Source organism: Anoplolepis gracilipes, chromosome 6 (assembly GCF_047496725.1).
Source record: "Anoplolepis gracilipes chromosome 6, ASM4749672v1, whole genome shotgun sequence".
NCBI classification, from domain to species: Eukaryota; Metazoa; Arthropoda; class Insecta; order Hymenoptera; family Formicidae; genus Anoplolepis; species Anoplolepis gracilipes.
Window position 1 is genome coordinate 1,649,939 of NC_132975.1, and position 72,089 is coordinate 1,722,027.

Genomic DNA, 72,089 nt, shown 5'->3' on the forward strand with positions numbered 1-72,089 from the left:
TTACATACAGCTTTGCAACCTTTTTCAGCAATTATCTTCCCACTATTTTGAACTGTCATAGTTTTTGTTTCATCTAAATTATAAATTCGTAAAGAATCCCCAAGTCGCGGCTCTTTCCTTAATAATGTTTCATAATTACTGAAAAATGCCTGCACATTATGGCGATTAAATGCGGCAGCTCGAGCGAGACTACATCCTCTGGAGACCGAAGTGACAAATCTTTGTGTCTTTTAAAAAATATCCTATTAACCAATCTTTCCCAGCTATTTCTTTTTCAAACCACGACTGAGGACATTTAACTTTATTAACAACAGCAGTTTCATAGGCTAGTTTGCGGCAGTCTTTTGCTGTCAATCCATAGAACATTTTGCAGCACATTTTTAAATAATCACCAATTGTATGCTCTTGATCATCAGTAAAAACTTTTTCATGGCTGTAGTCTGGTTTAAGTTCAAATTCTACACCAGGTGAGTTTATACATTTAATCTTGCGTCTTAGAGTTTCTCTTTTGACACTGTATTCATCCGCTGCACTTCTTATGCTCCTTCCTTTAGCAACTAAATCAATTGCCTTCCGGAGATCAGCTTCATCGTACATGCCCTTCATAGACTTTCTTTTATATGTGCGAACCATGATTTGAAATAAGAGTGTAAAATAACTATTTTTTATTACCCTGTTTTATCATAAAGTTAGTGTGTGACCCATGGTGCCCCAGCATTGGATGTCCCATCGTGCCCCGCATGTACTTAATATATAAAACAGTGAAACATAACCAAAAAAATAAATGATACATGATTATCTGCAGTGTAGTAAAATGACAAAAGATGCTAGAAAGTTGAACCTGATTTTCAGTTACGTGTATATTTTACTATAAAAACAATATTAAAACATTTCTAAATGGTTAAAAGATTACATACGCATCACGAAAACCATTTACATCACGTGCGTCTCGAGACAACGGACTTTGATCACTGCCACCTAGATACGAAGTTTGGGCAACAAAGTAATTGTCACATGATACTAGTTGTACCAACCTAAACATTCATTACCCTAAACAGTCAATGACCCATGGTACTCCGTGGCTCATGGTGCCCCACTCTCCCCTACACATATATTGTTAAAAAAAATAAAGTTAATAAATAAATAAAAAATAAAAATTTTTTTTATTGCTCCGTGTATATAAATATATATACATATATAGTTAAAAATAAAGTAAATAAATAAATAAAAAAATAAAAAATTCTTTTTATTGCTGCGTGTATGTACACATACACACACACACACACACGCACGCACACACACACACACACACACACACACACACACACACACACACACACACACACACACACACACACACACACACACACACACACGCACGCACACGCACACATATATATATTGTGTCCGTGTATGTTTTTCGGTTGACTACCGTGTACGCTCCTTGATACAATTGTTGGCCGATGGACTGGCCTACGGCACACCTTCGGCGCGATCGCTTAATTAATGGGCGTTTTGCTCTATCAGAACGATAATGTTGGGCGCCAGGCGCGAAAATTCGCGCCGTCTCCAATTAACACGATATTCGCCTGATCCACTCAAAATCATAAAACAATTACGATCGCGACAGCAACTAAAGCGGCTAGCCACTACTTAAGCGGCAGAGGGGGAGGGGGTGCGTCAGGAGCTGAACGGGATCGAGAATTGATACTTAACAAGTGAGAAAATTTCCCGGAAAACAGACACAATTCTTAAATTTAAGAATAAATATATTTGACAAGGATTAGTAGAATAAACATAGTATACAAGAAAATTCCCGGCGTGAAACGAGAAAGCCTTTTGGAGAAAGTTATTCTAAATGCGGCAACTAGACATGTACGTCGCACGCTCGGCGCATGTGAAGGGCGCGTGACGTCGCGATGTCGCGACCGAGAGGTATCGAATTACACGGGATTTCAGGGGAATTTAGACTTTTTCGTAGATCGCTCGCGGCTTATTAAGGTCGTGGCGATCATAGAAATGTTTTATTCAATAAGAGATTGTAGATCTCGGCCACGAATCGTCCGTTAATCGCGCTAACCGATTTACGATAAAACTTCGGGAATGCACGTAAACATGCGCGGTCGACACGCATCGACCTCCGCCTTCGATCACCACGGTACTTATTACATGTGGTATACGGCGTGTGAAATTCTCCAAACAAGTGGAATACACTGATTCGACGTTCTTGTACACGAAATTACATTCGAATAAATTACGTTACATGAATTGTTCCCGGATCGCGAGTCAATAAATGGCGCGGAATGTTAAAGTCGCACGCGACACGCAGTATACGAGCTCGCTTCCCGACGGATACAATTTAATACGCGGTAACAAATTTCGACAACTAAACAATACGCGATACGGCAATATAATAATGATTATCGGCGGCGACTACCGAGAGAGACGTTATGCCCTTTTACGACTCGGATGAAATGTGGCCCTTCGCAAATTCCAACAACGATACGGCAACAAATTCGCGACGGCGGAATATAATCTCCCCGTGAATTGCGACAACTAAAATTACGGTAATTATAACAGGGCACGTTCGTCCGAATCGTATGAGTTACCGGTTTGGCGGCCTTACAATCCTTCTTCCTCTCCGTCGTCCGGTCTCCTCGCACGGGATGATTTTCGCTAGTCGGGTCGATAGGCCTGTCGTCCTCGATCACTCGCCGAACAGTGACGAGCGTGAGACTTGCGGGAGACACGCCGGCGACATCGTACGTAATCACAGGCCACCTTCGGCGCTATCGTGGTCCTTAGGGTCAATCACGGCCGCCTCTTATCGCGGCCCGTTCGATTCGGGTTATCGATCTTGCGATCCTTCGGTCCCCGCGAGGCAACTTCCCGGTGCAGCTTATCGGCAGCTTCCGGCCGGTGCCCGTGGCTTCCCCGGATCCCATGGTTGAGTCGACCTTTCAGCTCCATAGTCGGGGCTCCGATGCTCAACACGTCGGGAGTGGCCATCCCCTTAACCGTTCCTTTCCGGTCCTTCGGTACGATCCTGCGGATGTGAACCTTTTAACGGCAGCCGATGTTTCCGCCGATTTATGAATTATTAAATAAAATGTACAGTCCTTACCGGGCGTGATCTCTCCGCAGTCCTTGACCTCCGCTCGCCGTCACAACCAGGCTCCTCGGATCTGCGTAGCTGTCGAACTAAAGGTTGCTGCCGCCAAACTCGCAAATAACGCGCACAAATAAAAGTGAATTTCGCAGGGCGCTCTCTCTATAATTCGAGGACGCAGGCCCCGCGAAAACCTTTCCCGATCGGGCCTTTCGGCCCTTGTGACGGACGAAAGAAAACGTCACGTCACAATATATATATATATATAATAGCCTTACATAACATTAATAATAGAATTTTTAATATTTTTACTTATAATTTATTATTATATATTTTTTATTATATATATTATTTACTATTATATTTATTATTTTTAACATAATTTTATTTATAATTATTTATAAAAATAAAAATTATTTAGTAAAAAAAACTTTAATGATGTGACGATTTGTATGCGTAACATATGGATCCGAATACATTTCTTACAGGAACGCGTCTGAAGCGATTCGGTGGCTCGGCCGTCGAGCCTCGAGCGCTAGTGGAGGAATAGGAGGCGTCGTCTCGGAAATCGGCCCGAAAAGGGCAACTAACTCTAAACACTGATTTAGAAAAAAAAAGTTAGAGCTGAATGTAGAAAAAACGAAGATCATGAGGTTTAGGAAAGGGACAGGTAGATGGGAGGATAGGTGTTGGGAATGGAAAGGGAAAAAGATCGGACGGGATCCGATAGCGCACAATGCTAATTGGCCAATGAACATTAGAACCTTCTGATTGGCTAACCGTGCTGGTTACCCTAGGCATCAATATGTATGGTTGTGTGCTATTGGGATGTGTGCTAACGGGACCCTCCCAAAAGATCGAAAAGGTGAAAGAGTTCCGGTATCTAAGGTATGCAATGCAAAGAAACGGAGGGCAGGAGGTGCACATCAGAGACAGAGTGAAAAGAGCAGCGATATTAATGAGGCAGGTGTGAGGGATAAGCAAAAAGAGATTTTGAGGGAATTAGGGGAAAAGGGTATGGATGTTTGACAGATTAGTGAGATAGTGAGGAGATGAGGGGGAGATAGAAAATGGAGACAACGGGATCCAGTTAGGAGAAGGAGAGAAATGAGTTCTTTGAGGCAAGGGGATAGACATTAGAGGAGGTGGAGAGGAAAAGCGAGAGGGGAGAGGCAGGTTTCGAGGAACTGGTGGGGAGGGACAGGTAGAGGCAGAGGTAGGAGAAGTGGGAGAGAGTTAAAGTGTCCAATTACAATAGATGGTAGAGGGACAGTATATACAGTAACGCAACTCTCCCGATTTTGTGTTAGCCAAAATGGAGTGCGCATGCGCGAAATAAGGGAGTTGATCCAGTAACGCCATCTAAACTTCTCTCTCACTCACTCTTCATTATTTCATTCTCTCTCTCTCTTTTTACTCCCGACTGCTACCAAAACCTAAATATAAAAAATAGAAGAAACATAAAAATAAAAGATTAGATTAACTCAGGGTGGTACAGGGAAGTAAAACGAAAGGAGGTGCCGGGATATTTAAAGAAAAAATGGGGGGAAAAGCAGGTGGGGTTGGGTGGCCAAATTTAGACTGGGTAGCGAAATGAGGGAAAGTAAATATCGGGAGGAGAAGAAAAAAAAGGTGCAGATTATGTGAGAGGGAGGGAGAGACGTGGGAGCACACTTGGGAGAGCTACAGGGAATGGAGAGAGGGAGGAGTTGGGCGAAAAACGTTAGATGGGTGCTAGGGAAGGAGCGGGAGGAAGACAGATGGATATGAGAGAGAGAGAGAGAGAGAGAGAGAGAGAGAGAGAGAGAGAGAGATCGGGCCGGGGGGGGGGCGGAAAACAGGATAGTGCTGCTAGGCAAGAGGAAGCGGAAGCCCAAGAGAGGAGGTGGCGTTTATGTGTATATAGACAGGGGTGAGAGAAGAGCCGTGGATAGGGGATACGACCTAGTCCACGGTGCTTGTCCCATTTTATTCATCCGAAGAAATCAGGCATAGACAAAAGCTTGTGATAGAACGGCGTGATAGTTAGAGAACGGCGTCTGTAGATTTGTGGTCGGCAGTAGCTTGTTAGGCTGCTTTATTCTTTTATGTATACCGTTAGGGCGTAATTATTGCGGCGATTACGATTTCTCTGTGATCGGTATATCATTTTATATCTATATTTGTTATTTTGTTGTTTTATGTTATTATTTTGTAGTTTACTTTATTTTGGTTATTTTTATTTTATTTTAAATGCTGGTTGTGACACGTTGGTTTTTGTACGGAGACATGAGATAATGGTTAATGTATATTTGATGTAATTATAACCCTTAGAGGATTAATAATACTACTACATAATAAAATCAATTTATTTTTGTTTGTAAATGTTTATTTACTAAAATAGCAATTAAGAATAGCTCTCTTATAATAAAATATTGAAAGAGCTGTAGAGAGCGGGAACACAGATCAAAATAAATAAAAGAAAATACAAAACAATATATAAAATAATTTTAGATAACATTAAATTGATAAAGCGTGTAATTAGATGCGTTTAGAAATACATAAATGAATGTTTATAAGCGTTAAATCAATATTTAAAACAAAATGTAGTAAGAATGTAGCGGTTGCGAACGTTTCGGACTCATCTTCAAGCCTTCTTCAGCGCAAAAAAACATTAATCATAACGTGCAGTATCAATTGAAACAATCATAATACGTTATTGAAGTCTAACTAAAAAATTCTTAGAATAATATCAAAATAGAATCAGTCTAGTACGTAACACGATGGACAGAATAAAAAAAATCGAAGCATTATTAAACTCGCACTAATAGTTATATATAAAGTTATATATTAAGAATGCTACAGCTCTTAACGTTTAAATATTTATTTACTAATTATTTTAATTATCTTAAGTCGTGATTCATACGGAATCTGGCGCGTCGGAGTCATTTTCAGTGATTGTGATTAATTTTATCAATTTTGTAAAAGCTTAAATTAAATTGCACTTACAAATGACTTCTTATCATTCTGACGTGTAGTTATAATTCGCGCACACAGGCGCCACTACATCTAATATGTTGTAATAGCTCTAGTTATAACAGAATACGTGCTATAACAGATCAGCACACAAAATTCAACTTCGAGCGCTCCGGTATTACGAAATAATCACCGATATATTTTCGGCATGTATAAGTGTTCCAAGTGTCCTAAGTAGAAATATTTGTTGTCGTATGATATATTTATATCAAAATCTGCATAAATCACTGCCGTAAAACTGTTTAACTGTAAAACATAGGCTGTTTCCAAACTTATGAAGAGTAGTGTATACAGGGTGTCCCATAATTTGCGAACCACCCGTTACGTGCAGGTAGAGTAGGTTAAACTGAGTAAAAAAATTATCTACTATTTTGCAATTTTCGCAATAGTTAATGAGATATTAATTATAAGAGATCAGCCAATCGGCGCCTGGCAGGAGCGCGCGGCATGAAGAAGCCTCCCATTGTTACTTGATACTAGACGCGCCGACGAAGCAGTGGGAGGAACGCTCTGCATTGACAACCTGAGAAGTCACACACATAGTCACACACACATATCGGCTCACCTAGTATCAAGTAACAGTGGGAGGCTTCTTCGTGCCGCGCGCTCCTGCCGGGCGCCGATTGGCTGATCTCTTATAATTAATATCTCATTAACTATTGCGAAAATTGCAAAATGGTACATAACTTCTTTACTCAGTTTAACCTATCTGCACCTGACGGGTGGTTCGCGAATTATGGGACACCCTGTATATACAGGGTCCGCCTAACCAAAATTCGGACAAATTTAAATTTGAATTTCCCGCCTTATTTAACTTTGGGGGAGGAGGTTGTTGTTATCGTTCTGTCAATTCAAATTTTTTAATAAACATTTGAATGCGTAATCTCAAAATGTCCGAGCAAATAAGATCGAGTGCGGAATATAACCGAAGAGCGACGATAATAGGTCTTCATGCTGGGCATTCTCAGACTATTCGGTTTTTCGGTTACCAAACGGACTGTGTATGATGTTGCAGCTAAATTTTTTGCTTCGGAGAAGTCTACAGAAGGTTCTGCAAACCCGACAAGGAAGAGGCACTCAAAAGAAAAGGCTGTAAAGAATCCCAGAAATCATCGCAAAGGCTCAACAGTACATTTCAGAGGACCCTGGGCAGTCTCTGACAAAAGTAGCTAAAACTTTGGATGTGAGTGACACTACAATGTGTCGAATTGCTGAAGAGGACCTACGCTATAAATCCTACGTAATAAAAGTTCGCCAAATACTCTCCGAGGCTGCTAAAATGAAGAGAGTTGCTCACTGTCACTTGCTCTTGAATTCGCTGAAAAACGAAGCTGCGAGATGCATAAAGTTTTTTTCGGACGAAAAAATTTTTTCTGTCGATGCCAAGATAAATCGAAGGAACGATCGTTGGCTCACCCCCGATCCTGATGAAGTCCCTTAATAGCTAGAACGAAATTCCCGGCCTCTGTTCACGTCCTAGGCGTCGTCTCTAGTGAGGGTCACATTATGCCGCCATATTTTTTTCAAAAACACGAGATCGTTACAAAAGAGGTTTATTTACACAGTTTGTCAAATGTTGTCAAACCGTGGATGGATACAGTGGTCGCCGCAAGACCGTATGTCTTTAAGCAGGACGGCGCGCCTGCGCACACGAGTCACTTAGTTCAAAACTGGCTGTCGGATAACGTTGACATGTTTAGTCTAAAGAATTCTGGCCTCCGAACAGTCCAGATTTGAATCCGTTGGACTATTTCGTGTGGAGCGTTATTGAACGAGTGACCAACAAGTCGAGACATCCCAACGTGACATCTCTCCAAGCGGCTATTGAGGTAGCGTTCGCAAATATGAACAAGGGCGCATTGCAAAGAGCGTGCCAGCGCTTTAGGCCAAGGATCGAAGCAGTTATCAATGCAAAAGGGGGTTATATAGAATAATTTTATTCTAAAAGGATGTCACTATTGATGTGTAAAAGATTTTTTCTGCAATTCTTACATTTTGATAAGTAAAATTTTGTTTAAACAAATTGTTTATTTTGTTCGGATTTTGGTGGCGGATCCTGTATATATATATTAGCCCACTCGTTCAAAATTTCAGGCCCATGCTAAGGAAGCTCTCCAGGCGACAAAGAAACGAGCGAAGAGTAACTGCATGGTCCACGTGCGCAAGTACCTAATCCGTGAAATCGTAATTTTTGGAATAATGAACGAGAGCCAGAAGAAAACAATCATTAATATATAATAAGAAAATAGTAATTATACATACATATGCAGACGTACAAACACGCATGTACATAATATGTAATAATGATAATTATTTATGTGTACAATAATTATAGATACATGTGCAATACAATATTGACAACACAGGACAACAATGAAACAGAGGACGATGGAAGATGGAGGACGACGGAGGATGATAGAGGACGACGAGGACGACGAAGAAAAACGGAAAGGAAAACTAATCTGCATTTTTTAATGCAAATTTGTCTTGTAGATGCTAAAATTGTACGAGGAAGTATTTGGTCCCGAACTCGGTATGTAAGATCGGTTCAGTAGTTGTTTTATCAATATTAATTTTGAAATCTATACACGATTTGGTTAAAATAATCGTTACACGACTGATTTAAAATAGACATCATTGTTCGATTCATGTGATATTCCTAAAAATCTATATTTTGGCGTCTATATTTGTCTCGTATTTAAAGAAACGAGTTTTAACGAATATATGCATTAACCCCAGAATATTTATTTCTTAAGAAAATATCACGTATTGAGCAACGATACCGATTTCAGAATCAGTTGATTTAACATAACAATTACTTTAACCGAATATCGATTTCAAAATCAGTAGTTTCTGTATAACGATTACTTGTATCTGATTATACGTAGTACTTAGTTCTAGATTGAAACTTTCTCATACAGTTTTGATGGAGACCAAATAGCACTTTTCAGTGCCTATTGCTATTGATCCTACAGGAATTATCTCGATTATTGCAATTAATATTTGTATAACTTTTCTGTAATAATAACTGTTAAAGTTTCTTTGACGGTTAATATTACAGAAAAATAGTGTTATTATTTATGACATATACTATTTTTTGTAATGTCTTTTTGTAACAATCTATATTTAAAAGCAGTGCAAGTGCGACAAAAATAAATATTGAACGGAAAGAAAAATAAATATTGAACATTATTTTTCTCTTTTTCGTTAATTTAAAATATTTAATTTTGTATTTTCTTCTGTTTAGATCTGTCGAAGAGATTCAGAAAGATCTTATTAAAAAGTGGACCTTTTTCTTTTGGTGCCTGAAAGAAGATAATTTTTTTTTCTATAATTATTGTAAAAAAATTTTTTTTTATATATGATTTGTATAATAATTATGTAATAACTTTATATGTGTGTATTTATATATATTTTTGTTTTGTATAAAAATTTTGTTTTGTAATAAAGATTATTGTTATTAGTAAAATCTATTTACTTTTAAAAAATGAAAAAAAATTAAAATATTTGTAAGTGACGATTTAAATGCTAGGAATAAACAGAGCTGCTGCATTTCTACTATCAGTCTGTTGATAAGTTATGTCTGCAGACTCTGCTCAATTTCTGTCGACAATCTGCTGTCAAATCATGTTAGCAGATCCTATTTGGTTTCTGCCGTCAATCTGCTATCAGATTGTGTGAGCAAGTGCTACTAACAGATCATAGGCTGAATGAGGACGCAGTTGATTTCATTCTGCTGACATAATTTAATCAAATCTGTTGATCAATCTACCGTTATATTACTAACATGTTGCTTACTGGGTAATCAATAAATAGAAATGTAAGTGTTTTTAAATACGAGCATATGTGCATACGACGATAATATTTAATACAAATTTTATATTTACCAAAAAATTTATTAAATAATACGTCGACATTTTAAACGAGATGATTGGTAGACTACTCTGTAGAATTAACCGCATCGTACGAGTGCACGCACTGGAATAAAACGTGTTAAAATACATCGCTGCGAAGTGTCAAATGCGCATGTACAATTTACTATTAAGAGAAATTTTTTTATTAAGATATTTTCCATGGGAAATAAACACGTGTCATATTTCCGCAAGTATTTAAATCGATCGCATAATTTTATACTCTTTTGCGAACGAAAGTGTAAATTTCCAAGTGTTTCGATCTCACAGTGATATTACATATTATTTCGCTGTATATTCACATTAAATTAAGCAATTTGCATTAAACTTTAAGATAATAGAATAAAACTACAGTATAACTCAATTGACCAAAAAAAGGAATTATAAGTAAACTAGTTTTTTTTCTGCATTGTCAAATCGATGCTCGCGGAAGAAATGATCTGCATTGACTCCCTGCAGATCCGTGTTAATCGAATGTTGCTACTTGCAGTTGGTTTATGGCCTTATCAGCAATCCAAACTCGTTCAATTTCAATTAATTCTGTTTTTCACTATTTTGACGAGCTTTATTATATTTCAGGTAAGTGTACATTACTTTGTACAATACTTTAATAGCATATTCTAGAGTAAAATAGAGTTAGTCAAAAATCCTAACAAAAATATTAAAACTTTAATAGTTTTTAAATTGTAAATGATGAAAGTTTACCAATAATATTTCAGAGAATTAGCGCGTTTAGGCCAGTCACACTTATACATACCGATCTGTTGTCTGTTTATTCTAGTTCATATTGATTTTTTATTATTTAATTGACTTTATTTTGTCATTGCTCATATGCATGAGAAATTATATATATCGTATAATAGCGATTAGCTAATATTAAGAAATTACAAATATATGAAGAACATTTAGTTATTTTAAAAAATAAAATTTTAATGACTGAATAATTTTCATATTTAAATAGAATTAAAACACCTAATATTTTCACATATTTTTATGTAAATGTTTATGTTTTCTGTGTAACACTTATATTGACAAACTTTAGACTTTATAGCTCGAAAACTATTGTAGCCTCAAGATTTTTGTATTAAAATATTTTATTTTATTTTACCTCTAGAACACGTTATTAAAGTATTATATGAACATGCTAAATATATAAATAATATTATAATTTTTAACTTTTAGTCATATATAAAATTATATTTGTATATAGAAAAAATTTTTATTATACTAAACAAAACACACACACACACATTTATATACATATACATATGTATACATATATACAGGATGATTCGAAACAACTTCTTGTCCTTAATATGTCGTATTCCTGATTCAATTCTAAGACGATTTTTTCTCTACCAAAATTTTGTCCGAAGCTCAGTTTTTAAATTACAGGACGTAAATGTTAGCGAATCACTGGACGAGTACGGATGGTAGATAGGGGCGACACAACTCACTGTCCGGCGGGTGATTACGAGGGCACGCTGCGATCAACTGCTTACTACTCGTAATCACCCGTCAAACAGTGAGTTGCACCGTGCCTGCCTACCGCCCGTACTCGTCCTGTGATTTGCTAACTTTTTTGTCTTGTAATTAAAAAATGGATTTATGTTTATATAGCCTTTTTGTTTCTTTTTTGGTCCCAAATTACCTCCCGAAGTACTGCGGGCGATTTTCCGAACACCATGCATATACAGGGTGTCCCATAACTCTCAATTAATACTTTAGGGGGTGAAAGAAGGTGGAATTTTGAGTAAAGAGTTTCTTTCCCGATTTTGGCTCAGACTATTATTTACCGAGTTATTAACGAGACTATTATTAATCGAGTTATTAATAATTATTTCTGATTGCTTTTTATTTTTACTTATTATTTCTTATTATTTTGTTTATTTAATTATGTATTAATTTATTTATACATTTATTCAATTATTTAACCTATAAATTCTCATGGCTAATCAAGTAGTGATAGGAATAACTATGGGATGTTCGCATGAGTATTTAGGAAGATTACTGGAAAGAAAACATTATTATAATAAATAAATTGTTTAATAACCAATTTGTTTAAACAATTTCTTAAAAAATTGTCTTCACATGTGTCATATACATATGATACTTACGTAATTTTATTCACAGAAACGATGGTGCTCAGTTTTTAATTAAACTTCAACTTTTTGAGAAATTTTTAAAACAATGTGTTTACAAACAATTTAATTTGACAATTTCGTCATTTTGGCGTATCGTACATGATTCTTACATAAAAATAATAAGTAAGAATAAAAAGCAATCAGGATAATGTTAAAAAAGCCTGTTTTTTCGCCCTTCCGCGAAACGGGTAAGACCTATTGGAAACGTTTTGATTGAGTGTCTGTTTAAAGAAAATGAACCCTGAAATGTACAGAATTGAGGGAAAAACTTTTGGCACTAAAATAAAGATGCATATTATGAAAAATAAGGATAAGTTTACGGAAGAAAGAGTTTCTGTGTTCTAACCGCTATTTATTTTTACTGATTTGTTTTCTAATACTAAAACCAACAAAAGAATGCAATTTTCAATACACCATGTGTCCCACAAGAACTGAAATCTCAGAATAAAAGATTTTTTTTGAAAAAAAAAATATTTTCTAAGAAAGATCATTTAGTCACATATTTTGTTCCAAAGTACACCACGAGGAGGCGATCTTTTTTACACTCCATATTTTTGTTTTTTATTTGTTCTTTTCTTATTTTTTTATTTATTTTTAATTTTTTAATTTTTAAAACTTTTATTTTTTATTTTAATCTTTTAAATATGTACATAAAAATATTAATTACATATAAATATATATATTTTGATTAATATTTTTGGTAAAACTGCATAAAAGGTAACACCTCTCCAATTTTCTTACTACTTACATATATTGTTCGGGGAGTTGTTCTGAGTAATTCCCCGCAAGAATTAAGTGGGGGACGGCATTAGTTTAGAAGATATAACAAAATGAAATTTCATATTTTTCATACTGTTCCCTCGGTTTTATAAACTAATAATACCAACAGTGAGGTTTGTTTACGTCCTACTAATTTGTGCGACACGGAAAAAGTTTCTGTTTACATTATTTGAGGGATATACAGAGTGTCCCAGAACAACCTTCCGTCCGTAAAATGACGTATTCCTGACGCAATTTTAAGACAATTTTTCCTTTACCAAAATTTGATTTGAAGCGTAGTTTTTGAGTTATAAGCAAAAATAGTTAGCAAATCACACGTCGAGTATAGAAGGCAGACAGGAGCGGCGCGGCGCACTGCGAGCGTGGGCGCAGCTGACCGTCCGAGGAGTGATTACCGCCGCATGAGTCGCTAACTATTTTATCTTATAACATAAAATTATGCTTTAAATAAAATTTTGGTAAAGAAGAAAATGTCTTATAATTACGTCAGGAATAAATGTTCCATAAAATAACGTTGGACGCTGCGATCAGCTGATTGCTTCAAGTGATGTGTCTCTCAGCTGAGCCGGAAAATCAATATATCGATCGGTCTGAAGTCGTCGACGACAATGTCGATGACAATCGAAGGAGCGTCACCGTCGCGGAGACGATTATTTCTCTCTTTCTCTCACTCACTCTGTCCCTTTCTTTTACGCACACACTCAGACATACACACATCGCGTATAGCAATCAGCTGATTGCATCATCCGACGGTCGGCGATCCGGAACAATTTTTGGTCATTAAACGTTATTTTAAGGAACACTTATTCCTGACGTAATTATAAGACATTTTCTTCTTTATCAAAATTTTATTTAAAGCATAATTTTATGTTATAAGATAAAATAGTTAGCGACTCATGCGGCGGTAATCACTCGTCAGCTGCGCCCGCGCTCGCGGTGCGCCGCGCTGCTCCTGCCTGCCTTCTATACTCGACGTGTGATTTGCTAACTATTTTTGCTTATAACTCAAAAACTACGCTTCAAATCAAATTTTGGTAAAGGAAAAATTGTCTTAGAATTGTGTCAGAAATACGTCATTTTACGGACGGAAAGTTGTTCTGGGACATCCTGTATATACTGTTGAATGAACCACTTGGTATTCACACACACACTCACACAAAAAACATGGGGGGGAGGGTGCAAGAGGTTTGTTTACGTCCTACTAATTTGTGCGACACGGAAAAAGTTTCTGTTTACATTATTTGAGGGATATATATACTGTTAAATGAACTAATTGGTATTAATTTTTATTAATGACCAGGGTTGGCAAAAAACTTGTTTTTTTTATTTTAAACAAAAAACATTGATTTTTTTGTTTACAACAATATTTTTTGTTTTATACATGTTTTTAAGTAAAGTAAAAAAAAACATGTTTTAAACAAGTAAAAAAACCACTTAATAGTTACAATGTAATCGTAATGTAATGTTCGACTACTTGCGTCGCTTGATTCGACGCATGGACTATCGGCTTTTCACCGCTGAGGCATTGAGCGTGCAAAGTGTAAACAAATAACGAATGGACACATGTTTTTGTTAGTTTTGATTTGAACTTATTAATTATTAATTATCTACATAGAGTAGTAGTATACACTCTAGTAATACTGCAATTCAACACGAAGTAGTAAGTATTATATAAATATAAATATAAATGGCGATAATGCAAATGTCGTTATTGTTGGGTCAGGTTTTCAGTTCTATAATTTATAAGACTTATTTCATGACGGGAAGGAAGAAAGATCCAATATGGTGTAATTTCATTGAAATTAAAAAACATGTTCAAAATCTGCGCCACCACTTCAAAATGCAGCGGGGCCTTGCACCGTTGCGCGCGCAGCCCTCGCCCCTTTGAGAGCTTTCGCCCCCACCTCGTCTCACGGCCGCTTCCGGCTTTGCACTCAGACCGAGTTTTAGTCTTTAACCCGAGAGATCACCATTTTTAGAATTCGTTGAGTTTTCTGCGTATATTTTTATATCTTGATATTCTTCTGTGATTTAATTCGAATCAAGATACAGTCTTGTAGAAGATCCTTCCCTGCTATCACCACGAAACATTTCGGAAGGAGAAGGAAGAATTCGTTCTGAATTCAATATATCTAGTGATTGTTCGCGACCACACCCTGCGGCGGTCTACAAAGAAAATTTTGAGAACTTTTGTTCGTCCGAAGGTCAGGGGAGCTCTCCTAGCCCAGCTTACGGCTGCTAGACAGACCTTACGGACACTCTCTGGATGAGTTACGAGATAAGTGTGATCTCACAATTACTAAAAGTGCATTGCTTATCGCAAGACTGACGATATCCGATAAGGATATTCTTTTCTCTCTCGCTCTAACCGGGTAAGGCTCATCATCTCGACTGTGCTCGAACCTACCATCTCTCTCATTCTCGAGGTAAGGTTCACCTTCTCGATTCTGCTCGAGCCTACCATCTCTCTCACTCTTGTAAGACTCATCTCATAGTTACTTGCATTCGAGCGTACAGAGGTGGACTCTCATTTTGACTTTTCAACCGGACTCTCTCTTTTTACAATAGAGTACACTGTCTCTCTCACGCTTGTAAGGCTCACTATTATAGCTGCGTTCGAGCCTACATAGTGTGAATTCTAATACTCATACTATACAAGTAAATCTTCGATAAGTTCGAGCGGGTAATTTCTTTTCTTTTGTATAGCTAACTTTTCCTTATTTCTTATTGTCGCGCCTTACTTGTATAAAGACAATAAAAACCATTATAGCATTTTTCTTTTAATATTTAAATATTTTCTAGACAAATATAATTCTCCAGCTTTTTAGTAATTTAATTATAATATCTTTTAATAATCTGTTATTTGCTAAAGCCTTTATTTTATTAGTCATTAAGATTAGAGATTATAATTTATATTCGCATATATTACTGTTATATTTACAGTTTTTAATTTATATCAAGCCAGCTTAATTTCGTTATATTTTTCTTTTTGTATTATATAGAATTTATTACTTTTGTTGGCTTGTTTATTAATATTTTTTCTTAATTACTGAGTGTCAAAGTAAGTAAATACTGTTTTAAATTCTTAATTGTTGTTTTATTTTTTATTCTTTTTTTCTTCTCTCTTTATTATAACCTTCTTTACCCAACAGAACACAACAGATTTATCAAAGCAAAATGTAAAAAATGTGATAAAATTATGGTAGGATTGGTCGCTAGAATGAAGGCACATGTGAAGAAATGTAATTCCACATTAATTAACGTTGATGAAGATAGCACTTCTGACAGCAGTAGCATGCGTTCGAGATCTCCGTCTTGCATAAGTTAGTACATAGTACATAACATAATGTATATAACATTCTATTTTCTATTTAGTATCATTTTAAAGCATTGAATATGAACTACTTATACAATAATTTTCGTGTAACTTTCAACTTTTCTTTTAATTTATAATTTTGAATTTTTTACAGCGACAACGACAGATACAGTCACACATACTTTACCATCAACATCAAAATCTACATCCACGCTAACAAATATGGAACCTTTTGTTGTTAGAACATCAGTTGCAAACAAAAAGAAATTCGACATACAAATAGCTAAATTTATTTATGCCACAAACTCTGCTTTTAGACATGTAGAACACCCAGAGTTTATAAAATTAATAAACTTATTGCATCCTGGCTATAAACCGCCTTTAAGACGTCAAATTGCGAATGAACTACTAAATGAAGTATTTGACTCAGAGTTGAGAAAAGTAACCGCCTTTAAGACGTCAAATTGCGAATGAACTACTAAATGAAGTATTTGACTCAGAGTTGAGAAAAGTAAAAGACTATTTACATGGAAAGAATGTATGTATGGCTCAAGATGGATGAAGTAACATTCATAATGATTCTGTTGTATGTATATCAGTGACAGATATCATTGACGAAACTGTGCATTTATGTGATACTATTGATACCAAAGATAATAGCCATATAGCAGAGTACTTACTAAATTTGGCAGTAACTTCAATCAAATGTTGTCAAAAACATGGTTGTAAAATTAGAAGTTTTGTTACTGATAATGCAGCGAACATACGTAAAATGAGAGAACAATTGCAAAATGTGAAAAACTTGGCATGCCTGATATTATTACTTGTGGATGCTCCGCACATATTTTAAATCTTCTTGCGCATGACATTGAAATTCCAGGAATCAAAGGACAAATTAAAACAATTACAAAATATTTTCGAAACACGCATTTTGCCGCTGCTAAGTATAAAGAAGTAGGTGAAAAAGTTTTAGTAATGCCACAAGATGTTCGATGGAATACTTTGGTCGATTGTCTGGAATCATATATTAGTAACTGGCATATTTTATGTAAAGTTTGCACTGATAATCGAGTAGCAATTAGCCCGGATATATCATCCAAAGTTAACGATATGAATTTAAAAATAAAAGCAACGGATTATTTGGAAAAATTAATAGTAATTTCAGTCGTTTTAAACAAAATTCAACGAGATTGTTGTACAATTAGTGAAGCCACAGAAATTTGGTTTGAAATAATAAATTATTTTAAGTTTCAACACAATTTTTCGGAGTCTGATCTTGATTGTGTTCTGCAGCGTTTCAAAATGGCAATGACGCCTGCACATTATTTAGCAAATTTGCTAGATCATCGAGTTAGAGGACTTCAGTTAAGTCAAGAACAATTAGATGAAGCAATGGAGTACGTCAATTTGTATCACCCTGCAGCTATGCCTGACGCAATATCTTATCGAGCATAAACTTCTCCATTTAAATATTATCTTTTTATTGAGGAATCTTAAAAACGTTAAGCCAATAACATGGTGGCTTGCGTTAAAAGAAAATATTAACATTGTAATGTTTGATTTAGTAACACAACTTCATACAGCAATTGCTTCTTCTGCTGGCATAGAAAGGCTGTTTTCAGCTTTTGATTTAGTGTACACAAAACTAAGAAGACAGATTAGACATAGAAAAAGCTTCAAAATTAGTAACGATTTTGAAAGCACTCAATAGAAAGGTTGATCTAACTAAGATTGAAACTGAGTCTATACAATGTAATATTTTAAACAAACATGTTGCAAAAAGGTTTTTGTTTTAGTTTTTTTTTGCTTCTTTATCTATAGGCATATATTTAAATGTAACATATAGATACAGAAATATAAATAATGAAATAAAAATAAGATGAATATTATTTTAACAAAATATTTATTTTTGGATATTAAATATTAAGTAATATTCAATTAAAGTTTTTTGTTTATTTGAGTAATAATTTTTTATTAATATATAAAATTATATATTTTTTATTTTATTTTAAATTTTTAATTTTTAAATTTATTTAATTTTAATTAAATTTAAAAGTAAATATTAAAAAAATATCTAATATACAATGACTGCAATGCAATTTCAATATGTTATTGTTACCGTTGATTTTTTTCGTATTTAAATGTTTATTAGTTTTTAATTTTTAGTTAAAGGAAGTGGCATATATACTCTTACAACATTATTTTATTATTTATATGAAATAGATAAAATGTGAAATGCAATATGTTATAATTTAGTTTTTTTATAGTTTGTAGACAGCAAATATATAAGTAGTCTTTAATATTCAATTATGTATTGAATATTACTTAATATTTAATATCCAAAAATAAATATTTTGTTAAAATAATATTCATCTTATTTTTATTTCATTATTTATATTTCTGTATCTATATGTTACATTTAAATATATGCCTATAGATAAAGAAGCAAAAAAAAGAACTAAAACAAAAACCTTTTTGCAACATGTTTGTTCATTATTTTTTTTTTAGTTTTTTTAAAATAATCATATATTTTAATTGCAATGTTTTAAACAGTAGTTTAAAACTGTTTAAAATAAAAGTGTTTAAAACAGTGTCCATTGTTTTAAATAAGTTTTAATCAAATAGTTTTAAACACATTGTTTAAAACATGCCAACCCTGTTAATGGTATATATTTTCAATATTTTCATAACACACGCACGCACGCACACATGCACACATACACACGTACACACACACACGGGAGGGTGCAAGGGCGCCTTTGCCCCCCCCCCCTCCCGCACCCACCCTGTCTACCTCGCTTCGCGTGGAAAGTTGCAAACCCATATGAACTTTGCTTTGCTTGCAACGTATATACGAAACGAGGTGGACGGGGTAGGTACGAGAGAGGGACCGAAGGCCCCCTTGCACCTCCCGTGTGTATGTGTGTGTGTATGTTATGAAAATACTGAAAATATATATTATTAATAAAGATTAATATCAAGTGGTTTATTCAACAGAGAATCGCATATTAAATAAATAAATTTGTAGTAATACGTTGAACTTTGACAACATATGTGTCGTATACTAGGATGTAAACAAATCTCACTGTTGGTATTATCAGTTTATAAAACCAAAGAAACAGCATGAAAAATATAAAACTTCATTTTATTATATCTCCTAAACCAATGCCGTCCCCCATTTAATTCTTGCGGGGAATTACTCAGAAACCCCCCCCCCTCCTACAATATATTTAAGTAGCGATAAAATCTGTGAGGTGTTACTTTTTATGCAGTTTTACCATATTTTTATGTACATATTTAAAAGGTAAAAAAATTAAAATAAAATATAAAAAAATGAATAAAAATTAAAAAATAAAACAAATAAAAAAATTAAAAATATTTTTAAAAAATAAGAGAAAGAACAATTAAAAAACAAAAATATGGAGTGTAAAAAAGATCGCCTCCTCGTGGTGCACTCTGGAACAAAATATGTGACTAAATGATCCTTCTTAGAAAATATTTTTTTTTTAAATCTTTTTTATTCTGAGATTTCAGTTTTTGTGGGACACATGGTGTATTAAAAATTGCATTCTTTTGTTGGTTTTAGTATTAGAAAACATTTCAGTAAAAATAAATAGCGGTTACAACACAGAAACTCTTTCTTCCGTAAACTTATCCTTATTTTTCATAATATGCATCTTTATTTTAGCGCCAAAAGTTTTCCCCTCAATTCTGAACATTCCAGGGTTCATTTTCGTCAAACAGACACTCAATCAAAACGTTTCCAATAGGATTTACCCGTTCTGCTGAGAGGCTAAAAAACGAGGTTTTTTAACATCGTCCTTTTTATACATTTCTAACTGTATTTATTCTTTTTTATTACAGTAGTATTGAAAATGAAAAAATAAAAATAAGCAATAGACATCTTGAATTTAATACTTCTGATAACATTATCTTGAATTTAATATTTCTGATAACAGATTTATAATCAGCATCTTCGAAAACCCTCAGTAAACAAGATTGCAGTAAATTTTATTTTTTAAAATTTATTTTATTTTACATTTTGCATTTTTATGTCTACCATATTGGATCCGCTACTTTGAATTTCTAAAATTTGATAACATTTTCGTAATCAGCATCCTCAAAAACCTTTAGGAAGGAAGACTAAAGTAAAATTGTGAATTATTTTACATTTTGAACTTTTATGTCCGCCTATTGGATCCGCCATTTTGAATTTTTCAAAAGGCCATATAGCTTTCGATTGCTTATACCTGTAACTAACTTTGTGTGCACGATGGTCCTTCTACGTCGAATACAATTTTGGAACGGCGGGTGATCCGTTTGACAAAGAATGCCCTAACTATATTTATGATCTAAGACTTGTTTTCTAATTAAATAATAAAATAATAAATTTAGTAAAAATAATTGAATATTAAATTATTATTTGTAGTTTACAGCATTTCTAACTTCAAAATGTACTCCGGATCTTCTTATTAACGTTCTCTCTTCCACATTATTTTATACTTTTTTGGTTGTTAAATATAGTTGGTTTCATATTAACATTGAAGATGTAAGTAAACGCTATATTGCATATTGTATTTATATGTATACAGTGTACACAGATAAATATTTTTGAGACACAAATATTTATACATAATATGAATATATACATATAATATATATATATATATATACATATATATGTATATATATGTATATGTATATACATATATATGTATATGTATATATATATATATATATATATATATATATATACATATACATATATATATTTTTTCCCCGTACATTACAAAATATAAAAATGGTGAACAGGTGAAGTGTTTGTTAGAGCAATTGCAAAACAGCTATAAAAAGTTAACGGACGAAAATGAAATAAGTATTTTAAAAAAATACAGCAGCTATGCAAAACGTTATACGGCTGGATTAATATGTAAGACAATTGCTTTTGATTTTCATTAAACATTCAAACAAGTAAATATATTTTGTTTAAAAGCAATTAGCAAAGGAAAGTGGCTAAAATATGATTTTTGCCCAGAAAATGTAAGTTACATATATTTTCTTATAATTTTTGAGTTGTTAAATACGAAAATACCCATTTTATTGGTCTAAACTTGTAGGAAAGTGGCCAAAATTCGCCTTAAGGGGACCCAACACGGCTCATTTTACCAACAAAATCAGTTCGATTAAAAATCTTTTTTTTGGCTGCACAGATCAATAAATCTTTTTACACAGTTAAAATACTTTTAATAACGAGTTCTGGATGCTATAATTTATGTATAAAATTTCACTTTTGTTATCGATTCATTGAATTAATATTTATTTAATATAAAAGTTCTTTAGTTTATTCAAACGAAAGATGTGCCCCATGCTTAGAATAACGTGATAGAATATAAGTAAATTTTTGAAAATGATTTTAAAAAAGCCTAGTAAAAAAGTTTTTTAGTCTAACTTTTTAGAAACTGTTTTCCTACATATATGATATGTGAAATCGAGACGCGAGATAATACAGAACAATTTTTAGTTGACTGATTTCGAGATAGATAGAGCTGCTATCTGTTTGTGTAACAAGGACAGTCGCCGAATAAACAGAAAGCGAGAACATATAAGGAGCAAGCGAAAAACTAACATGAAAGAGTCCGAAGTTTCGCTCGCAAAGATTTCTTTTTATCTATTGTTTTTCATATATATCATCTCACTATAGAAAATAAAACTTTTTTATTTCGCATTTTATCGGTTTGAAAATAATTTTAATGTATTAATAAGATTTTTGTAATTAAAATGACACCAAACACGACATAAATTGGATTATTTTTAATTAGAAAGATAATCATAATTATGATTATTGATTAATTAAAAATCATCCGATTTATGTCGTGTTTGATGTAATTTTAATCACAAAAATCTCATTAATCCACTAAAATTATTTTCAAACCGATAAAATGCGAAATAAAAGAGTTTTATTTTCTAACATAGCTAAATCAATATAATATAAAAATTAAAAAATAAATAGTCAATTTATCTTAAGCCTCATCAGATGCAATTGTTTACATTGAACAGTTTTAAATCTCATTAATTACTTTCAAATCGATAAATTGCGCAATAAAAAATTTTATTTTCTATAGCAAGATGACATAATACGAAATGTAAAAATTTTATTTTCTGCGGAAAGATGAAATATAATACGAAAGACTGGAGATAAAGGAAGGCTCGCGAACGAGACTTCGGAACTTTTTGATATCGTTCATCTCGCTTACTCCTTATTCGTTCTCTCTCTCGCTTTGGACGACTCACCAGTCTCGCAGAGATCTTATCTGTAATATAAAATCCTATAAAATAAAAATAAAAATTTTTATTTCGCATTTTATTGATCCGAAAATAATTTTAATGGATTAATGAAATTTTTGCGATTAAAATGACACCAAACACGACATAAATCAGATAATTTTTAATTAATCAATAATCATAATTACGATTATCTTTCTAATTAAATATTATCCGATTTATGTCGTGTTTGGTATCATTTTAGTCATAAAAATCTCATTAATTACTTTCAAATCGATAAATTGCGCAATAAAAAATTTTATTTTCTATAGCAAGATGACATAATACGAAAATTGTAGTATTATCGACAATTTTAGTTCCTCTTAGATGAGGGCGCTATCCCGTCGGAGTTCGAGATTCAATGTTGGATCTCCTTAAAAGGGAATAAGTCATTTTTAATAGCAATTCAATTAGAGTCGATTTTACAATTATTTAATTATTTATATTATAGTTTAGTTTTATTTCTTTTACTGAAAACTAAAGAAACACTTCAAAATGAAACATTTTAGAAATGTTAAATCTAACATAGCCAAATTAATATAATATAAAAATTAAAAAATAAATAGTCAATTTATCTTAAGCCTCATCAGATGCAATTGTTTACATTGAACATTTTTAAATATCTTAAAATAGACTTCTACTACTATAAAGGTTTCACTTAGAGGCGTGTTAAGTTTTTTACAATAGACCTTTGACTGGAGCCCTATTATATTACTTTTTATATTATACTGTATAGCGTCTCGTTTTATTCGTCATCAGAATCTTAATCTTGTCAGTTTCTTGGTTAATCGGGTCCGCTAATGTTATATAAAGTCGAAATATCTATATTTCTCTTTATGTTTTTGAAATTCTCTCCTTAACATTTAATTATTTTTATAAGTTGCACATCTGATGACACTTAAGATTCTTGAATTGAAATTGACTATTTATTTATTATATTTCTTTATTTTTATATTATATTGATTTTGCTATGTTAGATTTAGCATTTCTAAAGTGTTTCATTAAAAGTGTTTCTTTAGTTTTCAGTAAAAAAAATTATAAAACTATAATATAAATAATTAAATAATTGCAAAATCGACTCTAATTAAATTGCTATTAAAAGTGACTTATTATCCTTTAAGACGAATTTTGACCACTTTTCCATGGACTTAGACCAATAAAATGGGTATTTTTGTATTCGGCAACTCAAAAACTATAAGCAAATATATATAACTTACGTTATACTTTTTACGCAAAAATCAGCACATTTTACCCACCTTTCTTTTCGTAGCAAACCTTCTCATCGAGTGTGTGTATTGTTGATTTTAAAACATTTTGTAGTGATATTAACATTCATGGGACCTGGTATAATTATATATGAATTTTGCCCGAAATTTTTCGACATCCTATTATCTATAAACGAGTCTCGGCGTTTTTCGCCGAGGAAGATAATTGTTACCGAATATTTTATTGATCAGAAAAAATACTTGTATTTGATTTTATTGCATGAAAACACTGCTCTATTAATAGGAATAATCGCATTACTAGCGACAGGAACGATGTTAATAGTCTATCTGCAATATGCCTGTGGAATGTTTCGGATTGCTTGGTAAGAAGATAAAATATAAGAATCATGAATTTAAATATGGATGTTTAGAAAAGTTATATGATTACGACAAAAGAAATGTTTTCAGTTATCGTATCGAACAATCAATGGCAGTCGATGCTTTAAGAAAAGGCAGTCTAAGAAACAAAAATTTAACTTTTCAAAAATTGATTCGTGCTGTAGATATGCATCGTGAAGCTATGAAGTAAGTATTCAAGCGTGATAATACATGCAGGAAGAAACGAGTAGTGCTCTCTTTTTTTCTCGAAGATTTTCAGATTCATCGGTATCCAGATTTAAAGTAATGTTCTCTTTTATGATAGTAATTGGACTGGTTAGCGGATGTCTTAGTCTTTTTCGAGTAAGTCTTATTTTTTTTTAAATGCCTTCTCTATCTATAAACTTCATCATAAAATCAGTTATCTTCAAATTTTATAATTACAGTTAAATTTTCATCGACCAGTTCTGTCTAATTTAATATTCTGTTTGAAATTAATGTGCAGCTCTTACTAAAATTATTATTGCATTTGTATTTTAGCTTTTTCAGGGGTTGTCATTAGGACATAATGTTGAAGAAATTATGTTACCTTTAACATCCTACTTAATTTATTTAATGTACCTCTTTCTATCCAATTATACTGCACAAGAAATTATGGATCACAATAATGATGTATTTATCACTGCGTAAGGAAAACATCCATACCATATCATATAATTACGTACGAGTACTCGTTTTGTAAATTATAAATATAATATAAACATAATTACTACAATTGAAAAAACAAAAATAGAAAAACAAAAAAGTTTATATAGAACAAAATAAGTGTGAGCGTGTGTATGTGTAACAAAAATAATAATATAAACTTTCTTATTTCTCTCTAATTATTAATTTGTTATATAGATACAGTATTCAATGGTACACAGCTTCCTTAAAAGTACAAAAGATGATATTGTTCCTATTGCAAAGAAATACCAAGGTTTTCAATTTAAATATTGCTGGATTTTTTGTTGGATCATTAGAAACTGCAGCTGCGGTAAGATATATGTATAATATGTATCAGAATATACCGTCTGTTTTGTTTAAGTGTATGTATATTCAATTATTTTTCTAAACAATAGGTTTATAAAAAATGCTTCAACTAAAAGAGAAAGAAAAAGAGAAGTTATTTGTTTAAAAACAAAAAAAAAATATATATATATATATATATATATATATATATATATATATATATATACATGTATATTAATTTAAATAAAAATTGTGAAGTTTTTTTTAATGTTATTTGTAATAGTCTTTGTAAACGTAATAATATTTGCTTTTAGCTATGAGGAAAAACAAAATATCTAATAAAAAATGTTTATTAATTTTCATTTGAAATACCATTAAAAATTGTAATATTATTACCATTGTATATGGTAGATCTTCTTTAACTATAATTCTAATATTAAAATAACTATTCTTACAATAACTACATATATATACAAGGTGTTCGGCAACAGGTGGGATAAAATTTAAGGAATGATTCTACACGATAAAATAAGACAAAAATCAAGAATAACAAAATTGCAATAGAGGCTTCGTTTTTTAGTTATAAATATTTAAAAGTTCATGTAAAAGGTATTTAAAGCTCGGCAAATCGCTGCATATTTTTGCTTTACAGAGTATTTTGAGAGCAATTCAGTCGATGTAGTCTACGCACACCAAAAATTTTGCGGTTTACCATGCTTTGGGCACCTTTTACGTAAATTTTCAAATATTTATAACTAAAAGACGAAACCTCTATCGCAATTTTGTTATTCTTGATTTTTGTCTTATTTTATCATGTAGACTCACTCCTTAAATTTTGTCCCACCAGTTGCCGAACACCCTGTATTTATATGTAGTTATTGTAAGAATAGTTATTTTAATATTAGAATTATAGTTAAAGAAGATCTACCATATACAATGGTAATAATATTACAATTTTTAATGGTATTTCAAATGAAAATTAATAAACATTTTTTATTAGATATTTTGTTTTTCCTCATAGCTAAAAGCAAACATTATTACGTTTACAAAGACTATTACAGGGTGTCCTGAAAATGCCGGTAAATATTTTAATGACAGGTTCTTTAGAACATTTTAAGATGAAAAGTTTAATACAAAAATGTCGAGACTACAATAGTTTTCAAACTGGAAGCAATATTATCTCCTAAATGATAGGGCTGAGATTTCGCGCTCTCACGTGCGGCAAAATAACAAATGATAAAAGTGCTCCTATAAATAGCGCTCTTTTCACGATATTATGAATATTATGTTAGCACTTGTTATTTTGTCGTACCTGAGAGTGCAAAATCTCAGCCCTATCATTCGTGAAATATAATTGCTTCCAGTTTGAAAACTATTGTAGCCTCGACATTTTTATATTAAACTTTTCGTCTTAAAATGTTCTAAAGAACCTGCCATTAAAATATTTACCGGCATTTTCGGGACACCCTATATATACAAGGTGTTCCATAACTCGCGAACCACCCATCAGGTGCAGGTAGAGTAGGTTAAATTGAGTAAAAAAGTTATGTACTATTTTGCAATTTTTGCAATAGTTAATGAGATATTAATTATAAGAGATCAGCCAATCGGCGCCCGGCAGGAGTGCGCGGCACGAAAAAGCCTTCTACTGTTACTTGATACTAGGCGTGTTGATGAAGCGGTGGGAAGAACGACTCTTGAGGGATGATTCTTCAGGTTGTCAATGCAGAGCGTTCCTCCCACCGCTTCGTCGGTGCACCTAGTATCAAGTAACAGTGGGAGGCTTTTTCGTGCCGCGCGCAGTTGCCGGACGCCGATTGGCTGATCTCTTATAATTAATATCACATTAACTATTGCGAAAATTGCAAAATAGTAGATAACTTTTTTACTCAATTTAACCTACTCTATCTGCACCTGACCGGTGGTTCGTGAGTTATGGGACACCTTGTATATACAGAGTGGCCGATTTTAAACAATACGGTCAATTTTCTCGTAAACTAAGCGAAATATCGAAAAATGGTTCAGACATGTGTTACATGGTTTTGAAGGGGCCATAAGATAGTGCCATTGGTTTGACCTTGGATAATCATTTGAAGGTCACGTGAAGGTCACCTTTATTTTTTTAAATGGCACCCCCTATTTTTTATTATATATTCTTGTAGCTAACCTCGAGAACTTTCCAAAACGCTATAACCAAATGTTTTTTCATTGCGTACTTTTCGAGTTATAAAGCTCGAAAGTTGTAACATTTTGATAAAAATACAAAATATCTCGTAAAATATTCACTTTCTGATAGTCTTATTTTACATGCTCTGACCAATCAAGGCAAGATCCGAGCATGATCCAGCCAGTCAAGGCAAGATCCGGACACGATCCAACCAGTCAAGGCAAGATACGAACACCATCCAGCCAACCAAAGCAAGATCGTTGATGGTTCTGTCAACTAAGGTAAGATCCATCAGAACCATCAACGATCTTGCCTTAGTTGGCTGGATCATCAACAATCTTGCCTTGACTGGTTGGATCGTGTCCGGATCTTGCCTTGACTGACTGGATCGCCTCCGTATCTTGCCTTAACTGACTGGATCGTGTCTGTACTTGCCTTAACTGGTTGGATCGTGTCCGGATCTTGTCTTAACTGGCTGGATGGTGTTCGTATCTTGCCTTGACTGGTTGGATCGTGTCCGGATCTTGCCTTGACTGGCTGGACCGTGTCCGTGTCTTGCCTTGATTGGTCGGAGCATGTAAAATAAGACTATCGGAAAGTGAATATTTTACGAGATATTTTGTATTTTTATCAAAATGTTACAACTTTCGAGCTTTATAACTCGAAAAGTACGCAATAAAAAACATTTGGTTATAGCATTTTGGAAAGCTCTTAAAGTCAGCTACAAGAATATGTAATAAAAATAGGGGGTGCCATTTAAAAAAATTGAGGTGACCTTCAAATGATTATCCAAGGTCAAACCAATGGCACCATCTTATAGCCCCTTCGAAACCATGCAACAAATGTCTGAACCATTTTTCGATATTTCGTTTAGTTTACGAGAAAATTGTTTAAAATGGCCCACCTTGTATATTAAGAATAATATCGTCATAGGCTATAGAGAACGAGATGTAAATCGAAAACATATAATATAACAAAGAGTCAATAAACATATAAATTCTATAATTCAGTATATTCAATAATTATACAATGATCGATGACTTAAAGATTAAAGATTGGTAAATGAACTGCAAATAATTAAAGATAAAACAAACGAACGTTTCGGGCTCCTGCTTTGAGCCTTCTTCAGCGCAATCTTAGTAAAAAACTGTAATACTCTTATATAATACTGTACATAAATACTTTATAACGTTCCCGATCGAACTTCACGCGGACTTAATCTATAAATTCGCAAGATAAATGATATCGTAGTTACTGATCTCGTAGTTCTTCTATGACCTCCAAGGTTGGAAAGCCCGGAGACTCAACTTGAATTTTTATATAAAGAAATGAAAGCTTGGCGACTTGATCTCAATCCCCGTTGAATCCTGGAAGAATGGAATGTCGGGTTTTTTTATAAAATAATTTTAATGCAATGGAAGCAAGTCATCAAACTGTACAGGTAGATAATATCCCTACTTACAATATTAGATTGTTCCGCAAAAAATATTTCTCCTAGCGTGACCGTTTAGTTCAAGGTTCTCTCGATTACTGTCAACCGTATGGTAAAGAAGGCTCGTTTATATACAAAATAATGACTTTGAAATTTTTGGGAGCTTATTTATTAAGTCATGATATAGTGTTGGCAGATTTTCTGTGTCTGTCTGTAAGTTTAAACCATTTCTTTGTCTTTTAATAAAAATCATTTCGGATGTCAATTTTTTAATATAAAAGGGGTCTTCATCTAAAATCTCGACCTTATTCCATTTAAAATCATGGTTGTATAAAAGTCTGTGATTCGTAATGACAGATTGTTTATTAGTATTTCTTTTAATTTGAGAAGTATGTTCCGAGATCCTTGTTTTTAGCATTCTCGATGTTTGACCCACGTATGTTGCATCACAATCGGAACAGCTGATTTTGTATACGACATTAGTTTTTTCAGCCTTCGGTTATTTAATAATAAGTCTTCCGTAACCGTAGAATTCATAAAGAACTTAGAAAACAATTTGAAGAAACTTCCAGTAGAAACCAAAATGCTAATTAGAGATAGATCTAAGAACATCCCCACATATTCCTTTCCAAAATCACAACATAATGAATGGTTGGCCAGTGTATTCTTTAACACCAAAAGATTTTTCGATAATAATAAAGATATCATTCTAACACGAGCAGATAAGGACAATGTCACCGTGGCTCTTGACAGAATACATAAATAAGGTAGAGAAAACTTACTCACAGACGAAGACACTTAGTTAATTATTAAAAAAGATCCTATAAAGAAATTAATTTCGAATTTAAAAGATTTATTATCAAGATGGAAGAATCATGGATACATTTCCAATGCCACGTATAAGGATCTTTTATTTACAGACAATATTTTACCAAGTGCGTATGGTTTACCTAAGATCCATAAACCGAACACTTCATATAGACTCATAGTATCTTCCATTAACAGTCCTCTTTACCATCTCACTTTGTTTTTACAAAAAATTATGAGCAAAAGTTTTCCGAGGGCATTGAGTCACATTAACAATAGTTTTGATCTAGTCAACTATTTATCAAACATTTATATTGATGACAACATGAAATTGATCTCTCTAGATGTGGTCTCCTTATTCACTAACATCCCTACAGACCTCGCTTTAGATAGTGTTGCGAATAGATGGACTTTCGTGCGGGATAATTGTGATTTGACTGAAACAGAATTTCTAAACGGAGTTAAATTAGTCCTACATTCAACCTTTTTCACTTTTAATAATATTATTTATTGTAGGACATTTGGTACCCCGATGGGTTTTCCCTTATCTCCAATCATAGCGGACATTGTCTTACAAGACCTTGAAGAGAAAGCATTGCGCACGCACGTTACGGTTTACTCCTCCGTTTTACATCAGATACGTTGATGACATTTTAATGGCGGTTCCCTCCGATGTTGTTGATTTAACCCTCTCTACATTTAACTCATTTCATGACAGATTACAATTCACTTTAGAGTTAGAACATGATAGAACTATTAATTTTTTAGACGTAACGCTTATAGCTGAAAAAAAACTTTTTAATTTTTGACTGGTTTCATGAATCAACATTTTCGGAGAGATATTATTCGGGGACTTAATTTTAACTCACAACACCCTCAATGTCAAAACAAGGGTACGATCATTAAACTGGTACAGAGCTTTCTCATTATCACATCCAAAATTTCACACAAAAAACTTCGATCTCATTATCAAAATCCTCTTAGAAAATTTTTATTCTCTCAATTTGATTTTCAATGTCATTAATCAACGTGTAAAATATTTGATTGAGAAACGGGAGTTCAACAAAAATACGACTTTCAAAAATCAGTCCTCGTATTTTACTGTACCATTCTTACCTAATCTTACTGAACAATTTAAGAATATTACAAAAAATCTAAATGTAAGATTGTCTTTCATTAGTTTAAATAAACTCAATAGGTTGATTAAAGGACAGAAGGATAGCATACCGAATAATAAAAAAACTTATGTCGTATACAAAATCAGCTGTTCCGATTGTGATGCAGCATACATGCGTCAAACGTTGAGAATGCTAAAAACAAGGATCTCGGAACATAAGTCACAAATTAAAAGAAATACTAATAAACAATCTGTCATTACGAATTACAGATTTTTATACAACCATGATTTTAAATGGAATAACGTCGAGATTTTAGATGAAGACCCCTTCTATATTAAAAAATTGACATCCGAAATGATTTTTATTAAAAGACAAAGGAATGGTTTAAACTTACAGATGGATATAGAAAATCTATCAACACTATATCATGACTTAATAAATAAATTCCCAAAAATTTCAAAGTCATTATTTTGTATATAAACGAGCCTTCTTTACCATACGGTTGACAGTAATCGAGAGAATCTTGAACTAAACGGTCACGCTAGGAGAAATATTTTTTGCGGAACAATCTAATATTGTAAGTAGGGATATTATCTACCTGTACAGTTTGGTGACTTACTTCCATTGCATTAAAATTATTTTATAAAAAAATCCGACATTCCATCCTTCCAGGATTCAACGGGGATTGAGATCAAGTCGCCAAACTTTCATTTCTTTATATAAAAATTCAAGTTGAGTCTCCGGGCTTTCCAACCTTGAAGGTCATAGTAGAACTATGAGATTAGTAACTACGATATCATTTAGTTTGCGAATTTATAGATTAAGAGGATACCGTACCGTACAAACCTTACCGATCAAAACGATTGTTTAGTTTTTAAACGAAATTATTAAATTGGTTGCACAGAATGAAAAATGCTTCTCCATGATTAGAGTACATATAATAACGAACCGGGTTGTGTTCAATTTTCAGTTAAAAATGAGAAAAAAAATTACAGTTTTAAATTATCGACTGCTAGCGTCAAGTCATACATATATTTGTTTAATATAAAAGTTTTGCAATTTGCACGTACAAAATAAGATAGATTTCCGCTTGGAAATGCATGAAAGAATATATGTAAACTTTTCGAAATGATTTTGAGGTCTAGTAAAAATAATTTCGTTTTAAAACACTTTTGTGCATATTATCATATGAAAATCGAAGATAATTGGATAAAAAAGAGCAGTAGATTAGTGCACCAGCAGATTGACTGGTGTCGCGATAATCAGAGCTATAATCTTTTTCTGTGACAAGGAAGGACAATAGTACTATCCTTGTCTATTTCATGCGTAGAGTAATATACATGCACGCCGGTGATACCGAACCGGCTCACGGCCCGTATGGCACACACACAAGCGCGAGCCGTTTACATGGGAGCTTGTCACGTGCGCGGCGCCACATATACGCGACTCGCGCTTGTGTGTGCGTCATACGGAGAGTGAGCCATGCATCTGATTTGGCATTACTGATGCACGCTCTAATATCGTTTAGTGTAGTTTTGTATAGTGAATTTATTTGTGTAGTGTTAGTTATTTATGGGTCAACAGCACGATTGGAAATATTTGTCTCTCTGTCAACATAGAGTTTTTTTCAAGGAAGGCTGGATGAAAAGGTTAATATTTTCATTTATATAAAAAGGATTGTTTTAATGTTGTTATATCATATGTTATTTATTATATTATATTGTTATCCAAATATGTTATGGCATATCGTTTTCGAATGAAAGATTTCATTACTCAAAGAGCGATCTTATTTTCCAATAAATTTATATTTTTTATCAAATATGAATTTTGATTCATAAATTATATATAAATAATATATACATATATACATATATAATATATATATAAACTATAATAATATATAATATTATTTAAATAATATAATATATATAGAGAAAGTTACAATGTCCCATTTGACACTTTCACTTTTATAAAGCACATACTTTATTCTCTAATAATCAAATTATCAAAATAATAAAATAATGTTATAATGTTCTTGAAATTGTCCATTGATCTAAAAATCCAAATATTTCTATTAACACAAGACGGATTTTTAACGTCATTAATCACACTTTCTGAGTGATGACTTGTATCATTTGAAAACGATAATATTTCGTAATTTGACTTCCATAAAGTCCATTAAAACATTAGTATTATGAAAATTGTTTTACATTTTTTTTCAATTATATCTTTAAAACAATTCCTAAATAAAACATATAAGTAGTATATATAAAGTCTATTATTAAAATGTGGTTTGCATGTGCGCATTAGTTAAAAAATAATCCCAGAGGCAATTTATTCGTGAGCTGGTTGCATTTTATGCCAGATGCGGTTTGCATGTGCGCACTGGTTAAAAAATTATTCCAGAGGCAATTTAGTCGTAATCTGGTTGCAATATTTTATGCCAGATGCGGTTTGCAAAGCGCACTGGTTAAAAAATTATCCCAGAGGCGATTTATTCGTGAGCTGGTTGTAATATTTCAGTAGTAATGGGGCAGGTATGACCCATCAAAACAAACCCCCACCACCGCGCCCGCGGGCACCGCGGGGGGTGTCTGGTGTTTTCCCCCACCACCACCAGGACTGACAGGAAAAAAAAGTGGTGGTTGGAGGGGGAAGGGTTCACGCTCAGGTAAGAAAAATTTATTTTTTGGAAAAATTTTCTGGTTTTCTCGGGACTTGAACCTGGGTCCTTCGTATTGCTGATCCTGGTTCTGGTGTGCTGAGCTAAATAAGAACTTACTAGAGTAAAGGTTAGATAAGGTATTTATGTTACGTAATGGGGCAGGTATGGCTCTTGGGGCGATATCGGTTACGGTGACGGTGGTAGAACGGAAAAGCGCTTTGGCGTTCTGCACGTGGGGCAGGTATGGCCCGTCATAATAAATGACGTCACATGGTAGTTGACCATGTATAACGTCATGCCTGTGAAAATGAAAAAAAAGATAATAACACAGGAACGTGCAGGTTCTGTCAAACGCGATGGTATGACACAACGAAAGAAATAGTATTATCGGTGTCTTATATTACGATGAGCGCCTATTGTTGAAAGAAGTTGCGGAACATCCTCTTTCAACAATAAAAGTAACGGAACTACTTATATATAAAATGGGAAAGAGGAGTGGGTGAATGAAATAGATGATTAAAAATAAAATTGCTCACATTTATTGATGCAGATTTTTATTACAAAAATCAATATTCTTATTACATATAATTAAAGTAATAATTAATTTTTATTAAGTAATAGTACAATGTATTTTTTTATATTTTATTACACAAAGGTTTACATGTTTAAACATTACATGTCGGTATGTTTACTACGTTTTTCGTGAAATAAAATTTTATTAAATAATCGTACAATCAAGCGATCGTTACGTTCGCAATCTTCGGTAAAAAGAGTAAGAAATTGATTAAGATCGTAACCACTACACATATAATATAAAAATACGCAGCAGTATTGCCCGCAAGTTTGAGAAAAAATTCCTTGTAATTGCTGGATGTTCCAATGGTGGATGGTGGAATTTCGTCGCAGTCGGAGTAAAAATCTGGAATACAAAGGGGGTAATCCGTAGCTATCGAAGTAAGTGCCTGTACCGTATTTATCGAGGAAGAAAGCGACCCAATGTTCTCCAGGTCGAGTATGGTTGTCGGTGTGAGCAACGATGGCCGTCGACCTCGTCCACACCCTCGGAACTCTGTCGGCAGAATACACTCCCACATGTCTGGCATCGAGATGGTGGAGTGCTTGCAAAATTTCGCGAGGGTTCATTTTTTTCCAACAAAGGCGAACGAATGTACGGTATTATTTGAATACCGTTGGTTTTTACCTCTTTTGATAATGCGATTTTATCAATATCGGTTTTCGGGTTTTCAATGTCGGTTTGCGTAGAAATGTTAGTAATTTTGAACTTGTTTTCATCCAGCAACGTTTTTGATTTCGTCAATTTCACGAATCCCTCTTCTTCTTCTTTTTCAATTAGATGTTCGATTTTTTGCAGGTTTTGTTTCTCTATTTCATTACTCGATTTAATTATTTCATTCATGTCACAAAAAACATAATCTTTGCTTTCGATTTCCTCGGCGATTTCGTCGTCCGCGTTCTCGGAGTATATTTCACAATCTTTCTCAGTACTACAACTAACTTGAGTACTAAACGTAACGTCAATATCACGATTATTTTGTGTGACTATCCAGCATTTTAGTTTATAAGCATTGTGTAATGCGCATCGGAAGATTCCAAAATTCCAAAATCCGTGGTGAGAGCAATATCGTCCGTCTTCTTCTTTTGACAATAGGTTTTTAAATGGCGGAGAGATATCTTCCAAATTATTTATATCTCTGGAAAGTATATTCCGCAAGTAGCTTGCCTTTTCGTTGCCTTTAACGTAAATGTAACGCACACGTCTTGTAATTTCGCGCAAATGTGAAATAAAATATTTCAGATTAGTTTCACCGTCGAACCACTCGATATCGTGATAGTTTTGCGAGAGCCAATTGTTTTCTCGTCTTGCTTTTGCGGATAATTCTCCAAATGGATGTGGAGGCATCATAATCCAATGGCCGACGATTGGGACGTCAATAGAGACAATGGCGACTTCCTTTGGGATAAATTTATCGTTGACATCACGGAAGCCTTGTATGTCGATGATTATGTCTATATTGTGAAAATTTATGTGCTTGCAATGACAAAGTATAACCTCTTCACGAAACGCTCGTGTTCACGTCTCGAATGAAACTAAATCTTCTTTTGTTACAATACACGTTTTTGGAAAACACGGCGATATCGATATTTTATTTCAAAGTGAAGGGGGAATTTTTAACCGAGTATTACACTACGAGGCATAAATCGTGCATAGATAAACTAGCCGGAAAAATCGACGATGACTTGATGCGACGCGTCGATTTCTATCACATTATCGAACTCGGCGTAAACAATACAGTTAACGGTCTCGGCGAGAGTTCTCTCGAATCGCACTTCTAATCGCAAACTCCCATGTTTCACAAGATTCCAATGGCCGGCACAATTAGCGGACAAATCGGGTGTAAGGTCAAAAGCAAATAACGTATATCCCTTGAAATAATCCTCTCTGCTTATAGAATTTCCTTCATTCAAAAAATGGATACCTGTCCCCGAAAAAAGCGTTTGATAAGCTTCAACATAAAGCGGTTCTTCAACCGAGAAAACCAGCTGTAACGGCCTACTAGGAATTTGCATACCATCGAGAAGAAATTTATACCTCAATTTTTAAAATTAAACGGATTTAATTTTCTATCACCATTAAATGCTTTATTATTGACAAAGCCGACTATTATTTCGGTAGTTAACCTAATATTGCATTAGCTATTGATTTCGCCATTACCCCGCTATGAATCGTAAAAGTTTTAACCTCGACTCTCGTAAGTGGATACTTGGCAGTAACTTTATTCAACATTCTAGCGTGTGCGAGTAAAACCCCGGCGCTTATTTTCGCTCTTCTCAGAAGTAAGCTGGCATCCAATATATGAATTTTCGATAAACTGTTACTTTCCATGAGACAAAATAAATCTTTCGAGCGTACGAGTCGTAAGCGTACTTCTACTCCGTTAATTAAAAATTTGTCTTGATTGAAAACGTCGCAATGAAGATGTCCTATAAGATCTAGCGCTCGTTCTCCGTGAATGTATCGAGCTCGTCTTACGAGCACGGCGTTGCCTTTTGATTCCAATAGATCGTCCATGTATCCGGGTGTATCCGCGTCCCACAGACTCGAGGTTAGATGGGTAGTTTTTGCGGGTGAAGAGTAATTTAACAACGCCTCGATGTACGCGCGGTACGCGTAAGCGTTGTTCGGAGGCAACACGAGCTTTTGATTGAAATACACGTCGATCTGATTGAAGATGGAGTGGAGTAAATGATTTACGGGCCCTACTTTGACCTCTGTGGCGGCGGTGGTACCTCCCGTTCGCGGCGCGAGGTCGTCGTTGGTTTCCACGCGCACTCGAAGACTCAGCATGGTATGTGTGAGATCTAAATATTCTTCTCCATGGCCTGGGATGACGAATTCTATCGGCGAGTCGTCCGAGAGCGAGCTGACGGGTTTGTAATAGATCCATTGTGAACTTTCGATGCTAGTCTGCGTGGGTGGTAAAGAAAAAAGATCGAGTTCACTTTTTAAACACTCGCTCGAATGCGTATGAAGAAAAGACGATTATTTACCGTAAATTTTTATCAATATCTTTTACCGATATTTTCGTTGTCTACTGTGTTTAGAGTGGTATCGTTTAAGAAAATATGTCGGATACGGTGCGCTTTCTAGAAGTTTTACGACGTTTCGTGGAGGAGTTAAGTCTTTTCTTTGACTTGCGATTTTTCTTTCTCCCCTTACTTTTTAATGTTTTATTTCGCCCTTTGGTTTTTTTTGGTAATCTTTTCTTATTTGATCGCCGACGTTTACGTGACGACGTTACCGCGGATTTAACGATACGCGCGTTAAGCCCAGCGAAAGGAAACTGAGCTGCGTGCATTTTCGCATCTGTCTTATATCCCGAGCCTTTCATCAGACTACTTATTTTTTCTTTAGCTTTTCTCTTGAGATTGTCGCGCGATTTTTTAAAACGGTTTTCGGCCGACACCTTTAGCGGTATATTATTTTCAATATCATCGATTATATTAACACCTGCTTGTAAAGCTTCTTTCCCTACTGCACGCGCTCCTCTACTTAGATAAAGTAGTATACGTCTAAATAATCCTCCTAGAAAACTTCCGATTCCATGACCGCGTTGATAAAGTGCGCCGACGAAAACTCTCGGAATTCCACCACCTCTGCCGCTTTGTAAATTGTAATACTCGTAGTAGTCTGTTATGTTGCATTTGAGAACTTAATTTTTATCTTTTTCCCTATGACACCAACGTTCGCAATACTAACGGGTTCGCCTAAAGTGTAACGTCACAGTCGATGTTCCGGATTCGAATGCTATTTTTTTTCCGAACTGATCTCTTATATCGATTTCAACCCTACTGAAATTTGTTCGTCGTAACGGGATATAGTGCAGAGAAGAGAAATGTTTCACTTGATTCGTTCCGTACTCGTAATCGCGACCATGCCCCTCGACCGACACTATTCGGAGAAGAGGAGACTGCACATCACCTGTTATGTAAGGTTCGCAAATATCACAATAAACGAATAGTTTATCGGGAATACCGCGAGCCAAACTACAGGGTTCGTAACTAAAGAATCCAAAGTGTCCCTTTTCAAAACCGAGTTTAACAAAAATTGATGTAGATTTTTTTTTTAATCAGGATTATACATCGTAAGCATAGTATAGTATCGTCCTTTCCACTTAGGAGCATTATAAAGTGCATCCCCTAAACCGAGTATTCGTAGAAGTTTATCGGAAAAGTTTACATAATGATTTAGTTTACATTTATTTTCATCACACTTGAGGTAAAACTCTATACTACCGGCGGATAACCCCCGTCGATTCAGACGAAAATGCGAACTGACTCCTTTACATATTAATCGCGTCGAGAAGTTCGTCGATATTTTTATAAATGCCAGCCCATATTTCGTCTTCCCTCGAAATTATCACAAAATCTTTTTCCTCGTTACCTCGAATGTCAACATCGGCGAATGTAAGTATATTCTTACCGTGTTGTATATGAAAAAAAGTGGGAAATTAAATTTCGCTGAGCGCGACTTTCCATTCGCCGTGTAACTGTATCGATTGAGGCAATTCCGTAATAAATGACGAGGTAGTATTGTCTGGAAAATAACGCATACTGCTATTGCTCGGAAGAACCAGTAGAAATTGGTCCTCCCTCATCTCAAAGATTTGTTAAACTTGAAGCGGGAATCCAACTATCGAACTTGCTAGGATAACCACGCCAGCTAACTAACAGCTGTTTATTATCACCATGTCCTCTGCTCTTTATCACGCGATCGACGATAAATTCTTCCTCCTGTAAATTTTTCTCAACTCGGGCTAATTCTTGCTCGTAAAAAATACCGTCTATGACCTCGCCGGCTAAGTCACTTAGTTCGTACACTCGCGGTTTTCGCCAATCAAGAACCCGATGAATTCGAAATATCTCCTCACTCCACTTCACCTCGTATCCTTTCTCGAAGGTGACTTTTGCTCTACTGATCCGCACGAGTTCGCCAACGCGATATTTAGCCTTTTGTTTTTTGCATTTCTCGTTTTTCCAACGAAGAGTTATATTTTCGCGCGCGATGCGGGCATTTTCCCGCGTAACGACCGCAGGTTGCATTTTGATACTGGAATGACGCGTGTGATTATAAGCGTGAACGATATCCTGCAAAACATTTATGTAACGTCGTGTATTTTTATGCGTAAAATAACGCCACATACGTTCCTTGAGTGTTCTATTAAAACGCTCCACTATAGCTGCTTTAATATCAGGATTGTGAGTTACGCGAAAGCGAATGTCTTTTTCTTTTAAGAATTTTTGTACAGGACGCGCGATAAATTCTTTACCTTTGTCGGTCTGTAGGCAAACCGGTAGACGACCATTGTTTCTCGAGAATATACGCTCAAAAGCTCGTATTACACAGATACCTGTTTTGTCACGTAAAGGTTCAACCCATGCAAATTTACTAAGCACATCGATTACTACGAGTAAATAGGAATAACCGTCATTATAGCTCTTGAGATTACGGAGATCAATCAAATCAGCTTCCCACAAATTGTCGATATTTGTCACGTTATAATGTAAACGCGGAAATTTTCGTCGTACCGGTCGATGCAGCGTGTACGCGTCTTGCGATTTAAGCCAGTCGAGAACATTGTGGCGACTAAAATTCGGTTTAACGGCTCGCGTTAAATTGTCCACCGCGGAATATCCTGCGTAGTGCGAGGGGTCGTAATACAGTTTTTCGAATTCCGACATTAGAGTCTCATCCAATCGAGTAAACGTTTTTTCCCTTTCGACGGAGAATCTTCATTATCGTGTGTTAATGTTTCATCGGCGCTGTCTTCGCCGGCGGATACAAATATCGTGTCTGCGTCGGACTCGTTTAATTTACGAGTGTATGATTTTGAGCGCAGAGTTTTCTTCGGAGTGGAGTTCCCGCGAAGTAACGGATTTTTAATACGATGAACTCGTAACAAATCGCGATTACCTATGAGATTGGAAGGCGTGTTTATATGCAGTAATCGAGCAAACTGAATTCTTCCGATTGCTTTTACGGTTTTTCTTTCCCGTATTGCGTCATTTATGAGATCCGAGATATTCGATCCCGTTACGACTATACCGTCTATAGTCACAACTCCGCGTCTATCCCAGCTAATCTTAGACTCCGGGGTGTCTACCAAATATTTCAATAGAGCGCGTGCTTTGTCGCGATAAGATTTCGGCACGGAGACGACTATTTGTTTTATCATTTCCACCGATTGAGCGCGTTTTTTCCCGAAACTGCTACTAGCATTACTACCGCTAATGTTACCGTCACTGCTAATTAAAGTTTGCGTTTCCAAAAGTTCATTGTTATTGTCATCATACAAATCTTTCATGTCTTTGTTCTGCTTTTCATCTACCTCGCCATTATCTTTGCGTAAACGTTTTCTCGCAGCTCGAACAAAGTGAAGATAACGTTGAAGTACTTCCTTATACATTTTCCATCTTTTCCCCTCGTCGCGGGGAGTCGCGGGATTAAGAATGCGGCACATCTCAGTATCGAGTCACGATAAAGTAGTTCCAGGCGTCTGCACCGTATTATTATTTTCGTTAACATTTTCCAGATTTTTTTTTATCGAATTATTCGACGATGATGCGCTGGGTGCTATTTCCGGATGATGTTGATGTTGCATGCGCTGCATTCTCTCGAGATTTTCCGTAGAAATTAAAACCATTTTTTTAGCTCTTTCCATTATTCAAATATCGTAATCGTTAATGCTTTACTTTTTATTCTGAAAAAAAACTGATATAAAAAGTTGTATAATTTTTCATTTCCCGATAATCCGTGATAATATAACTTCGAGTAAAAGAGCAATAAGATAGGGTAAGAATCCTCCCCGTTCTACCATAGCTTTCTTCTGCCTCTCCAATTACCTCGTTTTGTCGCGACGCGTCGTAGGTTTTATGCTTGGCTAATTGTCTTTTTTCGTTACTTCCAAGCGGTACGTTTCCTTTGAGCGTATTATAAGCGCACTCTTGTATGCACTTTATTAGTTTATTATCTGCAGTACGTAAGAAAGACACTCTTTGATTTTTTTCAGATAGCACAAAGTTTTCAAAAGACATGCGTTTTGCTCGCCGATTGATCGTCTAGCAGTTTTTACTGCTCCGTCCGACGAATTCCGTGACGTCAGTGACGAAGGATATTTATTCTCTTTTACCATTACGATGTAATAGCGCGACTGGCAAGATGCGTATGTAATCACCTTCCTTTTATATACCTCCTCTATTGCTCGATCTACGAGGTACGTAGACGTAATGCAGCGAATCGTCGGGAAAGATACACGCCCGAAATCGATATTCGTCTGGAGTCGATTGTTTCAAATCAAGCAATAAATACCCATGTGGTCTCGAGGTTGCGTCGTAGTATGCTTCTTCCATAAACTTTGGGTCGTCGGGATATATTTGACGTGCTAAATGACGAATTTGGGCACGATCACGCGGATTTTTGAAAACAACTATATAATTCGCGTTGAGAGATATGTTACACTGTCCACGCCCCTGATGGAACAGATTTTGCGAGATAAGAATAACACTGAGATTCTTATGATGGCTTCCTTTCGTAAACAGATCCACGATAGCATCGCACGATGATGATTCTCTCATAAGATCGTCGATTATTACCAATTTCAGAGAAAGCGGATCGTTGGAATAATCTTCCGGGCGCGGCAATCCCTCTCGAAATTCGATTATATTTTTTTTCGCGTTTCTCAAAGTATTATTACCGCTAAAGTATCCGCTTCTTCGCGCGCTTTTCTCTTCTACTTCTCTTTCACTCACAGCGTGTTGTAAGCGCTGATACGCATCTTGCCACTCGGCGTAATAAAATAAAATTCTCTTGAATCGTACATCGGACATGATTGATAAACTTCGAAGGAAAGTTTCCACGAAAATCGTTTTTCCGCATCCCGTAGGACCGCAGACGATCGATGTCCAAGGATGTTTCCAGCGTACATCCATTTTGCAAAATGAGCAATTGCGCATTTACACACAAATTCATAAATGAAATAAGTTCAGCGTCACCCTTACAAATAATAATAAGCTTGTTAAAAATGCGCATGCGGGATAAATTTTTAATGTTAAACGTTGGAATGCAGAGGAATAAGCTTATCAACGCTTCGGGGCCCTCCACCCGCGGCGGTCACGTGCTAGCGAATATCTCGGTGAGCGTAATGACGCGGTGATAAGCTGTAATTTTAGTAACAATGCTCTCACCAGCATATATATGCTCGCGATAACAAGGGATTGAGCGTACGCGCTATTTTTAAAAAAATTATTGTTTTACTAAATAAAAAATATACCACTTAAAAACTAAATTAATAAAACTAAAAAATATAAAAAGTTGGGAGGAAATACGAGCAGTATTTTTATTAAAAATGAATTTTTTATTTTTATATATGCATTTACATAGCATTTTTCTTATTAGCTATATTTACATTTTTCAACTAAACTAAGATTTACATTTTATTATAAAAAAAATTACAGCTATATTTAAAACTAAAATTTTATTTTACAAAACTTTACATTTTGACAATATTTATATTTTACGCAGGGTGGGCGGAAAACGTGCGCAATTCTATATTTTTACACGCAAAGTTAGAGGAGTGAACAGGAAAGTATGCTAATATCTATCAAGTTTCTAAATACCCGTGCGGTAGAGAATATCGTTTTGTTTTTATAAATCTTCGTTTTAATAGCACAGGCGCACATCTTTTTGTTTCATCACGCGTAATTATATCATGAAACACTGTGCGCCGAATGGCTTTAAACCGAAGATTTATCCTCGATTCAGGGGTTGTTTCTTCTACTTGTTCCTCTGCCTGTTCCTCTCTTTCTCTTTGTAATAATTATTCTTTAATGCTAATAAAATTAACTAAGCGTGAGTTTTCAAAATTCAGAGTTATACCCTTTACTTTACAAACTTCGCGAGTGAGTCCATCGGGTGTACGAACCACATACGCGTAAAATTTCGGTCCACCGGATACGAACGACTCTATATAGCTACCTTCGCCGTAATTTGCGAGTTCATCCGTCATATCGCCTAAAAAATTATCTGTACGCGGTTCGTATTCCTCGGAGGATCGCCGGTACTTACGTATATATATGAATCGGTATCATAATACAAAACGCGGCTTTCTAATTTTTCTAAATAACCGTATAATTTTAATCTTGCTTGTGCCGTTGTGTAAGCTGCTATTACTACATTAGTAAGAGGCGATGGTACGATTGCTTCTTGTCGCATTCGTGACGAAACATATATTACCTCGTCGTTTACGGGCAATATATTGGTTATTTCGTGTTGCGGGCTAGTGAGTAGGCTCATTAATTTCTGCTGCGTTTTAACGATGTCAGTATGTGGCAAGTTTTTGCGTTGATCAAATTTTCCCCAAAAAGAATTTAACGCTAGTTTCACGACCGAACGTAAACCGGGGTTGTGTACGATGTTATTTTTCTCAAGAGCAATACCTTTTGTTTCCTCGTACTCACGAAGATATCGCTCTTTAGCATCGTCATCCGTGCATTCGCTCGGCCAACCACTAGCCTCCTGCTTTAATTGTAAAAATGTGTTTATATATCCGGCGAATAGACCTCCCTGGCGCGTGGTGTGATTATAACGAGTGACATTATACTGCCAAATCTCACTAACCTCTGTCACAAAATAACCTTTCTCAATAGCTTTCTTTAATTCGCACGATATCCATGTACCTTCGAATTCGCGTTTCGGAATGGTTCATGAACGTACGCGGATTGAGAAAATGTTTCGCAACAAGCATGACACAACGCGAATAATAATTTACCCTGCACGCGATAGGGTAATACAGGCTGAAAAAGATTGCGGGGAGGGAGTACTCTGCAACGAACGATTCCTTCGACCGAGTTGAAATTATATCCCGGCGATATTCCGATTAATTCCGCGCATTCCTCGCCTACGTATACCGTTGGATGCCCGATCGGAAAAGCACCGGTTTTCAACACATACGGGTACAGTGAACATACATCAACGTATCATATCTTCTCCATTCCCGTAATCTCGTAGCGCGTCACAATATTTTCCGTGCGCCCTCCGTAGAAGGAGTGTCGAGGATCGAGCGATTCGTTGTCTAACATTTGATGATGTTGTAAATATTCACGCATCTCAACATTTTCATTTATATCGTGATCAAAGTCGCACTCCCATTTCTCTATCACCCTGTATCCCCGTGTTCGAAGACGCGATGTCGTTGCGACAGTATGCTCATAACGTAAATCGTTTGTATCGGTATGATCTGACGAAAGCGGTTTATCGCGATTGACTCGAAAACATCTCGGACCATGCCAGAAACATCCGTGAAACTGTAACACGTAATATTACGTTACTCCGTTTTCCACAGACTACGTAGTACTCATCGACAAGCGTGCCATCGGGGAATATCATAAACGATATTCCCTGCTTCGCCCTGCGTGGATAATGCGATGACCGAGCTCACGCTCCTTCCACACTAACCACTGTAGAGCTTTGCGCGACTGAATATTTACACGTCTGTAACCACCCGCAGGAATAACACCTATTTCTCTTTCGCGCAAAAAGTTTTTTCTGAATACTCTCATGCACGTAGAAGCAATAGTTGTACATTCCTCGAATGGACACACATCCCCGCGCTGTAAAAAGATCTTTCTAAAAGCCATGCACGCTTGTCTAAGAATATCTACGTCATTACGGCAGTAATCCAATATTTCGCGTTGAAAATCAAACACGTAGTTCGCACGCGTCATCTCTGAGTGCCATGCCAAAAATTTTTCGCGTTCTTTCACCTGCATGGAATCAGGTGAATAATATTGTACATCGGGCAGTGGACCGACATAAGATTGATTATCGAGAGTATTAAATAAGTGAGGAAAAATACCTTTATTCGAAATATCCGTCAGACCGAAAGCCTTGGATAATTCGGATAAACACATCGGCATATAATTAACACTATCGATAAATTTTGTACGTCCCACCGTTAATACAACTATTTTCGTTCCGTTTAAAATTACTCGCGGCTCTAACGAGATACGGTTTTCCACGATATGATATAAAATAAATTGAGCATCAAATGATTTAGCGTTATGTGCGATACAAATTATTTGTTTAAAATATTTTGTCGGACGCGTTACAAAATCTACAAATTCCTGTACGGGATTACGATGAAATATATATTCCCGAATCCCGCATCAACAACATCGCACCGAGGTTTCATTTATTTCCGCGCATGACTCGCAAATTTGATGAGCGACGCAAAGCGTAGGCATGTGAATTTTTACATTCGTGGTACCTTGGAGCGTTTTGTCTTGCCTCGTCTCAAAGTCGTAAAACACGAATGCTACGCGGCTTTTTTTACGTGCGGATATACAATTATTTTCGCCGCCGTTCCTCTGTTGTTGCTCCCCATTCTCTTCGATAAATTCTGCACAATAAGGATTGGAATTATCGCCGCGCCGAATAGGTAACATATAACAAAGGTGGTTCAGCGATTGTAAAGAATGACACACGGCGCAATAAGCCATGTCGCATTCGTGTTGTTTATTTCTTTGAATTAACCGGCCGTAATCATTACAAAATCGTACAATTTCGCAAACGCTTTTTTGCGATTTTCCATCGTATGATTTCCGCGCACGGTGACGCTCCAAGCACTCACGATTAAAAAATCCCCGTCCACATCACCTAATATGTAGCGTATCTGTTTGATCGCACGGCGGCATCGCGTTACATCGCGGACATTTGTTAGAGCATCGATGCTCCCCCTTATCGGAGCAATAACATAAATTACACGGAACGCAAATCCTCGCCCACCCGCGGCGGCCTTTAAATTTAAAATTACGTCGAAATACTTTATGTCCGGATGAAATAATATATTTAAGCACGTACTTGTCTCTCTCTGTAGAGAGGCTAAGAATTCAACCCCGTTGTACAACGGTTTACCGCCTCGACCAAAAGTAACGATATTATATATCACTATAGCAATATTATCCCCGGCGAGATATTGTTGAAAGCGTTCGATTTCGGGAATTCCGCTTCCTTCCTCAGGAATCGTGACACCTGCATTCCTCGTAAGTTGCAACGCTAAGTCGCGTTGTAACACAGAGTTTTGTCGTCTCACTGCGTTCCATTTTTCATGTAACTCTCCCGTGCGCAAATTTCCACGCTCGTTAAAAATTTGAGCGGATACAAGCGCACGAGGGAGACATAAATTGTCCGAATTGGAAATCGTTAAAATCGAACGCTTAACAATAATATCCCGCGAAAGTGTGTTACGTCCGCGTCCCTGAGGAGGAGTAACTTTAGAAACGCGGATATTAAACGCTAGAGCTATATCATGACCGTTGCAACTTTGCGCTAACGAACTTACAAGATTCCAAATATTCTCGTAAGTCAAGTCGCGAAAAGGTCGGAACGATATACCTGCGGATCCACGCGTAAAATTTCCGGAATCAAAAGTCATCCCGACGTAATCACCTGGTACTCACGAACGCATTACGTACGTGTGAAGTTCCCGAAACGCGTTTTCTAGCCAGTTATGTACATTAGCTCCCTCGGGTACGGGTCGGATACGAAAACTAATTTCGCGTCCCTCTATACCAGGGTTGGCATGTTTTAAACAATGTGTTTAAAACTATTTCATTAAAACTTATTTAAAACAATGGACACTGTTTTAAACACTTTTATTTTAAACAGTTTTAAACTACTGTTTAAAACATTGCAATTAAAATATGATTATTTTAAAAAAACTAAAAAAAAAAAATAATGAACAAACATGTTGCAAAAAGGTTTTTGTTTTAATTTTTTTTTGCTTCTTTATCTATAGGCATATATTTAAATGTAACATATAGATACAGAAATATAAATAATGAAATAAAAATAAGATGAATATTATTTTAACAAAATATTTATTTTTGGATATTAAATATTAAGTAATATTCAATTAAAGTTTTTTGTTTATTTGAGTAATAATTTTTTATTAATATATAAAATTATATATTTTTTATTTTATTTTAAATGTTTATTATTACCTTCTTCTATCATTGACACGTCATTCTTCTTCTTCTTCTTCTTCTTCTTCTTCTTCTTCTTCTTCTTCTTCTTCTTCTTCCTCTTCTTCCTCTTCTTCCTCTTCTTCCTCTTCCTCTTCCTCTTCCTCTTCCTCTTCCTCTTCCTCTTTCTCTTCCTCTTCCTCTTCCTCTTCCTCTTCCTCTTCCTCCTCTTCTTCTTCTTCTTCTTCTTCTTCTTCTTCTTCAAAAATATTGTATTATTTCTCTTGTTTAAAAAATCTTTCGCGCTATTATTTTTATTCGATGTAATATTTTTTACTTACTTGCAATCTGGGAGAATATGACCACTTCGTCAATCGAGCTAACTTCTCCGGAAAGCGGTCCCTCTGTGTCATTCTCTTCCCCCTCCGTTAAATCGATAACAGGAGGTTCTGGAGTTAACATTATGCGAGCCCGTCCTGAAATGTACGGTATTTTAAAATTTGAAAAATAATATTTTGTTTTTCATCAACGCTATAAAATATGTGTTAAAACTTACGTGAAGGTCCCGCCTCTGGCGACGTGTCTGCTTGACGTCTCCTGCGTAAACTTAATCTACCGGTTCGATCTTCGTTTATTCGAGGGTGACGATTTCCTTCGACTCTCGCGATCGCGATCGGGCGCGTTGAGTCTAAAAATTGTTTGATTTAAATAACATATTTTATAATTTTAAACCTGATAAAAGTAAAAATAAAAACTTACCATTCGAATTCTGGAGAAATCGATGAAAATGCAGCCGAAGAAATTCTATGTGCCCACCAGCATCGCTCTCTTCCTCACCAAAACAGATCCGCGTTTCGATAACTTCTTCGGCGATATTCAAAAGTTCGCGAAAATTGCAAAAATGCCCTAGGCGGAATAATACCGCGAGCACCACGCTAGGACACTCGCCAGCGAACTTTCCGAAGACGCTATAATTTTTTTCGTCGTCGCTTGTTAATCCCGATAGCAATTTGTCAAATTTCTGGCCGCATAAACTCTGTGCCAGTGAAAGGCAAATTTCTACAACGTTTTTAAGATTCGACATGATAATTAATTATTTGCACTGTAACTCGCGTGATGGATAAAATTCAAATTGAAATGTACTTTTTCCAATACGGAGAACCATATTTATACATTTTAAAGAAAACGCCTCTTTAGGAAGAGGGGGAAAATTTTTTGATTTTACATTGGTCGGATTATTAAACAAAATGCGATAGGACAATACAATGCAAAACTTTCGAAAGAATGTTTTATTATTATATTTTCTTCTTTTATGATGGATTAATGGTAAGTTCAAAGAAAGTTTTGGAAATAATCTGTTTCCCACGTTTACATTTCTTTTCTTGTTACGTACGGTAATAAACGAATATTCCTTTTTTGTTACGTGAAGTAATCTTTATTATTTTCTTTATTTTCCCGGCGGCACGTTATAAGAAATATGTCGTGAAAAAAATTTCGGGAAAACCAACAAGCAATAAACACTTATTTTTTTTTTTTTTTTTTTTTTGTTACGCGAAGTAATCTTTATTATTTTCTTTATTTTCCCGGCGGCTAGCTATAAGAAATATGTCGTGAAAAAATTTTGGAAAAACCAACAAGCAATAAATAAATATCTTTTTTTTTATAACTTTTAGATGTGACGCAAGGTTTCGTTTTTTTTTCTTGGCACTTTTTAGAAATTCTTTCTCTAAATTTATATTGAATACAATTTTTTACATATATATATATATATGAAAAATTTTCTTTTATTATATTTTTCATGATTTTTGTAAAACTACGTTATAAAAATATTATTCTCTGAACTTCAGTCGCGACACAGGCAAACTATGGAGGGTAACGTACATTTTTATAATCTATTTTTTAAATTGATTTAAAATTTCATACACATATAATTTTTTATTATTCTGCGCGCGCATTTTCCCCACCACTTTTCTATTTCATCTTTCTAATTTAAGTATTCGGGAAAATTAAGTTCAGTCGTTTCCTGCCATCCGAATTAGCAAGTTCAACTGTAAAAGTTCGTTGTTTTCGTTTATATTCTGAGCGTGATTATTCGAACTTCGATTTTCTACGCAGAAGCAGCTATCATGGACAATCGTAAGGAAATTTCAAATTTCAAGAAATCCTTGTATTCAGTCAGCGCTTCTAAGTCAGAATGCAATTTCGTGAAAAATCGAACTGCAACGTATGTTGTTATCTACAACATATGGCCTGAATTCATCTTATACGAAGAAAATTCATGTGGGCCTTATGGCGTCGGATGGAGAGGAACTGGATTTTCTACCGATTGTTAAATTATCATCTTATAGCGCTGAAGGAATTTGCTTCGATATGGAATCGTGGCAGAAATTTCAAGAAAACATGGAACAGATGTCTTTGTACTTAAACGGTGATAAAATTAAACAGAATACGATTATCATCGACAAAATAATTATAAAATTTACTACCGCATATGATGCTAGAGCTGTGCTAGTAGCGTATCGCGAAAACATGCAAGATCTTCCTTCCGAAAACATCGAGGATACGAACGCAAACGGACCTACACCGAAGAAACGGAAAACTTACAGCGTTGCGATAGTAATGCAGAGAGCAACCTTTCTGGGATTGGAAAATATAGTTGGATGTGTAAACGTTCGTTTGAATCAACTAAATTTAATTTCCAACAGTGTCAATGAATGTGCGCGATATCTAATGAACGAAATAGAGATAAATCTTCCTATCAATAGTAACATTAATAGCAGTATTATAAAACTTCTGATCAAGAGTAATAGCAAGGAAATAGAACGTAACGTTCGCATTCAGCTAAAAGATTTATCATTTCTCGATATATACTTTGAAATAACATTTTTAGAAATAATCTCGCTTTACCTCAATCAAATTGTACATATGATAGTAACAAAACGAAAATTATAATCATTATCCCAGTAATATTTTCTTCAATTATTCATTTTGTAAAAACTTCTTGAATAATTTTGATTTTGTAAAAAATTTTAAATATAAACGTTACATATTTGTACATTTAAATCTATTGTCGATTTCTTTCACCTATTCCTCCTTCCTATTTTACATATAAGTAGTAGTTCCGTTACTTTTATTGTTGAAAGAGGATGTTCCGCAACCTCTTTCAACAATAGGCGCTCATCGTAATATAAGACACCGATAATACTATTTCTTTCGTTGCGTCATACCATTGCGTTTGACAGAACCTGCACGTTCCTGTGTTATTATCCTTTTTTCATCTTCACAGGCATGACGTTATACATGGTCAACTACCATGTGACGTCATTTGTTTTGACGGGCTATACCTGCCCCACGTGTAGAACGCCAAAGCGCTTTTCCGTCCCACCACCGTCACCGTAACCGATATCGCCCCGAGAGCCATACCTGCCTCGCTTGCAGAACGTCAAATCGCTTTTTCCTTCCTTCACCAGCACCGTAACCGATATCGGCCCAAGAGCCATGCCTGCCCTCACTACGTAACATAAATGCCTTATCTAACCTTTACTCTAGTAAGTTCTTATTTAGCTCAGCACACCAGGACCAGGATCAGCAATACAAAGGACCCAGGTTCAAGTCCCGAGAAAACCAGAAAATTTTTCCAAAAAATAAATTTTTCTTACCTGAGCGTGAACCCTTCCCCCTCCAACCACCACTTTTTTTTCCTGTCAGTCCTGGTGGTGGTGGGGGAAAACACCAGACGCCCCCCGCGGTGCCCGAGGGCGCGGTGGTGGGGGTTTGTTTTGACGGGCCATACCTGCCCCATTACTACTTATTTCGTACTAAATGCGGTTTGCATTTGCGCATTAGTTAAAAAATAATCCCAGAGGCGATTTATTCGTGAGCTGGTTGCATTTTATGCCAGATGCGGTTTGTATGTGCGCACTGGTTAAAAAATTATCCCAGAGGCGATTTAGTCGTAATCTGGTTGCAATATTTTATGCCAGATGCGGTTTGCAAGGCACACTGGTTAAAAAATTATCCGAGAGGCGATTTAGTCGTAATCTGGTTGCAATATTTTATGCCAGATGCGGTTTGCAAGGCACACTGGTTAAAAAATTATCCGAGAGGCGATTTATTCGTGAGCGGGTTGCATTTTATGCCAGATGCGGTTTGCAAGGCGCACTGGTTAAAAAATTATCCCAGAGGCGATTTATTCGTGAGCTGGTTGCATTTTATGCCAGATGCGGTTTGCATGTGCGTACTGGTTAAAAAATTATCCCAGAGGCGATTTATTAGTGAGCTAGTTGTAATATTTCTTACTAAATGCGGTTTGCATGTGCGCATTAGTTAAAACATAATCCCAGAGGCAATTTATTCGTGAGCTGGTTGCATTTTATGCCAGATGCGGTTTGCATGTGACATTTTGCGCTGCAATTGTAAAGAACATTTTGTTCCCTCCCTCTATCGATACCGCGGCTATGAAATATAGTTGCGAGAGGAAAAAAATTGCAAAAAAATTGGACAAAAAAAAAAGAAAAAGGAGATTAAAACTTGCGGATTATTCATTGGTGTCAAAAATCCATGCTTGGATGCTTCTCCTGATGGGCTCATAGATAAAGATGGCCTGGTAGAAATAAAATGTCCTCTATCAGCTGAATATTTAACAGCGGAAGAGATTATAAAGACGCTGCCTCAATTAAAAAGCGTTTTTGATAAGAAAAATCTAGATAAGATGAATCCAAAACATCGATTTTTCTATCGAGTTCAAGACCAGTTAAGTGTAACGCAGCGAGAATATTGTATTTTCACTGTGTGGACGCCAAGAAGCTTAAAAATGATATGTGTTAATAGGGACAATGTATTTTGGAATACTCAAATGCTGTCCTTTTTAACACGTTTCTATTATGATTGCATGCTGCCCGAAATCTTTGATAGTCGACATAATACACATATGCCTATTAGAAATCCTAAATATATAATAGAAGCTCAAAAAGCAGCCCAAAATTTTCTGGTCGAAAAAATCGTCGACAATATAATGTAGACGAAAATATTATCGAAGAAAGTCAATGTTGCGAATCCAATATTTTACCAATGGAAGCAACTAATACTACTGTTACTGTTCTGACAAATGCGGAACAAGATGACGATTGCATCATTGTTAGTTATTCACAAAATAAAGAAGAACTAACTGAAGATGATATAGCGAGACATAAAGAATTTCTCGGTAAACAGATTATTCCTTTTATAGCTCAGTAAAATTGCTCGATATTTTACGATTTGGAAAAAATAACTAAACAAATGCTGCAATTTCGTGGAGAGGTCTGTTTTGAAGTGCTTTTTGACATATCAAAAGTCCCCATGCGTGGAAGCTACGGAAAATTCACAGTAGTGACAAAAAACTGATTTTTCGTAAATAATTCGAAAAGTATCAAGTTTACGAGCAAAAACATAATATCAAAATTGTAGCTAATAAAATTCCGCACAATTTGATTTTTTATAGAATACTATACGACCAATAGAAGCCGAGATAGAATTTTTTAAAATATGGGTCATTTTGCGACACGACGAAAACGCGCCCGCGCGTCGTGCATTTTTCGTTAATATTTCGAAAATGGCCATTTGGATCGCAAAATCGTTTAAATGAAAGTTGTAGAACACTAAATTGCAAATAAATTGTGTTTCTTTTTATTCCTGTGCGATCGATATTTGCGGAGATACGAATATTTAAAAATTTTTTGAGTGCGCTGTTAGTGGCTAAAACTACAATTTTCGTGTGAAAAAATCGATTATAACTCAAAAAGTACTGATCGTACGCATGTAGCATGTATTATAAAAGTAATAGGGAATAAAATTTTGAAACTTTTCATGTATATTTAAATTCATTTTGGTAATGAGTGCATGAGATAAAAGCAAGAAAGGTATTTTGCAAAATAGCTCACTTCCAGTTGACTGTAGGCTATAATAACATATATATTAATTAAAGACAATTAAATTATCTTTAAAATGAGCCGCGGCAGACCCTTCTACGATAAATCGTTTATGAGTTATAGGTGTTTAAAAATAAAGGCCAATATATATTTTTATTAAAAATTACAGTTATAGTGCAAAAATGTATGGGTAACAATTTTTTAAAAATTAGTTTCAACCTATTTTTATGAGTTCATATACATATGAAAATGGTCCAGCTGCGTAAGTCCATCACGAGATGTGTTTTACTAAAAAAAACAGGCATTGGAAAAATGCTGTATTTCGGATAAATTATGCCAAAATTGCATTTTCATTCCTTTTCTTGTCTATATCTTCATTTCTGTCAACTTTACAAAGAAAATGCACAGGACCTAAATTGAAGGAAATTTTGTTACCTTCAATTTAGATAACTGTAATTTTTAATAAAAATGTATATTGGCCTTTATTTTTAAACACCTATAACTCATAAACGATTTATCGTAGAAAGGTCTGCCACGGCTCATTTTAAAGATAATTTAATTGTCTTTAATTAATGTATATGTTATTATAGCCTATAGCCAATCGGAAGTGAGCAATGTTGCAAAATACTTTTCAAAGTTCAAATTTTGCAACTTTCTTGCCTTTATCTCATACACTCATTACCAAAATGAATTTAAATATACATGAAAAGTTTCAAAATTTTATTCTCTATTACTTTTATAATACATGCTACATGCGTACGATCAGTACTTTTTGAGTTATAATCGATTTTTTCACATAAAAATTGTAGTTTTAGCCACTAACAGCGCACTCAAAAAATTTTTAAATATTCGTATCTCCGCAAATATCGATCGCACAGGAATAAAAAGAAACACAATTTATTTGCAATTTAGTGTTCTACAACTTTCATTTAAACGATTTTGCGATCCAAATGGCCATTTTCGAAATATTAACGAAAAATGCACGACGCGCGGGCGCGTTTTCGTCGCGTCGCAAAATGACCCATATTTTAAAAAATTCTATCTCGGCTTCTATTGGTCGTATAGTGTTCTATAAAAAATCAAATTGTGCGGAATTTTATTAGCTACAATTTTGATATTATGTTTTTGCTCGTAAACTTGATACTTTTCGAATTATTTACGAAAAATCAGTTTTTTGTCACTACTGTGAGTTTTCCGTAGCTTCTACGCATGGGGACTTTTGATATGTCAAAAAGAACCCCAAAACACACCTCTTCACGAAATTGCAGCATTTGTTCAATTATTTCTTCAAAAAAAATCCATTTTACTGGGTTATTAATTTAGTAAGGGGCAATGTATTACCTGTACGTTGCAAACTAAAACGAATATTGGACCGATTTTTACGCGTCGTAAGAAATAAATCTCATTTTAAAACACAAAGTGTGCTATATTTAGAATATCCTCATTTAATTGAAGCAAGTCATAGCGACAAAAGCTTACAAGTTATTGGAGGAAATTGTAGTGATCACTGGCGATGTATATTTTTTGACAGTACTAAGCTTCGAGTGTACGACAGTTTACCCGATTGTACATACGATAAATTGGTGAGAAAAAAAAATTACATTGATCGTCGTTATCCATAAATCAGTGCAAATGATATAATATTTGCAAAGGTTCAAGTACAACCTGATGGCATATGTTGTGGAATTTATACTGCAGCTTTCACCACAGCTGTAGCATTAGAAGGAAATCCTTCTAACGAGAAATATTCCAATCGTGTGGAATACATGAGGCAACATTTTCTTAATATTGTAGCAGAAAATGAATTGTCGCCTTTTCCAAAATGGTAATCCAATAAATCATTGGAAAAAGGCGCTTCAATATTATTGATTTCTTTGTACTCGGAGAGACGAAAATAATACATACATTATGGTTGCGTCTTACGAGACTGGGCGATGGAAGGCGCCTAATCTATATATAAAATATTCTATAAATATATTTTATATTATATATGTTATATATAAAGCCAGGGGCGATCTAACGTATACTGGTATTCTACGTTTCTTTTTGTTAATTACACATTGACGTTCTATACGTATATATGTCAAATGATATATTCATATTCTGTTGCATTTTTTTGTTCGACCAAAATTATTGCCATGCAAAGCCATGTGCGGGAGGAATCGTCATGCAAAATGTGTGCAATGAATATAAACAAAATATTTAATTTTTTAAGAATTATATGTATATAATATTGTACATCTAATGTTATATACTTATTTTTATCTCTATATAATAAATACAAATAAATTGTTAAACTTTTTCTTTAATTTTATAAATGTATAGTGTTACGTCCAGACTCGAAAACCAAGAATGAGATAATGAAAGAACAGAACTTACCCTTGTCGAAACGCGTAAAACCTTAACGCTTTCGACTCGAACGAACTGTGCAAGGCCGGACCTGGTCAAAGACCTCGAAAGTCTCTTTTACTAGGTCAGTAGGCCGTTCATTCGGTGGTGCCTTTTCGGTAAAGGAAGTTAATCCCTGTTACGCAGGACGGGACCTTATGCGATCTGGGAGTCAGGGAATGTTTTTGAAAGGGTTAATAAATTTGATTAAAATTTAAAATTTTTAATTTTTATTCATTTATTAAATGAAAATGTATATAAGTATATAGGTCTTAGAAAATTATTACCATTTTAATTAGTCTAATTAATCTTATTAATAGATTGAGTGTGTGTGTGTGTGTGTGTATTCGCGGATGTTACATCAGTTCGGAGGGACTTCAGCCAGGTAAATTGGAAGTGGAAAAATAAAAAAAAAGATTTATTACCTGACTGGTATTTATACAATAATATTTAAAATTCTAAGGGAAGGGCCAGGAAAAGAATGCTTCTTCGAAGGTAATCGTGGAGGGGGGAATTTCTTCCAGAGAGCCTCTATCGGAACGGCGAGGAGATATCTAAGACCGGGGAGGAACCATGGGATAATGGATCCCGCAGGGTTGTTCGCAAGGACGAAGTGTAGTGTTTTCAAATCTACAGGACCAGGTCCGATTGTATACGAGCCTTTTGGGAGGAGATGTCGGATCCTTGGGAGATTATTTATTAAATATTGGATAGGATCTTGAGGCGGGGGACGAGGAGGTTCTTGGTGTTTGGAAGTTTCGGCGTTCGCGTTTTCTTTCTTGAGATCAACGACAACCTCGGCAATATCGCGAAGGGCCTCCCAAATTTCATCCGATTCTTCTTGGGAATCAGGTGAATTGTGGGGGGAAGATGGAGGTGAATCACCAAGAACGATGGTAGAAGCTGCAGAGGGTGGACGTGGAGGGGGTTCAGCGGTAGAGGAAGATTCGTTAGAAGGGCCCGGTAAACCGAGCGGAGATGGAGGGTTGTTCGTGAGAGGACGATGCTATGGGATGCGAAGGGGGAGGGGAATCGGTGGTGATGCGAGGAGATGGGTCAGGTGAGGGGGATGGTTCCGGCTCTCTTGAAGGAGGAAGAGGAGGAGGAATATTTATTGAAATAGGAGTGGAGATGCCAGGTTTTGTTTGCGGGTTTGTTTGTTTAGCTATGAATAATTTGAATAATTCTACGTTAATGTTTGAAAAATCTACAACAAAATTCTTGTCAGCTAAGGCCCTAGCCGCGACTCTGACCGTGCGATGGTTACGGCGCCGTTTGTTCACTCTTGCGCCCGATTTAATTTTCCGGAGGGTGGCAGGATCTACTATGAACCCCCGCGAGGAAATGTTAATGTTTTATTTTCTTTGGAGAAACAGTTCTTGGTCGAATTATTTGTTAAATTACAAAACTAATGAGAATAATGAGACAAACCGAGAACAAAAGGTAATATAGAAAAATTTGACAATAATATTAAAATAATAGGCTTTAAATTAGTTGTAGTACGACTATGCAAATTGACAAAGTTTTTATTATCAGTATTAGAGTGAACGAGGAAGGGGTATAAGTTCCCTTAACTATATTCAGTAACCTGAGTGGAAATCCCGGTATACTTATAAAAATAAGTATGCCATTAGATGTTTATATGATATACACATATTTCTCAAATTTAATTTGTTTACACACATTTTGAATATGCCTATTAGTCCTTTACATTACGTTCAGCCTTGCGACGAAATTTTGGTCGAGAAAAAAAGTCGTTTCTTTATAACAATTGGAAACGACACATGTACAAAGATTACGCATCAGTGTGTATTATTACTACACAACAAATATCTCTTCGCGAGCGAACGAAAAAGACGATAATAGAAGCGAGCGAGACAGTAATAGGAACGAGGGGGACAGTAATAAGAGCGAACGAGAGGAGCATAGCAGCTGGCAGAGAAAACTCGAGGCTCGAGCCTTTCCTTGCACGCTGCTATTCCTCTCTCGCTCGCTCCTATTACTGTCTCGCTCGCTCCTATTACTGTCTCGCTCGCTCCTATTGCTGTCTCGCTCACTCTCATGCCGACTGCGTCGGTAACACTTTTTTAGTTCTTTCGGGGCGGCACTCAAAACCGCGTATGAGTTTGGCCGACGCTTCGGTATCCCCTTAAGTCCGCATGAGGTCCGATCGGAAACGTTATAAAGTATTTATGTACAGTATTATATACATAAGAGTATTACGGTTTTTTACTAACATTGCGCTGAAGAAGGCTCAAAGCAGGAGCCCGAAACGTTCGTTCGTTTTATCTTTAATTATTTGCAGTTCATTTATCAATCTTCAATCTTTAAGTCATCCATCATTGTATAATTATTATTTTGAATACACTGAATTATAGAATTTATATGTTTATTGACTCTTTGTTATATTATATATTTTTAATTCATGTCTCGTTCTTTATAGCCTATGACAATATTACTCTTATTTAAGTGAGACCTATTATAATTCTTTTTATATATATATTATTGCGTTCGTGACGTCTATATCTTCCGTGTAACGAAAAAAGTATCGATTGACTCTCAGCTGAGTCGGAAAATCAATATATTGATTTTCAAGTACAAGACAATTGAAGGAGCGTCGCATAGAGACGGAAATATTTTGAAAAGAGAATCTCGAGAGCCTCGTTCGGGATTTCTACGGAGAAAGATTACTTATGAGTATTGTAATTGTGATCTGTATAATTATTACGTTTGTAAAGGTTGTTCTGAATTTTAAGAAGTGTCCCTTTATTGCGTGTGCGCGAGTGTGAGAAGGGAAGACGAATAGTTGCGTCGTGCGCGTTCGGAAAATAATATCGAAATCGGACGTGACAATATATATATATGTATACAGGGTGTTCCGAAAATACCGGTAAATATTTTAATGGCAGGTTCTTTAGAACATTTTAGGACGAAGTTTAATACAAAAATGTCGAGGCTACAATAGTTTTCAAACTGGAAGCAATTATATCTCACGAATGATAGGGCTGAGATTTTGCGCTCTCAGGTGCGACAAAATAATAAGTGATAAAAGTGCTCCTATAAATAGCGCTCTTTTGACGATATTATGAACATTAGCACTTGTTATTTTGCCATACCTAACCTGAAAGCGCAAAATCTCAGTCTTATCATTCGTGAAATATAATTGCTTTCCCTTTAAAAACTATTGTAGCCTCGACATTTTTATATTAAACTTTTCGTCTTAAAATGTTCTAAAGAACCTGCCATTAAAATATTTATTGGCATTTTCGGGACACCTTGTATATATATATATATATATATATATATATATATATATATTACTTATATTTTTTTATATATATTATTTTATAAATCCGAAAAAAATAAACTTATTATAATTATATGCAGGGTGTTTCAAAAACCCACGGCATAACTTCAAGAGGTGATAGAGGAGGGTAACGAGTATTTTTTGTCAAGTAACGTAGGGTTGGGGTCGCTTAGTTATGTCAACAGGCGATGCGCAAGTATGCGCCGTATACGACACATCTCGTTGCTGGTATAGTGTTTGTTTATTTTTTTGTGGTTAGGTTAGGTTACAGGAATTGCTTAAACTGACTACTATTGATCTGTAAACAAAGTTCACAACAGTGAACCATTATTGATTATCGGACTCTCTAAAAAATTCCCTATTGCTACTGATGTGCTGTTTTGTCTGCAATTTGACTTGCAGCCTTGATTTACAGGTCAATGGTAGTTAATTCGAACAATTCCTGTAACTATTATACACAACTACTTATACACAAAATATAAATTATGCTGCGGGCCTTTGAAACACTGTGTAATTATATATGATTATATATAATTTATAATATATTTGAAATTTGGCGCGATCTGACCATATGTAATATAATTTGTGTATTATTTGTGTAATTAAATTTGTAATTTGATGCTATATGATTTAATCATATATAACAATATCCGAAATTTGGCGTGATATGATCTTATCTTTATACATATAATCATATTCGGCAAAATCTGTTTTCATATGTAATCAGATTTAACCAAATGTGATTATATGTTTACATATATAAAGATATTGTCATATAAGATCATATTGCGCCATTTTTCGTATATTATTATATATGATCATATAAAATTAAATATTACCAGATCTTTTTATATCTAATTATGTATTTTTACATCTAACCATATTAAACCCATTTTTTATCGGGAATTAATAGAGGTATATTACACATAAACCGAACATTGTAAAGCGTAAAATATATTTTACACAAAAAATGATTAATAAGTAAAGTAAATGAGAAAGTGTATATCTTATTACAGATATTTAGTACCGGATTATCATACTTCACTGTTCTTTACTCTATTCAAAATTGACAAGATATGTCAATTAAATTAATTTATTCATCAACAATAGTGAAAAGAGATAGTTGGATACAAACAATATTGTTATCTACAAAACAGCTTAATTGACCTTCGTAAATCTTCTGTAAACGTCTACGCTCTGATTTTGATAAATTTTTATAGCCCCGTAGCACTTACTGTAACACTAAATATAGTCGCCACAAGTGCAATTTGTGGCAATGTCTAGTTTCAAATTTAATCCATTCAAAATTTAAATTTTTTTAATTATCTGGTTAAATAAACAATTTTTAAGATTTATATATGAAAAAAATATTGAAATTTAAAAATATTTTACTGAAATATTTTATTTTATTAATGTGTTATAAGACTATACACACTAACATCAAAATATTATTATTTAAAAAAAAAAAAAAAAAAAACAAGAAAAAGTTTTTATTTTCTTAAATTTTTTAATACAATCAGTGTCTGGACAATAATAATAACAAGTTAAAATTAATTTAATTTAATCAAACTTAACTTACACTATTGTAATTTAAATAAAACAGGGTCTATAATTATATAGTTTCGAATCCGAGTACCGAGTGATGTGAGTTAGATCTCGCGTAAAAAGTTGCAAACTCACATGAAACCTTATAACATCGACGATGTAAGGAATGTTAAAGACCAGTCATGGGCAAATTGTGATTATCAAGGGGATCTGAGGGCCAAGAGATAATTGATGAACGGTCACATAAGCCACAGTTTTTCACATTGGAAATAATTACACAGTTATTTGAATTAGACGAATATTTTAGTAAACATATTATACAATTACAAAACAACATATACAATTTTTCGCTGATCCTACTATGTTTTATTATAGAAAATGTATAGATTGTTTATGTAGCTTTTTCGAGAATAACAAAATAAACGTTTTATTATATCATATTACTTGCTTTTTTACCGACAATGTACAGAATTATTTACCTATAATGCACAGAAATTATTTTCAACTAATTTACTGTATATTATTGTATTATTACTGCAATAAGACTGTAATACTACCATAAAAATACTATAGTTTACATAAGTGTCACGCAATAAATTTTTTTATGTTACACTAACTTTAATACAATCAGGCGATGTGTAGATCTCGCTTTGCGCGAGAAGTCATGCGGAACCATATAATTAAAAAACGATTATCAAATGGAATTTATAAGGTAAGTTAAAGAAATTTGATGATTTTCAAAATACAATAAAAAAATAAGGTAAATATGCATAAGTACTATCCCAAAGAAATCTCAAATTTTTTTATTGTAATCAACAAAACTAGTGCGAAGATAGTACGTACAAGTGTTTTTACGAAGACGCAAGTCTTTTTATAAGTTTTAAATAAAAAAATTACATAAATAAATTTATTAGTTAGTTTCATAACATACTGTTATAGCCCCAGAAAAGGCTACAGATTTAATGAATATATATATATATATATACATATAATTATATTGATGCAGGAATGCATCGCGAGCGAAGCGATAATCGCGCGAGCCGCTGACGCAGCGAGCCACGCGCGCCCGAGACCGAGCGCGAACGCGAAACCGGAAAGCGCTCTCGGAGACGCACCGGAAAGGTGTCGCCGAATTGCTAAAAGTACAAGCGAGGAAATTCGACTTTGAACTTCCTCGCCTGCACTAAAACGCGAATTCAGCAACATAACCATATTTGGTCATGTTACTAAGGGACCTCCTCCGAAAAACCATGCAGTTCGGAGGGAAGCTTAGCACCCGCCGCGATGAAGCGACGGGCAGTCGTTGATCAGATCCTAAAGAGGAATAATCGTCACGTACAGTTATTAAATAGAACGAGATACACGAATAACTAAGAGATATACGCGCGCCTGAGATAAGCCGACGCGTATCAGACTACCTGTACGACAGAGTATACGAGAGATACCGCTCTCTCCCTTTAACCGATAATACACACGAGTGTAAATACGTACGCTGGGAGCAGTGACAAAATACCAACCCATTGATTCTATTTAACTGTTATTTATTATAAAAAAACGAAGAAAGCAAGCAATTAAAAATATTATTAAAATAAACGGAGGCCACTGCCCGCCGTATCCCCGGCCTTCCCTGAACGAATCCCGAAAAATCCTGTGCCCCCCTCCTGGAGGCACAATACACACCCCCATAAAAATGTATATATTCTAAAATATATTTTATAATATATTAGTACTTATACATAAATATATATTAATATATATATAATATATAAAAATACATATAAAAGATTTAATCACTTTTTGCCGCTTATGATATAAAGAAAATATAAGTATATAATATATATTTATAATACAAATATTGTATACAATAAATATTGGGATATTTTTATTAAAATTTCTTATAATATATACATACATATTAAAATATATAATTATATATATAATATTATAAAAATATATAATTATATATATAATATTATATATAAAATATATATAATATTAATACTTTGTACAAGATTAAATATAAAATTTTCGGATATATAAAAGGTATATGTAATTTCATATATATTTTCAAATATATATAAATTATATAGAAAATACAAATAAAATAGTGTGATTCTGGCACAGTGAGTTGTGCATCTGCTCGCTGTGCCTAAGATCTCGGGATCAAATCCGACCAGAAATTTCGAATTTTTATTCGATTTAATTTGATCACCACCTCTCGGATAGCAATAGCAACCCACGGAAGAGTATCTTGCCACAAAACTTTTCTCTATCTAGTAGGCCGTTCGGAACTGGCAGTAAACAGTAGGTCTCTTTGACCGCAGATAAAACGAACTTTGTGGTTGAAGTTAAAGGGATAAGCCATCCTCCGTCAGGAGATGGTAGCAGAGGAAAAGGGTATAGGAAGGTATGTTGTAAAAAGGTTGACATACGCGGCAAACCCTGAAGGGAGTCCGGATTAAACCAATTTACCAATTTTTTACAAATAAAATATATATAAAAATATAAATCTCTAAAATATATATAAAATATAAATTTATTGCATATATTGCATTAAATTAAATGCATATATGTAATTAAAATCATTTTTTGCCGTTGGGGAAATATATAAAGAAGAGACACATATTTGTAGTGTGTTACGTAAGAATATATTTATATTTTATAAATTTAATAAATTATTTGTGTGTGTGTGTGTGCACGTGTGCGCGTGTGTGCACGTATATCACGTATTTATAACACATATTTTATGAATAATGTTAATATTATAAGATAGGGAGGGAGGGAGGGTGGGAGGGAGAGAGAAAGAGGGAGGGAGAGAGAGAGAGGGAGAGAGAGAGAAAGGGAGGGAGGGAGAGAGGAAGGGAGGAAGGAAGGAAGGGAGAGAGGGAGAGAAAGAGAGAGGAAGAGAAAGGGAAAGGAAGAGAGAGGGAGAGGGTGAGGGATGGAGAAGGGGAGAGGGAGGCAGGGAGGCAGGGGAGAAAGAGGGAGAGGGAGGGAGAGAAAGAGGGAAAGGGTGAGGGAAGGAGAGAGAGAGAGGGAGAAGAAGGGAGGGAGGGAGGGGGAGAGAAAATAAATAATGAAATAGAATATTGGTAAGATTATTTTTAAAAACATGCGTAAATATGCAATCGTAGTTCAATTTTATGTTTAAGAACTTTAATAGTTTACGTTAATTATTTAATTATACTATTACGTAATTTTTTAAAAATAAGTATATTTTAAATATATTATCGTATTAATGTTTATATTATAATATTCTTGAAGCTTAATTAATTATACATTAAAGCATTAAGGATTCGCGAATTCAGTGCCGTAAAAACAGCTTTATTTTCGTTACCCTTGTTGATTTTACTGGAACCTCCTTTTAAGTTACTACGAAGAAGGACTTCATGGGGAAACAGACTAGTTATTAATGTTAGCTCCATCGCAGTAAATGTTGGACGTAAAAGGATGATAATTATATTTATTAACTTGGGCGGATGTAGAGTACGTGTGAAATGAGAGGTCAGAGAAATAGCGGAGTAATGAGTTGATAAGGATAGTTTGGAGTGAAACAAAGAGCAGAGCGATAAGAGGAGGGAATTTGTCGTATGAGGAAGTGGAGTGGAGGTGATGGACAAATGGAGTAAGGAAATATGAGGACGAAAAAGTCGGAATGAGAGGACGGGAAGGATGATGTGGAAGTTTTGATGGCAAGAGAAAGGCAAGGATGTGAGTGGAACGTGGAGAAGAGCGAGGGAATAACAAAGGAAGAGGGAAGATAGTGAAGGAGTTTTGCTTCGAGAGGAATCGAGAGAGGAGTGACTGGAAAGAAGTGATAAAGAAAGAAAGGAAAGAGGTACGAGGATAATGAGTAGAGGCGGGGGGCAGAGGGGAGCGGGAAGAGGATGGAAGACACAGGTCGGTAAGGAAAGAGCGGTGCGAGGGAGCGGTGCGGCGGAGGGAGATGAGTGTGGAGTACCGATGGCAGACGGCAGACGGCAGATGGTGACAGGAGACGGATAGAGAGTGTAGCGGAAAATGATCCCGATATATCGATACCGAGGAAGGCGGCGAGCAGGGATATCGATTATGATAAGGGCGAGCGAGCTGGCTAAGACATGTGTGTTTGAGAGGTTAGAGGAGAGACGGGGATATAAAAAAAAGGAAATAGTGGAATGTGTGGGTAGAATGAAGAAAGGAGGAGGGAAAGTAATTTGAGAAAAGTGAAGGTGGAAGATTGGCTGGAGAGGAAGAGATTTGGTTGCGCGAAGGAAGGCGAAGGGAAATGGGTCCGAAGAGGAAAGGGCAGGGAGAGCTAGAGGAGCTGAGGCGCATAAGGAGTGAAATGAAGGAGCTGAAGGAGGGCATGGTGGAGATGCTGTCAGTAGTGAAGGGGATATACGAGGAGTTGAAGGAAAGGAGAAAGAAGGAGGGAGAGATAGAGGATAGAAGGAAAAAAAAGGAAGGAGAGGCGGAATGTGAGAAGAGAAAAGAGACGATGGAGGAATTGGAGGAAAGAAGGAAGATAGAGTGGCAAGGGGAAGAGAGGAGAGGAGAGAAGAGAGAGCGGAGAAGAGAGAAGAGCGTGTCAAAATGGAGAAGAGAACGGGGAGGAAGAGGAGATGAGGAAGCAGAAAGTGAAAGAGATAGGGAAGAGGAAAGGCGAGTGGACGGAAGAGGGGAAGCAATGGAGAGTGGAAGAGGAGAGAAAGGAGGAAGAGGAAGGAGAAAAGAAGAGGGGAATTAAGAGAAAGGGAGAGGGGAGTAGAAGAGAGACAGATGATGAGAGAGAAAGGGTGGGCCGGAGGGAGGGAGAGGGGATCAGTATGTGAGGTCGTAAAATGGCCAGGTTTGCGGAGGAAGGAGGAAGGGGTTTTTTTAGACAAAAGGAGGCGAGGAACCAGAGGGATGGAGGAGAGAAGATATGGGGGATAACTGGGCGATGTATCGTGTATTTATGTAAGAGAAAAACATGTTATGTACAGGAAGTAAGAGGGAGTTTGTAAAGGGTTTGGTGGTCCCTGGAAAACACCCCGGCAATCTCGAGGGACTCCGGAATAAACCATCTATATTTAAAATGATTTGAAATTATATTCGGCTCCAATATTTACAAACATGATAAGTTATACTCGGCGATGTGAGCCCATGCGCGAATGTTGATGCGTAAAGAAACTGCGTAAAGAAATTAATTCTTTTCACGAAAGAATTTTTAATTAATACCCAGAGCACATATTTTCTAGATTCTCATTTTTGAGACCTCTAAAAAAACCCGCTCTATAACCCTCCAAAGAGATGTAGACGAGAAAAAATATCGGGGCGAAGTCGCTGAATCGGGAATTGAACCCGAGTCTTTCGCTTGCCGGGCGACTGCTCTTACCACTGAGCTATTCAGCCCCACACCGATACCTCACTCGTCTATTTGTTTATATAAACCTCCTGATAGATAAATCGAAGAACGCGATTTTTCAACCCCGCGTGATTTCAAATAATTTGAAATTATATTCGGCTCCAATATTTACAAACATGATAAGTTATACTCGGCGATGTGAGCCCATGCGCGGATGTTGATGCGTAAAGATCCATCTATATTTATTAACTTTACGTAAAGATCCATCTATATTTATTAACTTTACTTTGAATAGAGTATATAAGTACCATTTCTTCTTTAAAAAGTGTACATTTTGTGTTACTTGATTCAATGATATTTTCGCTTTTGATACTAGAAAATAGTTCTTTTATCATCTTTGGATTTTTAAATTATCTGAAAATTAATTGTAATTTTTTATTATAATAAAAATTTGATATAAATTGAATTGTCATTCTACTTTATAGATATATTATATACCTTCATGTAGAGTTTCCAAAGTAACTTTGTTTAATGTAGATGTAGAAGATATAGATTTACTCAAAGGTTCAAAGATGAAATCGTCTTTCTAAGAATCAGATAAATTGTATATAATTGGTAGAGGTCTTTTTTCATTAAAGGCAATATTATGATGAATCTAAATAGAATTGGAGAGTCCAATAAAAATTAAAATTTAATTGATTAAAATTTTAACAATATTAAAAAAATTAAATTTTACCGGTGTTTTTGTTTCTATTTCCTATAAATAGCTTGTAGAAGGTATATCATAATTAATATATTCCTCATTAAATTGTTGAATTAATTCTGAAGTTTTTTTTCTTTTTTTGGCGCATTTATTTGTGTTTGAGTTATTTATGCCTACTTCTTTTAGTATTTCCTCTTCATTTAATAAACTTCTTTTTACATGTTTAAAGGAATCTCTATTATCTTTTAGTTTTATATTCTCTTTATTAATTCTTTTTGTTATAGCCCGATAGACTATAACCAATTAATATGAAATAATTAATCAACTATAACCAGTAATAATAAATAATTAATAATGAGAGCGATTGCGAAATGAAAGCGGAATAAAGAACGCAGAACAAACGATATCCGCATACCGCGATACGGGAAGCCGGAACACCGCGACGAAGATTGCAAAAGAGTGCAAGCGAGGAAATCCGACCCTTGGACTCGCTGCGCTTGCACTCCGCGCGAGTTGAGCAACCCGACCGAATTTTAGCACGGTCACTCAACAATATAAAAAACCCACCCGCGCTCAAACGTGCGGGCAGTCATCAAGTGAATAAAGAATAACCATAACTGCAGCGGGCAGTCGCGACAGTGAATTAGACTTATCGAGAGTTGTACCAGCCAGTCACGAATTACGCAATCTAAGTGCATCGATAGTGAGGAATCGAGCATCCGACAACCGAGCGTGGAGGAAGAAAAGGATCTTGTAAGAATTATAGAATTAAAGAACGCATATCTGTTAAACCAGACTACGTCATTGAACTCCTCTGGTCCGTTCCTTTCGGCAAATCCCGAACCCGTGTCGCTCCCGCAGCGGCACAACATTTTATGTTTTTTATCTTTCTTCTTTTTTAAGGATTGATGTTCTATATCAGGTTCTGTGATACATCTTGGTGATTTTGTACCTTCAAATATCTGCAGCTTTTTCTTTAATACCGATATCTTTTTTGAAATACAATGTACATAATATTTATAAATATTTATAAATAATATATTTATTATATAATTTATTGTAATAATTTATTATAATAATATTATATAATATATAATAATTTAATATCAGAATAAAAAAAAAAATTATATTACTACATTTAGAAGTTAAGTTTCATAAACATATGTATATAAAACCTTTATAACTTACGGGAAACTTCAATAATTAGACCGTCATAACATGGCCATCCTCCAGGATATTCTTTTCTCATATTTCGCCATTCAATAGGCACACTTCGAGTTAAATCATAATTTCAAGAGAGAAAAATCATTATAATCAAAATATTTTATCTATTCAACTGGAACACCTGATGTATACGTATCATCTTCAATCCACTTTATAAGAGCATACAATTGATTTTTTGCCATAATTATGTAATATTATGCTGAACGTTTCTTTATTAAAGAAAAACAGAGCAATGATTAATAAAGAAAAATAAAAGAAGTGATTTGTATTGTGAATAAGAACATTTAGGTTATGAATTAGAGATTTGGAAGCTCTTACTTTTTCAGTTCAATAAAATAAATTGAAATACAAATGTTCTATGTAAATCTTGATCACTAATATAATTGAATCACTATTAGTAAAATATTATAGCAAATACACAAGTAATAAGACATATATATATTATATATATAATATATATTATAATATATATATTATATTATACTGACTTAGCGTAACGAATAACGGTTAGCAACGAGAGACACGCATGATCTATGCTGCGTGACCAATGAGACGCTTAGCGCGTCTGTCCTTTTCTAGACTCTCCCTCTGAAACTACACCGAATCTGGCTTTACTTGATTAGAGAAGAGGTTCTTATTAATTTGCAAGCAAGTTGCTAATTGATTTATATCATATATTCAAAAATGAATCGATTGATCAGGAGGGGAATTTATAAGCAATACACTTATTATGGCAATAATAGTAGCATACCAAAACGAACATTATGGTATTGGAAATCAAAAGAAAGAGAAAAAGAAAGCTAACAGCAATCATTATAATTAATATCTCTTAATACTATATTTTATACTATACTATATTTTATATTATACTTTATTATACTATACTTTATAATATAATAATAATATACATATAATGTTTTAACGACAATCTATATATATGTATATTTGTGTAGATATATGTATATTGTTGCATCTATCGCTTAAAAAACAATTAAAAGATTTTTTTGAATTGTATGGTCATCAATGTTTATATTTAGAAAGAAAAATGACTATGCAATAGAAGACATTTATGATGATGATTGTTACATAAAAGGAAACGCAACAAATATGATGTCTTAATTTTAGTGTAGATGGTGCTCCAATTTTTGATAGCTCTGCAAGCTCTATTCATTCAGTATTATGTACAATTAATGAATGAGCTCCAACAGAACGCAAAAATCATATAATATTTACTAGCCTCTGGTTTGGCAATAAAAAAATTAAAATAAATGATTATTTCACTCCGTTTGTAGAAGAAGCAAAAGAATTATATTATAAAGGCTTTAGTTATTATTATAATGGGAAAAAATATCATAAAAGAGTTCGTATGTTGGCTGGTAATTGTGATTCTGTAGAGAGACAACTTCTTCAATGCTCCACGCAATTTAATGGTGCATATGGTTGCGGGCTTTGTCTTAAGGTTCCTGAGTAATCACCGCGGCCATATTGAAATTGTGACGTCACAAGCGAGAAATAGCGAGAAATGATACCCTGATTTATGTTACGACTGACATGTAAATAAAAACATATTTCAACGAAATAATACTATCAATCTCTTCAGCACACTTATAAAAATGGACGGCTGGTAATCCTTTCTCCTGACAATTGATAAATAACTGTAAATTGAGTCCGAAATGAACCCTTGAAATGCGGAAAAACACACGATTTGATAACTGTCGAAAGGAGAGGAAAATGTTACTTTACACAGTTTATTCCTTATACAGCTTGGCAGCCGTTCATTTTCACAAGTTTCATAAATACGTTGCACATCATAACACTAGCAAAAAGCAAATAATTACAACGTAGGTCACAACATAAATTGGGCTGTCATTTCTCGCTTCAGACATATTTCCGAAAAGAGAGAAAGAGACAGAACTATATGTCGCCACCGTCGACATCGAAGTTTCGCGGCGAGTACTCAGGAGCCTTAATCCTGGAAAATCAATTCCTAAAGGTAAAAACATCAATAATGTGCTCTGAAATTGTGCAGAAAAGAATCTTCTAAAATTCGTAAAAAGTGTTCAAATTTTATATGGAAAACAGTTTATGTCATTCAATGTACACCTATTACTACATTTACCTCAGAGTGTTCTTAATTGGGGACCTCTATAGGCACATAGTGCTTTTTGTTACGAAGATTTCAATCAAGAATTAAAAAATTATGTTAAAAGTTCGAATGGCGTCGCTGAATAAATATGTGATATATTTCGTATTAAATGTGTAGTAAATAAATTGCGATTTATATGTGCGCCTTGGTTAAATAAAGCTCAAATTAATTATTTAGATAAAATATATAAAAAAAATTTACCAAAAATATTACTGAAAATATTGATCATTTTGGAATGTTAGGTTTAGCCACTGCAGTTTCAAAATTACCACGAGATCATTATTTAGCTTTACAACGTTCAAACATATATGTACAGCAACAAATTGCTGTTAAATATTATCAAAGAATTTTGATAAATAAAGAAATTATTCATAACAAACAATGTTCCAAAGTAAGAAAAACGTGTAGCTATTTTGTTATTTTAAAAAGCAATCAAATATTTGAAATTGATACTTTTTTAATTATTACAGTAGAAAACAATACAATTTGCTTTGTTATAGGTTATTATTATGAACTTCAAAACACACCAAATAAAAGATTACATCACCTCACTGTTCTCAAACAAAGAATCAATCATTTAGCTGTAGTAAATATAAATAACATTAAAGAAAAAGTTACATTACTTAAAAGTAAATTTTTAAATATTATTATGTGACAAAGTCACCAGGAGCCGAACAGCCGCCCCTGCAAAATAATCGGCGCCTTTCGGCGCCACCAACCGTTACGACGTTGGAGCTCCCGAGCTCCCCACTCGACCGCCTCCCTACTCTCCTCGTAACCGAGAGTGGGAGGCCGGCCGCCGGGTATATAAGCCGGCTCGGCTGAAGAACCGGCACCTAGTCCCTGTGCCGATCCTTCCTCGAGAGAGTTCTCTCAAGGCTCCAGACACCAGCGACTATCCTCGATTACGATCCTTCGGACAACGAGCGTTCTCGTTGAACCGATCGGGCGTCCCCGGCCTCCGGCCCTGTGCACGAGATTGAAACCGTCCGTTTCCGGGCGACAACACGCAAACCGCCCGTCTCCGGGCGAGTAACGTGGACATCCGTCCGTTTCCGGACGACAACCACCGACCCGCCCGTCTCCGGGCGACCAGAGAGAGAGAGAGCGAGCGAGCGAGAGAGCGAGCGAGCGAGCGAGCCGTCTGCCGCCAGGACGCCACGGACCAAACCGTCAAGTCGTCCGCCACCAGGACGTCCACCACCGGGACGCACGCCATCGACCGAATCGCCGAGCCGTCCGACTCCGGGACGCCACCACCGAGCCCGCGTCGTCAGGGCTAACACCGACGGTCCAACGTGTATATACCGCCCCGTGTACATATCTTTCCCCGCCATTGTAAATACCATTATCCACAAATACATGTATGAGCATAATAAACTCGACTAAGAGATACAAGAGAGAGAGGAGTCTATCACCAGCCGTGCCCGTCCTTCTCCCGAATCCTGGAACCGACGAGCTTGTCCGAGACGTTGGGAAAGGCGGAACATTACATTATAGCTTGCCGCCATCCTAATCATATTGAATTACTTGCCTAATAGAATATGTACACAATATTTGCTCATGTATATTTAATCAGAAAAAGTTTTGCAATTGTAATCATATATAATTTGTATATGTACATGTATATAGATAAATATATACAGTCCCAGAACAACCTTTCGTAAAATAACGTATTCCTGACACAATCCTAAGACAATTGTTCCTTTACCAAAATTTGATTTGAAGCGTAGTTTTTGAGTTATAAGCAATTATATATGTTATTTTTTATAGATATATGAAATCTAAAAATAATAGATATGATTTTGTGTTATCATCTGATTGTCTTATGACACGTATTTCTGAAAATATATGACTATAAAATATGGATAAAAAATGTATATGTATAAAATAAAAATGTATATACATGTATAAAAGAAGTATATGCTGACTACACACTGTGTAATCACTTTTTTAAACTATATAATTTAAATATACACATATACAATAATTCAATCGTATACACATATATACATATGTATATGTTGCGATGATTTTTCCCGTCGGGTGGGAGAGGAAAGACGGCGAACAGGAGAGCGGAGTGGCCGGTAAATCGCCGTTCAGAAAAAGGGAGGCGAAGGGGCGAAAGCGGGGTGACGTGGCAAGCAGGAGACGATACGCGAAATATACCCTAGGCGCCAGGCGCGATCTTTCACGCGCCAAGTCGCAAAAAGGTGCGAAAATCGTTAAGTCAGCCGGATATTTATCCGCCCATCACGACGGGCTACCTCGTCTAACAGTAGAGGGGAGGGTTGCTTATGGGAGGGACGATTCCCGAAGGAAGTCCAAAGGCTTATTAGGCTGCGAGTAGGAGAAACCCCTGGCTCAAAAAAAACACGTAATTAATAGGATAAAACTGAATGACAAATTTATTCAATCGAACGACCCGGGTAGTCGCGGGTCAAATAAAATACATCAGTGATGCTCGCTCGATATCGGCGGTACAAACGGAACAATAGACTACAACAACTTCGTGGGTTGTTACGGGACGTACCCCGCGAGGGATACGCGACGAGAGTTCGTACCGTCGCGGAAACGTCGACAAACGGGTGACAAAACAAAAATCTAAGGCACGACAATCGCT

At 35.1% G+C, this 72,089-nt stretch overlaps 2 protein-coding genes, 1 non-coding gene and 1 pseudogene across 3 annotated transcripts; 2 read left to right on the forward strand and 2 right to left on the reverse strand.

The window, feature by feature from the left end:
* Positions 1–10,467: 10,467 nt before the first annotated feature.
* On the forward strand, positions 10,468–59,770 carry LOC140666873 (uncharacterized). Its single transcript, XM_072894417.1, has 9 exons — positions 10,468–10,614; positions 20,705–20,824; positions 21,088–21,205; positions 23,917–24,184; positions 24,270–24,386; positions 24,452–24,542; positions 24,720–24,865; positions 25,083–25,215; positions 59,536–59,770. The coding sequence occupies exons 1-9, from the start codon at positions 10,471–10,473 to the stop codon at positions 59,587–59,589; spliced, it is 1,191 nt and encodes a 396-aa protein (XP_072750518.1). The 5' UTR covers positions 10,468–10,470; the 3' UTR covers positions 59,590–59,770.
* On the reverse strand, positions 37,654–38,556 carry LOC140667305 (uncharacterized; annotated as a pseudogene).
* On the forward strand, positions 49,145–49,870 carry LOC140666624 (uncharacterized). The gene has a single exon (XM_072893988.1). It carries the CDS (start codon positions 49,145–49,147, stop codon positions 49,868–49,870), a length of 726 nt encoding a protein of 241 aa, XP_072750089.1.
* A 5,598-nt stretch (positions 59,771–65,368) lies between the features above and the next one.
* On the reverse strand, positions 65,369–65,440 carry Trnaa-ggc (transfer RNA alanine (anticodon GGC)). Its single transcript has one exon. It is a non-coding gene; the product is annotated as a tRNA-Ala (tRNA).
* Between the last annotated feature and the right edge of the window lie 6,649 nt (positions 65,441–72,089).

What these genes read in the sequence shown, in the direction of transcription:
- LOC140666873 (XM_072894417.1), top strand. Translation starts at nt 10,471, where the DNA reads ATGATCTGCATTGACTCCCTGCAGATCCGTGTTAATCGAATGTTGCTA. An exon ending in CGAGCTTTATTATATTTCAG is followed by an intron (nt 10,615 to 20,704) that starts GTAAGTGTACAT and finishes TATTATTTGTAG; the next exon opens with TTTACAGCATTTCTAACTTC. An exon ending in TTATACGGCTGGATTAATAT is followed by an intron (nt 21,206 to 23,916) that starts GTAAGACAATTG and finishes AACATTTTGTAG; the next exon opens with TGATATTAACATTCATGGGA.
- LOC140666624 (XM_072893988.1), top strand. Translation starts at nt 49,145, where the DNA reads ATGTTGTTATCTACAACATATGGCCTGAATTCATCTTATACGAAGAAA.